Consider the following 72,089-nt stretch of genomic DNA (forward strand, 5'->3'; position numbering starts at 1 on the left):
AGCATCCTTCCTAAATTCATTATTTAAATTGGGTGGACAATGTCTTTTGCAATTCAATAAATTAAAAAAATTCCACAACAAAACAAATTTCCCAATCCCCCAAACCGAGTACGATAATTTTAACCTAATTACAAATGGATTTCGGTCAATCTCCTTCCTCAATTAACATTAGAAAACCCTCAATCATGTTCACCCAAACCTAGTACAATAATTTTGAAGCAGATTTTAAAAGAGTGATGGAAGGCTAGCATATGTGGTGATTATGTAATTGCAGATCCTTTTCCTATCTCCCATATGATGCACTAGAATAGCTTCAGCAAAGAAATCATTGGTCACCCCTCTCAAATTACTCCATAAATTGCCATTGCTTCTGGTTGTGACTAAGAATGAAGAGAATAGTTATGAAATCAAGGAGAGTTGGCAAGAATTTATAGTGATGTGAGCTAGTATACCTTAAACCATACTTGAAAGACCAAACAGAAAAATCATGCAAATTTCCTCATATGAGCAAGCCATCATAGAAGAAGGATATGCAAGAGTCATCATTGTGATCATAGCCAACATTTTCCCCGAGACTCTTATGGATTGTGAGTCTCCACACATGACTCAGCCTTGCCCATTAGGATGCCAGATTTTCGACAACACCTCACTCTCCTCTTTCAAGATACAAATTTTTACAATGGTGGCCTTAGGGACATTTCTCGGCCTCCCTTACTAAACGACTGCAACACCTTGTGATATCTCCCTCTATGGAAGTATTCAAAAGAAATATAAAGGAAAATACATCCAATACAGTTTTAGCACCAAAGAGGATGAAATTTGATACCAACGTATGGGCAGGAGGACTATTTATATCGAAGAACTGCTAATCGAACAGACATTGTGTAGCCTCCACGCAAGGAGAAATTAAGACATGAGAAGATAAGATGAGCAAGATTTTCCCAGTGTGACTTGTCTATGTGCAAGTAAGGATAAGTGTTATCCAAATTACATAAGAAGATAGGAGAATAACCACTCACAACAAGTTTCCATTTGCTTGCTACAAGTCTGGTAACTTCACTTGCTTGTATACCTGAGGGATAGTTGTCCTCGACCTGAAGAACACCTCGTCTTCTTATTACTTTTTCACCCAGAAAGAAACTCATAATTTCATAAGACCTTTACACGTATTAGGATTACCTGAGGTGAATAAGGTTAAAGTTTTCAAGATGGAATGCAATTTCAATGCTTTAAAGTATTAAAGACACTCTTTATCCTTATTTGAGTAGTGAGCGATAACAATTCGATACTTGGCCATGAAATGTCCAACCAAGTCTCTTTTTCTCAGATGAGGTGGATACTCACATTGTTCTCCGTGAAACCAGGAAAAGATAACCATTATTCCACACCAAATTCCTTTGAATGCCTCCAGATCAGCGAATAGGGCCAACAAAAATTCATTATTGGGGACCGAAAGGGAAACAACAACCCTTAATGCAATTTTACCCAACAACCTAGTTGGGAAGGTGTCTCTTTAGCTTTAAATCTACCAATAAAATGAACTACTTCTTAAAGCTACCAAAACCTAACGTCATCGCTCATAGTAAACTATTATAGGGTCAGTGTAGACAAACACAATCACTTAACCCATGATTACTTAAAAGCAAGTAGGTGGAAGTGATTTTATCCATGTTGTGATTCTATTACCCAGAAATTGGATTTGATGTATTTGGAATGTTTTTATTTGTATTTAGTAGCAAAGGAACCTTTGGCTTCATTAATAAACTCTTTTGACAGTTTATTTTAGTATCATTCATTGTCTTGATATTTTTTTTCGTGGTCGTGATTTATCGCTAGCACTTCTAACTACTTTTGTAACTTTAGAGAATGCTCATTTCATGTTTAAGAAATAATCTTGAGGCTAATGTTCTCTAAAATTGAGAAGTACTCACTGCAGATAAACAAAAATGATCATTTCAAATACAATAACAAGAAGGTTTACAAGACCTAGCCATCGATATTCGTATCATTTATATGGTAGATTGGGTCTCGACTTCCCTATTGACAATCCTTAGAAATCAAAACTTGAAATCACCATATTTGCTTCATGCCTATTCGCGGTTCTAGCATTGCACCATATGTCCAAGTATTTAAACATATGGGCATTCTTAACTTGGTAGGAAAGGTTCCGAGTGTCTAAAATGGCATCACCGAAACATCACATTTCTTATGGTGTACCTTTTACACTACACTTTTGTAGGGCTTCTCAGCGCTTGAGCCAACGACCATGAATGCATCTTGCACTCATTAACATAATTGACGATATTATGTTAAGCATAGAATACAGTTAAGTCATATTAATCACATTAAGTAGTTGGTTCACTTTAGGTGATGAAAAATATTTGGAAATTATTGCATGGATGCAGCTTGACAACATTCACTCCCTGCAAACTTATTAAAATTTCCTCTGAAATTTCAGTTTGATTTCAATCATAATTTATTATTTTATGGTTCAATCAATCATACTTTCTTGTTCTAAAATATCGAAGTTCATTGCAAGTTAGTAGTAGAAATTATTGGGGTTTTATTTGTAAAAATATCTTAACAAATTCCTAAAAGAAATTCCATCTATTGTCTTTAATTTTAGAACATTCCAATTTACCATGATTCTCCTTTCTACTTTGTTTCTAAAAGAAATTTCAATATTTGAGTTACGTAGAGTATTGTAACTTACTCTTTTAAATGCTCACATATTTTACTTATTATCTCTCTAGAGACACTTTAGGTCCCTAAATACTTCTTTGTGTGAACAATATAGTAGGTCCCAATATAATTTTCTTATTTTTGCTTGGGAAAAAATAGAGAGGAATTTATAATTTTTTACAAAACCTTTACTTTTTGGAAACTTATTAATTGTACATATATTAATGTCTATAGACTTATGCTATAAGTCTCCTCATTTTTACAATCTTATTATGTCTAAAACTAATGAAATTAAAGCATGAGTGTGTAGACTATCTTCTATGCATACACAAGGAATATGTTGGGCAAGAGTCTATGTGTAATAGGGTAGATCCTGTTACTATGCACAAGGTGGGGAAAAATCTAGTATTTAGCTCTGTATATGTCTGTCATAGTTTTTTTTTTTTCTTTTTTTTTTTTTCTGTAGCGTAAAGGTGTTATAGGAAGAATGCAACCACCAAGCCTATTGAACTTCCTAATTTAGGACCTAAAGCTCATTCTTACCCTACAGAGGTTGGTTGGATCTTAGGCCACAATACTTGAACATAGAGCTCCAATACCATTTGCCACATACGTCCTTGATCCAATAATAAAACCCCATAATTTGTTCCTTCACTAAATTTAACTTGCCTTAAACTTATATGCAATAGTTGTCATATGCGTCCATATAGAATCATCTAATAGACAAAGTGAATACCCGCAATTCTACACATTCATACATCACATCATAGTGGAAGTCATCAATCATGATCATTCAAGATCTTACAGTCAAGTTCTGTTCCTCTGAGGATTTAACACAAGGATTAATGGAGACATTATCATAACTACACTGTAGTTAACTTTTCGATATAAGATGTTCGTAGTCCTATTGGTGTATCTTATGCAATACTAACCATAGTCAATAAATAGTTAAGATGACCTTTAGTAGATGCAATTCATAGTGCAAAAGGCCTAGCATGGATAACCTGAACCACCAGCTCTATGATGGCAACATTAAAACATAATTATTCATCGTACCTAGTTATTTCATGCATCATTATTCAAGTATCTTTCTACACAAAGATCACACATGCAGCTATACACATATGCTGAGAGAGTTCGACAATATACAAGGTAAGGAACAACATACAACAAATCCCATGCAATGGAATTCTATAAGAGAAATTGAAATAATGTCACATGGAAAACCAAGCACTGTCGCCGAACCTAGAACTACCTGCTTCCAGTTCACCCCCCAACCGAGAGTTATTTTCATTGATCAACCGCCTCATGTTGATCTCTTACATGGGTATTTAATACCCTCTTTCATGATATGGTTTCCATTAGTGCCGTCATGCTTTTATGGATCTTTCTATCCATTTTCCTACGCTTTTCCTAGAAAATCTCGACTTTATCTCCCGCAAGGTTTTTGCTCATCAAATCTTACATTTTCTCAGGCAAGGCTTTTATGCTCTTTCTTAACTTAGCATCTTTCTCCAGCTAAGTAGTTTAATGGATATTTATCTCCCAATCCATTAATCTCATCTAGATATGGATCTAGAAGTCTTATTAGGAATATTATCGATTCCCATTCACCAATGGGATTTGGCAAGAATCTCCTCTCTTGGTGTCTTTCTTTTCTAAGTGATTAACTATTTTATTTATTTGATAAAGTATTTACTTTTCTTGTTACACGTTAGACCTAATTTTTCTCATCTTAGGTTAGCAAAGTTTTACATACAAGGGAGGGGTGTTACATATATGCAATTTTAAACAACACAGAAAATAAAAATTTAAATAAGCAAACATACAATTTTCAAATTTTTAAATATGAAACACAAATACAAATTCAAATAGAGAAATACATAATATATAGTTCCAAGTTGTAACGAACCTCCTTATCCTACCCTGGAATTTAGTTGCTAAGCTCCCATTCTCTAAAGTTTCTTTATTTTTTCTATATTTAGTCGTTAAGATGCAATACTACCAAGGGTATCTTTAGCCTGCCCTTAGACCATCATTAGTAATTCTATAACGGACTCCAAAATCATTATCAATTTAACAATAGAGTGGTTCTGGTATCGTCTTTTAACGTTATTGTTAAGGCTTATGTGTGAGATTTCTAGTAAACATGATTTAGTAGATGAAGATGGAACTAACCATAACATGCAACCTATAATAATTTCCTTACCTACATCAATGATATTAATTAAACTCTACTATCATGTTCATCGATCATTATTATAGGTCTTGTTTCCATCATGCATAAAGAATTGGTTAATTAAATACAAATCTTAAATAAGACATTATATAGGTAACGTATCTCATACACACACTAGGTACTGGCAGAAACCTGGTGATATTCAAGTCAATTCCACAAGATATCTTACAGACCCATATATGCATAACTAAAAATATGTACCATTAATTCCTTATACTACATGCAGGAGCATCTAATTTCATTATGCACGACATAAAACATGGTGAAACCTTGATAATACTATGGGAGACACTCCTCCATAATTGTTCCACATGCATGAACATCTGCAAAACACTAAAGCATGCTACTCTTTCTTACCACTGCAAGGAAAGTAAGTGAAGGGGCGTGGATGAAAGGATTGATTTAATTATTGATCTTCCACCATCTTCCAATGACATCTCGGGTGGCTTGAATATCAATCAAGTAGGGTGTCTGCATAACCTATTGTCCTTGGTGTGTTGAACTTATAAAAAATTTCATCATCAGGCTATCTCGCCCGATAGACAAAAATGAACACTTGAATGTAGCAAGCACTGTAATACAGAACACTTGTGAGCACGTCATCCTCCAGTGCATGTGTACATAGATGATGTATCACAAACAAAAAATATTATTTAAGGAATTTACTTGCTCTTTCTTTAAACCGACGTTCAAATGGTAATTAAGCGCAGGGAGGGTATGACGTTGAAGGGATTTTTTCCTTATGTGTGACTATTCCTATTCTAGAAACAACTCTAGCTTTATGAATAAAAAAGCAGAATCTGTGGGATGACAATCCACTGATTTTTTTTTTAAGGCATGTCACCAAATGGGCCTTATCCTATGAACGCTTTTGTGGAAAGCTAATCCATTAACAATCGCCTTAAGTTCAATAGATAAGGCAACCGAAGAGGGTAGCATTACTGATTGGAAAGGGGGACAGATGAATTTCCTCAGTTAATCAATTTGAAAATTAAGTTTGTACTTTAAATCTACCATCTTGTGCTTTAATTCCAGCATTTAACATTTTTTTGTTTTATACCTCGATTTACATGTTTTTAGGTATTACCCCACTGAGGCTCCCTCATTCATCTGCTAATTTCCTCAACCAAGGTATAGGTATAGTGAGTTCCAATAACAAATATAAGGGTTTCAAACCATCTTCATGAGGTTGGGTAGGAACCATGAACCATTTCAACAAATATGATCCAAATATGTATTTATCCGAAAGAAAAAATCTCTCACGAGTGAATTCTCTTGGCAGAGCTGATTCTATTTTCGCAATAGTTACGAAAATAGAAACAGGTATAGCTACCACTACAATGGAGGGACTTGAGGAAATATCCTCAACTATTAATTTTTACAAGTTTCCTACAATATTCTTCTGTTTCTTGGATCCTACCATCTCGAATTATTCTAATTCTCTAAGATCTATATGAAATTGTGGGACTCACACAGAATGTGGAGATTCTCTATGTACTTTGTCAATGTCTCTATGGCATATCATATATCTATGTAACGTGGAGACAAGTAGGAGTCCCCATGTGAATTCTATGGACTCGACGCCATATGATTTATTTGGCATCATTCATGGCCATGTAGATATGGCACATATATTTGTTAATCTATTCTAGAGTTCACAAGCACAAGTTAATACACTCATCTATTGTCACTAATACAAGAAGCTCCTTGTTGCTCAAGTATTAATGCATTGTCCTAAGTGAGACTTGTGATTTACCTTTCTAAATAATCTATCAAGGAACTTGATATTAAAGAATCAAGATAAAAATATTCATGGCTTCTGCTATATTCGGTGAGACCACGGAATGGATGACTAGTCATATCAACAAAAGGGGATTCGGTGTCTAGACTGAATGATATTCCAGGTATCTCTCCGAAGAAATCAAATTCCAAAATCAAGTTATTGTCCCCAACATTTTCTTCGTGCCTCCATGGATTTGGTTATTAGGATTTCACTTTTAGTTGTAATGTGTAAAATGAAAATATACACATTCATATGAAAATTAATTCTAATAACTAAAGCATCTTTGTGTGTATGAACATGAGAAAACGTATTAAACAAGAAGCTTATATGAACACGTGGAGCACAAAATGTTATCTGTTGGCTACATCCATAACACACTTGCTTGAGTTGACTCGTGATATTTTGTAACTATTTGACTCGTGGTATTGTGTAATTTAGATAGGATGAAGGTTTGGTTAAAAGGAAAAACTTCTAAATCATTTAATCTATCCCTTTATGTAATTTGAAACACAATTTGTTACATGCTTTGACAAGAAATATAGAAGTTTCCTCTCCTCAGTAAAATACCCCGTTTTGCCATACAAAAATCCATCATTTTACACAACCCTAGTTCAACCTTATCTTTGATTTCAATATGATAGATATATATAGCATAACATATATATTCGATAACATATAGGTGTGTGTGTGTGTTATTGCTTCAACACCCACCTCCAATAAATCATTTAAAAATTTAATTTCAATGGTTATGAATTATAATACCTTAAGACACTACTCTAGAACTCATTGTAATAGAACCTAATAACAACTCATTTATATCTTATAGAGGTGGATTGACCCATAGGCCAAAATGTTTGAAATTAGAGCTCCAATACCATTTCTCACATACCCCTTTGGCACCACACCACTAACTAACTACTTTGCTTTAATTCATCCATGATTTGGACATTTAGGTTCCATTAATGGACTTATTTACTACAACACAAATAAACCCTTCAACATTTATTGTGCAAACATTACTACTCGGAGGGAAGAATCAATCATGGTCATTCAACATGATGAGATTATGCATTCATAATTTCAGTACTTTGATGACTTCATACAAGTATTAATGGAATTGTTAGCATAAATACACTGTTGCTAGCATTGCCATATATCATTGTCTTAATCCTACAAGCGTAGTTGAAAGAATACTAACATATATCTTATGTTATATGAGCCTCGGTAGATGAAATTCACTCAATAATGCATAATGCATAGCATAGATAACCTGAACCATAAGTTATACCTTTTCAAGCCTTAGACGTTAATTATATATATATATATATATATATATATATATATATATCTATAGTATCTCAAGCATAACTATTCACCATCTTAAAAATTGAGATAGAACATAAGTTTAAAGATGTGACAACATAAAAATTATTGCATAAAGGCCACATATTATGCTCCTTCACTAAATTTAACTTGGCTTACATTTATGTACAATAATTTTCACATGTATTCGTATATAATCATCTCATAGCAAGGAAAAATCAAGGAAATTCTTTGATATGCTAAATAAATTGAAAACATAAAGGGTTAGGAGTGAACTTGTAGGACATCCCATGGAAACTAGATTATTTGAAAGAATGTCACTAGGAAAACTGATCACTACTGACCAACATAGAACTGTCTTCTTCCAGTTCACCCTTGAGCATATATTTCTTACCATAGATCAACTGCCTCGTGTTTATCACTTCAATGGGATTTTAGTATGCTCTTTCATGGTGTGGTTTCCATTAGCAGCTTCCTACTTTTATGGATATTTTTATCCATTTGCATAGGTTTTTCCCAAAAAAGCTCACCTTTCTCTCTTGCAAGGCTATTCCTCATAAAATTTGTCCTTTCTCTTCCACACGACTTTTATGTTTTTCTTAAATTAGCATATTTCTCCGAATAACTAGGTTAATGGATATTTATCTCCAATCCATTAAGCTTATCTAGAATTGGATCTGGAAGTCTTATCACGAAGCAATTATCCCTTGCCATTCACTAATGGGATTTGGCAAGAATATCATCTCTTGGTGTCTCAGTTTTCCAAGTGATTAAATTATTTTATTTAATAATAAAGTATTTACTTTCCTTGTTACACATGAGACCTAGGTTTTCTTAACATAGGATAGCAAAGTTTTACATACAGTGGAGGAGTGTTACATTATTATTATATACTAATGATAATAATAATTTATGTATGCTAACTTTAACATTTATATATTCAAAAAATATTTAAATTTCGTCAATGCTAAGTTGTAAACTATATATATATATATATATATATATATATATATATATATATATATATATATATATATATATATATATATATATATATATATATATCCTATCATTGCAAAATGTACGTTTTAGAAAAATTCTAATTAAATATTACAAGAAGACATAATCACTTTTTCTATACGCGTTAATGATTGAATCTTTGTAATATAGAATGGACTACCATGGCATCACTAAAGTCATTGCATATTTACAATATAGTATTATTATCCTTAATTGTTGCAAAGTTATGGAGCTTGTATATTTTTAAAATAATTATTTGGTTGTGTAGTTCGCTTAAGTTTTTCTTAACTAGAATTGGTGACATAATGTGATACCATCGTTTCCTTACTAAATGTTTATATCTATTTTTCTAAGGAAAATATGTATCAAAATCTTGGTAAGAATATTGAAATTGGGTGTCAAAGGAGTTTAGCTCAAGCGCTAGAGTCACATATTGTCTTTCTAGCTATGGTGGATTCAAATTTGCGGAGACATGCTATACTTGGTGAAAATTGTGAAAGAAAGTTGTATAAAGTACTTCTATTGGGTTGTCCCATTACTCTTTGGTTGAGAAAAAAAAAGAACATTGAAATTGGGTCAAATGATCTTAGCTCAAGTAGTTAGATGAAGATTTGATTTCTCTAGTAGATTGCCTTCAATTCTCTAGAGGCATGTTCTACTTGGCTTGCTAGTAGAATTTTTGAAATAGTTATATCTTGTGTAATAGTCTAAGCTAATGTTTTAACGTTACTGATTCTCTAATTTTTTTCTTTTAAAGAGAAAAGAAAAATCTTACAGGTGGATTTGGTTGGTCATCTAGTGATGATTAAGTTTATGCAGTGCATAAGAAAACATATGAAATTTTATAATATAATTTATTTTCCACTTGTTATGATTTATGATTATAGTAAGGAATTAGAAGTTATTTAGGTAGACGTGACATTTCTTGGTGACGTGACATTTCTTGGTGTCATATGAATCTCAAGAATAAAGGGATATGAAAAGTGGGTCAAATGATCCTAGCTCAAGTAGTTAGGTGAATAATTTTTTCCTCAAGCTCAATCCCTTCAATTCTCTGGAGACACGTTCTAGTTACTTTGATTGTAGAATTTTCAAAATAGTTATGTCTTGTGTAACAAAAAAAGACAATATTTTTTAGTTCTTGATTCTCTATTTTTGTTTTGTTTTAGGAAAAAAAATATTACAAGTGGATTTGGTTGATCCTCTACTAATCATTAAGTTTATGTAGTACACATTTAAAAGGAGATGAACATTTCTAATTATATTTATTTTTCACTTGCCGTGATTTATGATTATAGTAAGAAATTTGAAGTTGTTGAAGTAAATATTGGATTTGGTTGATTCTCTACTAATCATTAAGTTTATGTAGTGCACATTTAGAAAGAGATGAACATTTCTAATTACATTTATTTTTCACTCGCAGTGATTTATGATTATAGTAAGAAATTTGAAGTTGTTGAATTAAATATTGAAGGAGAGTTTTTAGTGTCATGAATATTAGAAAATCATATAAAATAGCGAGGAAAATCCTTTTATTTACCAATATTTTTGTGCAATTGTGTTTAAATCCTTCCATCACTCGAATGGAATTTGTGTAGGTATGTCCTATGAAATATTTTGAAAAAATATTACTTTGATATTCTATTAATTTACACTATATAAACCAAAAGAAAAAGTGGAAACAATATAGACATGCATAAGAAATAAATGTAAGCTAATTAGTCACTATCATTTTCCCCGCCTAGTATATGTTATTTTTTGGGCCAATCCTTTTAAAATGTGAATGTGACTTGATAAAATGTTCATCTATTAAACAATAAATTTTCCACTTCAAAAGGATATAAATATTTTAAGTTCTACATTTTATATTACGATAACTCTTTATCTCATTTTGCTAAAAAATATACATAGAAAGATATTTAACTTTCTAACTCCACAAGATATGGAGTTTGTAATTACTTTTAATATTATTTCTACATGTACAAAGACCTCTACCTCATAAATAAGACTTGACCTCATAAATATCCATATGTTTGGGAATATTGGGTTAGTTTTTAATTAAATAGAAATTTTGAAATATGCATGTTGGGGTTTTCATATTTCAACTTACAAAACATTAGTTTACTATTGGACAATGTTTGATAATTTTTTGAAAAGAATCCCTTATCTATTAGAGGAATATATATATATATATATATATATAAGAAATGTTATCAAGTTTTATATGGGGAAAAGCTAATTGATAATTGATTGTTCTTACATATCTATGGGTGGTCATGTTATTCTTCTTTTGTACTTATGTTATGGGGTAACTATATAGTATATATATGAGGTAATGCACATTAGTGATGTTATCAAAGTGTTGTGAAGTTCATCTTTAATGAATGAACTACTCTAACTTCCATCTTCACTCTAGTTAAAGATTTGGAAAATGAGGTAGTTCCTTGAGAAGGTTAAATGGATCTGCATCATTTGTTTCATCAAACCATAAGATATAGATTTGAACATTCTAACCTTCTTCCATTAGTCCTCCACCTACACAAGCATATGGTTTTTGAGGATATTTCACATATTATTATATTTTCAATAGTTTTGGTGAGCTCTAATTTTCTAATTGATGTGTTATATATTTATGCTTAGTCTTAAAAGCAATTATGGACCATGATGAAAGAAATGTCAATAATTTGCTAGTTCACAATTAAATTAAAATTTATAGATCTCAATGATTTGTTAATTCACAATTAAATTAACATTTATAGGTAAAGAGAATATCAAAGTAAATTTTAGTTTAGTTTAATGGTTTAGTTTAAGTGTTATTTTAATGATTAAATTAAATTTATATATCTATAAAAATAGAATATAACATTATTACGATTGAATCCCAATAACATTGCCCAAATCAAAAGGAAAAGGGGCATACTTAAAAGGGAAAGAAAAATGAAGATATTCGGGAGAATTATCTACAATATTTCACTACAGCTCCAATGTAATCCCTGCGAAATAGGGCAACGTCGACATAACTTCCCTGCAGATTGCATCTGCTTTTCTCGAGTACCATCATCTGTTAACACGACAAGAGCTAACCAGCCATACATTGGGTATTAAATGCCCCTATGTAGGCTGGCCAGCTATGTATGTCATGGGGACGCATCATACAACTCCAGCGGGCACCTTTATCACCTTTCCGGCAGCCATGCGGGACCCACCAAACATGGTTCGCCATTTTATATAGATGCCCATACAATTAGAAGCATACATACATCGTGGTGGATTTGACGTGAACTGAAATGGAGTGAACGCTACCTTCGCACCATGGCACCTGGAATTTCAAATTTCAAATTTGCGCGCGGAATTTCTGCAACAAGTTTTTGAATAGGGATGCAATGGATTTTTATTTCATTTTCCTTCTGTCGCGCAGAAGGTGCCAGGAACCAGAAGCTCGTTCTCTTGGCAGATGACAAGCTCCTCTCCAATGTATGGGAAATTATCACGGTGGAGAGTTACAACTATCATATCCGGGGCAAGCTCGTGGGCACTGTGTTTGTGCTATCAAATGTGATGATAAAATCGCCACAAATCCCACCGGGATGTAAAACGACATGCTTTTGAAAGCATTGGAGAGGGCCACGTCTGGAAACAAAGCTACCATAAACGCCTGAAATTCATCTAAATTTAACGATGTTAATTTCCCTTTGCTGAGCAGCTTTAGCTTCCTTTTGGTGCGGTCCATTTGGAGCCGGGTCAAGGACTGAGGTAGCCATTTATGCTGAATTTTGGAGGCGAAAGCATCATTGGAAGAGGAGAGAAGGGTGTAGACACTAGTGGAGGCATGTAAAAGTTGATACAGATAAGGGCCTCGGAAGGTGTGTTGAGTTAAACTCATGCATTCTTGCCATGGCTGACTAAAATGAAAGGCAACTTTCAAAACTCGTTTTCCACTCTCTTGGAGGGGGGTGATCCCATTCTTTATATGATATCGAACCCAGATAAACAAAGCTTTTGGCTTTGCTCAGTAGCATGCGCAAACTTTGTTGATTATATCTATTTAGTAGCTGTGAAATTTAAGTTAAATAAAGCATTCGTCTCTGCTCAGTAGCGTGCACAAACTTTGTTGATTACATTTATTTAGTCGCTATGAAATTTAAGTTTTTATTTCAAGTGTCGTGGAAAATTCTAGGGGTTCTTTTCGAAAACTTTATATATTTGTCTTGTGTTTGGTAATTTTAATAGTTGCTTTGTTGTGATCTTATGTGAAATTTTCTGGGCATATTTAAATGATAGGATACTTCGAAATATTCAAATAATAGCGTTTTGACAAAATTTCACATATGTGGAAGGTGAACTGATAGATGAGACATTAAAATTTCAAGTAAAGTGTTTCAGTGTGAACCATATTTCTCTTTCATCGGCTGGCCAGTAAAGTGTTTCAATGTCAACCATATCTCTCAAAGTTCCCTTACTCATTGGTTGTCAGTTGTTTTCTGAGATTTAAACATAAAATACTCTTCATTTCTTTTGGAAAGAAATTCCATCCAACCTTCCCAAATCCCTTGTTTCGGATCTCTAGGATATTTTTTCTAAAGATGGTTATGAACGAGGACCCTATTCGTATTGCCTTTGCTTTATACTTGAGTTTGACATCATCCATATTTCAGGGGAAAATAAGTTGCATGGAACAAGGCCGTCCAGGACCCTCATCGCTGCTGCGCTAGGTCTCACTTTAAAATAATAAAATATAACCTTTGGAAAAGAGACTCTAGTTGGGTGCTAGCCGAGGTTGTAAATTTCCCTTTCTTTTCAATGTTTGTAGTAACTAACAAAGAGGGTGGAATGGGTTTTCCATTCCTTTCAGAATAGGGAGAAAAACTTCTTTTGTCTTAAAATAAAGTAACACGTCAAAGCATTTTCCTTTTTGAAACCACACTGTAATGGAAAAAAAAGGGATGACTCTCATCGCTTTTGCTGTATATTTAACGTTAAAATAATAATAAATAACTTTTTGAAAAGACACAGTTTGGCATTTACGGAGGTCGTAAGTTTCCAATTTTTTTGAACTTTGGAGTAACGAAGGGGGCAAAATCACTTTTCCATTTCAATACAAATAGGTGAAATTCAATACAAATAGGTGAAAGCTCCTTCTTTGGTGTAAATAAAAGGTAACATGTAAAGCAGTTTCTTTTTTAAACCACATGGTAATGCGTATATCTACATAAAAAGGGATTCATATATTAATATCTTTTCAAATAATAAAAATTATGTGAATTTTTTTCAAAATATGAAATACTCAAAAACATTAATAATGATTAATTAATTTTTTTGGGATATATATATTATTTGAATAGTTATAAATAGATTATTGTAATTTATTATCTCTTTAATTTATGATATATATGTATTAATGAAATTAATTTATTTTAATTTTAATATTATTATATTTTTTTAATTCATAAATTTTTATTGAATATTATGTATATATACAATTTTTGAAGGAGGTCTCTATTGAGTATCGAGCTCCAAAAAAATTCCATGACTCAAAATCTCACCATGAGTGAGAAAATCATTGATAGTAAAAGTCACCAAATAATATAATGTTTATCCTAAATAAATAACTCCTAGAGTTCCATATACGCCTTAATTGAATTTTGATATACAATAGGGTTTTTTATGACAACTCAAGGAGATCCTCAAGTAGGTGGTGTAGGTGTTGTTACTCTATTGGGAAAAGAACAAACATTAAAGAAAATTTTACAGCTCTATGGACTCTTCTTTCCTTTCCAATTACAAATGGGAGACTCCAAAACTGTGATTCATAAGAAAACGAAAAATAATCACTATGGAGAATGTTTGTATTATCCCTATCTTACCAGAAATTCAAGAAATGTGGTTTTCATTCAAACACGTCCTTTCTCTCTACCTCTTTTAGTTTCCACCATGGCCAAGAAATAGAAGTAATGAAATGTTGTAAAGAGGTCATTTTTGGAAAGAAGGAAATTATTAGAATTTTTGTTTTAGTTATTTGTCTAATTATGAAAAATGCCTTGATCTTAGCTTTTTCTTTTAAGCAAGCCTATAAATAAAAATTGAGGTAAGGCTATGTATTTAAAGGAGGTAAAGGAAAACATTTGCCATAGGTATAAGGAGGGTTCATATTCTCTCATGAGATATTCATTGTGCAAAATTTGTATTCTCTTATGTGTGTTTTTGGGAAAAGTTTAATGGGAAATTTGGTTGTATGCATGCATAGTCTAAACATTAGAATGATATAGGATTTGGGGAATGAGGTAAATTGTCCTTGCATCATTTTGGTTTTCTTTATGAGTATGCTAGCAATTTTGTCTTACCAATAAGCATATTCTTAAGTGAGCTTCTAGCCTTGAATTTTGGATACCCTTCAATGGATTTCAACGTCTTTATCTTTAGTCATCTATCTGTTTGGACTCACAACTCTTTGGATTCTGGAAATCATATTAATTTTTGGTATTCATTGTACTCCTAGATGCATAATGGACCATAATTGTGACTATTTTGTGCCTCTAAGGGTAAGATTTGGAAAACACCTATTATAGATTGAGGTAAGCACATACTAAACCTTCGTGCATGGGAGATGCAATCCTAAACTTCTATTTCATGTTTGGAAATGAAAAATATGGAACTCCATGTCTCCATTATTAACCCATTGAACATCCTAGTTAAATTTATTATAGATATTCCTCCTAGATACACGTCATTTCCACCTCACCCAAATTCCATGAGTGATAGTGTAGAGGTCATGGGTTTGAACTCCTAGGTTGAATCTAATGTTAGTTCTAGGCTTTCTATGTCCTTGATCTCCTAGCTTTCATAGCACAATAGGTTGAAATTTACCCTATTTTGAAGCATAACCTAAGATGGTAATCTTCTCATGATTTGTAGGTTGGGTACAACTGTTATCTTTAGCTACAAGTTCGAAAGTTTCTAGTTGAAATCCTTTACTAAAGTCTATAGCAATATATTTGCTAGAAAAAATAGTGTTATGATTTCTCTCTATTTCTTTACCCTTAAAGTGGAATTATCTTGATGATATTCCTATTCCCTATAACAAATCAAAGCCCTAGAAGTGCAATGAAATGTTAAGAAATCTTATAAAACTAGGGGTGATAGAGAGAGCATTCACTCCAATATTAAATGTTGGAATCTATGATGTCATGTAGAGTCCTGCTAAGGGTGAAGAAATAGAGAGAAATCATAACACTATCTTTTCTAGCAAATATATTGCTATAGACTTTAGCAAATATATTTCTATGGAATTTACAATTGCAAGCAAAAGTATCTTCCCTAGACCTAGTGGATTTGTCCAAAACAACATAAAGCAAATAATATAGAGTTTCCCTTAGAGAAATTGAAGAATGGAAAGAGACTTTCTTGGAAACTGTTGCAAGATTTACTTTCATCCTCGCTTGTAAGCTCCAATCGTAGCTCCAAATGCTATAATTAGAACCTGTACATAAAACAAAAACAAAAAAGCCAAAGATCCACAACATCTACATAGCATAATTCAATTACTCTATTTAATGATGCAGCGAGGCATTGAAATACTTGAATGTAAATGTAATATAACAAGAAAATAGGATACTCTTTCTATTAATAGAAATATGAGAGAACTTACAACCAAGAATAGTAGCTGATATTGTAAGGATAACAGGGTTGTACACTGCATAGACACAAAGGTATTCCAAATTTTTTGTAGAGGGAGACTATCAGTTCATCATCAACATGGTATATAAGATACCGAATGGTACCCCAATGGATAAAGTACCTAAGAGTTGGCATTTAGAAACACTCATATGCAAATATTCCTCCCTTATTGCCAACATATCAATCATTGTCCCATCACGTGTTCGGTGAATAGTAAATAAAGTCGTTGATATTTTAGCTAATCATGGAAGTTTGGACTACTCACCTACACTATCCTCCACCTGGAAGCACCTATAGAACTCCCCTCTTAAGGATACATGTGGGCGACTCTTATTATACTCAGTCTCATGCACATTTTATTGTCTAGCTTTGAATGTTTACTAGTCCTCTAGACAACTTTCAAGCTCTTTACTCGTGAAAAGCTAAAACCAACTCCATTGTAGATTACTATACCCTTCCTCATGGAAAAATTTAGATTTGGCACATTTGTTGTTGGTTGTAAGAGTCTCCTATTTTATGCATAGGCCTTAACTCTTGCCATTTATATTTGGGGTCTCTTGTTAGTCCAACTCCTCGAGCCTTAGCTTGACACTGCTCTACTACCCTTGGCCAACATTCACAGATCTAAAATCGAATAACCTCCCCACAAGAAGTGGAGATATGGCAACAATTTCCATTTGACTGCCTGGAGTATAGGTTATACCTAGTAGTTACTTTCCCCTTGCAAGTTCAAAGTATGTGATGCATCCTTCAATCTTGGCTCCTTATGCTTTCAAAAGGATTGCTCATTCTGGTGCTAGATGCCTTCTATTGATGTATTCTTGACGGGTTTTGACTTGAGAAATATCCTTTTTGTGGTATTTTTTTCATATCAAATTTCTCGTATGGTATTTCATCACTCATCATTCTCATTTGGTGCACTTTTCATGATATTCGACTTGTTTCAGGTCCTATGTGGCCTTCCTCTAGTTAACTCACCCATGTTGTTCCCCTTCCCTTGTTATTTTTTATGGGCTTAGGGTCCTCCTCATGCCCTCCTATTTTTGTTCTTCCTCCTTGTTCATTGACTAGCGTCTTTATCCTTCCCCACTCCTCGCCTCCTTCGATTCCCAACCACCTGGCCATTTTTCCTCCTCGCGTGGTCTTTCTCTTTATAGTCAACGTTTGTTTCTTTCCTCTCCTAATTACTTTCTCTCTTTTATCTATTGGGTTCTCCACCATGACTCATTAGTGTGCGCGTGTCCATAGAGGTAAAACCTGCTACAAGGAACATGCCACTTGGGGAAACATGTGTACTCAACACCACCTAGAGGAAACTATGGCTTGGTTTCGTGACCTTACCCCAACATGCATCTAGGATGAGCTTACCCACATGGAGAGAGAAATATTCTCTCATCAACACCATCTCTCAAACATAGAGACTCTCGCTGAGATGGAAAACTGGGTGCAGGATATCAAGCATATGCGAGGACATCTCAATTAGTACATGCACACTATAAACTTATGCTAGGATTTGAAATTCCTCGATAGAATTCTACTGGATCAATCTGAACATTGGGTAGACCTCCTTAACTCTATCGAGCATTTGCAACACCACATGAAGGACCTAGATCAAATACATCGAGCAACATCCCAACATCCCACCCTAGACTAAGAGCACCCCTGGCAACAACCAAGACTCCATCTAGATTGCAACTATGAATTATGATCCCTCTACTTTGTCTTATGTTATGCCTAGCATATTATCATTTTTTGGTATCAATGTGTATTCTCATGGCCAGTTTGAACCACTTTTAGTCTTTTTGGGTTTTTTTGAACATTATGTTGTTGTATGTCTCTCTACAAAGAGTGAACTTTTGGTTATGGTCCAATCTTCCTAGTGAGAAACACCCTATACACTTTTGTTTAGAAAGAAATAAAACACCCAAAAAAACATTATTTATAAATAATAACATTTTCTTTTTAATCATTCACATTGCAATTGCTTTGTAATATTAAAATATAATCTAAAACTAATATTAATATTCTAATACTTAAAAACATATAGTATTCTTAAACTTAAGTGATCAAGTTTTTTTTTATATAATGATGTAGCCTCTAACTCAAGATTTTTAAAATCTAACTCAAACAAAACATTAGTTTTTGTGCATGTTTTATTTATTATAATATATTAATTAAAGTTATATTTTTTATTATTTTAAAACAAAAAATTAAACTGTAAAAATTAAATAATTCTATTCAAAATGACTCTAGTTATGGTCTCTAGTTATGGTCTCTAGTTATCTCGAGCGGGAAAGGATTCATAACTCTAGCTCTGAAACCCATTTGTTGGTCCTACTGTGGATGGGTGGGTGTTCCTCCGCGTTAGAGTGGAATTTGGCTCTTTGTCTTCAGTAGTTCTTTCTCAAGGTTCTACAATGTTTGGCGGTTTCTGTGGGGGACGGTGAATTGTGGGTCTAGTTCCTTATTGCCGGTTTGGAATTGTGGTTCCCGATATTTATCCTGGATTCGTTGTTTGTGGTCATGATGGCATGGGTGGGCGATTCTATGCGGTTGAAATTGTAGTTTGTCTATCAACTCGCTGGTTAGCTCCGACCCTTCTCAGCAGTGCCAGTTCTACCATAATACGTTAGGTACCTCGTATTTCTCATTCTTCTTCATAGCTAAAGCTCAATTTGGATGGTTCGGGGGGTTGGGAGCCACCCTTGCAGGTGGTAGTGGCGAATGCTAGCTCCGCCTGGGGTGGTAGCAATGCTGGTCGTTTGGGTCAGGCGGTCTTTGGGGCTCGCGGTGGTCGTGGTCGTGGTGGATTGCTGGCAGGCCGTAGGAGTTGTACCTTGCGAAGCCAACAACGGGGTGGAGCGATACATTTTGCTGGCTAGGGGCGACAGGGGATGGCGCGTAATTCAGAACGTAAACAGAGACAAGAATTTTGTCTGGAAAACTATCGGGGTTTGATTTAGTCAATAGTGGAATTCCTGGAAACCTCGGAGTATGTGCGACAGGAAAAGCATGTAGAGCTTATTGCGACATTGAACAAAATGCACTACTTCTAGTGCCATGTTCGAGAGTGCATCATGGTGGTCTGGCGAGGCCATAATCTGTTATCTGAGAAGGTGGAGAAGTTGGAGACATGGATGGCTCACTTCGAAGAGCACGTCCAGTGATCCTTACACCGTCCTCCTCCTCTAGGAACAAATTCAAAAAACCCAACCTCCATTACATGAGATGATTGTTTTACTTGTTTTGTGTGTTTACTGGTGCTTTAGGCCTCCTAAATTGTGGACTACGTATTTAGTTTTTTTTTTGTTTCTTTACCATATGTTGATCACAGTAGTCAACAAACAGGGTTGAGGTGAGACAAACTGCATTTATCTACTGATGTACCTCTTTTTTGAAGAATGAATAGAATTTTGACTTACAAAAAAAAGTATATATTTCACATTTTTATATTTAGAAATATTTTTATTTTTAATTATTCTTTTATTCATTAAATTTATTAATTTTTATATTTTTATTAATTATATGTTCTAAAATTCCCCTGATGGGGTTGGAATTAGAGGGTAACAGGTGGATCGAGAGTCATGCACACCACCTTGGACATGATTAGGGAGTAAATGCAGGGTGTCGTTTCCGCCCCCTCACATGCATAACCATATGACTCTATCTTGTGTAATGGAGAGGCTTTTATGGAATGCAAAGTTGGCGAGCAGTGTTAACAGTTTACAAAGTTGCACAGGGCGACCTCAGGTTGTTTTCCAATTTCCCTGCCACAGGAGATGAACCAGGGAGGAAGTTTGAAGGGGAGAATTTTGGAAAGACAATGGACGAGGCTTAGGGAACATGCCCTAATGATAATCTTGGTAGAATGCAGAGGGGACTCGGTCCTGGGGGTTGCATGGTGTATTGAGCTATAAACATTGTGGTGGAAGACTATAGAGGGTGTGCACAAATAAGGGAGTGTTGAGCTTCTTTGAATGATTTATCTAGAGGACATGGGTGTAGAGAAGGAAAAGTGGTGTGACTCACCACTCCAAATGAGACCAAGGAATCCCTTTCTATTTCTAGGCTTCACATAATCTACATGAATTTTCTTTTAATTTCCTCTAGTATATTTCTGTTAATATTTTTAAGGATTATTAAGCAAACCAAAATCCTCGAATAGGTCTGAAAGGCCCCTAGTGGCATTATGTTAGTGTGGTCTCTAGTTTAGTTATTACTACATGTCTTTGTTATTGGGCCATTCCCAGTTGTGAGAAGTGTAGTTCGACACGATACCCTCTGTATAGCTAGTCATTCAGCTAGTTATTCTCGTGGACTCAAAATTGGTCTAGTAAAATAAATTGGAGCCTACATGGTTGTAATAATTATTATAAATGTAATTAAAAGTGTATTTTTAAAATTATAAATAATGTTGATTTATCTTTTTAAATAAAAGATCAAAGTTTTAATAAAAAGTTAGAAGATTACATTCCTAGTTAATTTATGAATATTTCTGGAAAAATCACATTGCCAATATTTGGTCGACACGTTTTGAACCAGCTGGTTCATCTTCAAAACAAGATTACATTCGTATTAAAAAATTAAGATTAAGATTATGTGTTATATAGAAATATAATATACTTCATATTATTAATTTACTTATAAATACTATTTTAAAATATAATAATCTAATCTAATCAAATTAAAAAATTTATTAATTTATTAAAAGTTATTTTTTAAATATTTATAAGAAATAAATGGTTTTTTTACTGGTTTTAAGCAAGATTGTGATTTTTTGTTATTTAAAATGTTTTTTTAAATACATAAATAGATTCAGTAACCTAGAGAACTGGTGGGCAACTCAAATTCTACATATTAAACCAATTAAACTAAAAAGTTTAAAAAACCTTTACTGAATTTTAATTAAAATTAAAGAAAATAATATATTAATAAAAAATTCATTTTATCTAGTAATAAAATTACTTAAAAGAATAACTTAAAATAATTTATAGTTAATAATTTATATTTTGATTTTAAAAATATAATAAACAATAATTTAAAATAATTTTATAAAATAAAAATGAAAGCATTCATTATTTCATACCGTAATTAGTAGAGATTATAATTATCAATCCAAAAAACTTTTGCCTATTTTTGTAAGATTAAGCTGATCATCAAATATTTAATTATAATAATTCACCATCAATTATTTAGTTAGAATAATTAAATAACAATACGATGATATATACGATCAACACACTTTATTTGTGAATTTTGATTAATTCAAACTAATGCAAACTTTATTTAATATAAAGAGATTGGCTTTGACACTCCATTTGCTCTAATCGTCATGATAAGATTACATTTAATGAAATTTATTAAAATATAAAAATAAGTATGAATTCTATTAGGGTGGTGGGGTTTAACCATATTTACAAAGAGTAAATGATTTGTAAGTGCAAATACGGATATTGTTGGGATTGTAAGGATGCAAGCTCCATAAATTTGACATCTGTTTTCCATGGCACTTAGCATAAACATAAATGAGATCACCAGCATCATCACTTGGGATGGAGGTTGACCCATTATTATAAGTAGACAGTTGTGTGAGGTATTTATAATATATATATTAAAATATATGGGATTGATCGTTGCCATAAATGGTTATTGAAATCCAAATCTTATTTTCTGTTTAAGTTTCCAACTAATAGAACGGAATTGAGCCAGTGATGTAGTACACGCTGAATTTAAACACAAATAGAGGTATGCTCAATATTATTTTTTAGTTCATCTGAAATCTATGGGGATATGGTAAGAGCAAACCTATTAAAGATACCGACCATGAAACCACTGATCATGTACTTCGGTGGATACGTTATAAGCCACTATCACATCTAGACCATTGATATTGTTCTTTTATCCAGTTCACAACAATCAATTTATTGGAGGGATCTGCTAAGGTTCACGTAGAGTATGTGTATTATGAGGAATTAAACCACAAAATCAATCGATATAATTCAGGAGAGCTCAATTCTATTGATGCTATTGTATGCAGTGTATTTTTTAGCGCGACACTCTGAATTTAACCATCTAAGATCATGCATTGTGCTTATGATAATCGCAGGTTATGCCAACTGCAATGTTGATTAAGAGTCTGGTGGAGCGCAACGGCGGAGTTAGTGGAACTTGGGAGATGGAAGCTTTTTGTAGAGAATGGTGGAGTGTTTACCCTGTAAATGACTGTTACTCATCTTAATAAGATCATAATATTAGCCAGAACCAACTTCAGTGCCCATCTTCAGGGAGGGCCGTGACAAATCGCAAGATTAAGCTATCACGCAGGATTGTTGGGCTAATTCCATTGAATACAACTTGGCCACCAATATGAGGAGACATCTCATAGATATTTGGTGTTCATCTAGTGCCTTCGCGCGAATGGGACGTTCATTCACATGGGAAGTGGGAGGTTAGAGGGACGGGGCAGGTAATCCGCTACTTTTTCCCCTACTCAAATGGCGACTGGAATGAATCATTGGCCCTTAATATTAGAGACAATTGATGGTATTCCTCAAACTAAATCTTCCCAGAATATCGCATCGTGGTCATGGGGTACCAGCGATTTCACCTAGGAATTCATTCTCAAAACGTCAGGAAGGGACCACCAACCCATTTTTCCTGTGTCAAACATGGCTAGCGCACAGGTGGAGAACAATCTATACCCATATCTGTACCTATGCTCGAACCAAAACTTATTCGTCTTTTCCAATAGAGACACAATTCTTCTGGACTACAAGAACAGCATGGCAATGAAGATGTATCCAAGGATGCCAAGGGAGCTCCCCGGGAACTAACCCTCCACAAGGTCTTCCATCATGCTTCATGTCCCCGACTGATGGATTTCAAAAGGCCGAACCCTCTCTAGAGCATGGTGGACATTCCAGGATCCATCGCCATGGGCCACACGCGCGCTCCTCCTCCGCGATGTAGAAGCGCTCTTATAACTGGAGTCAAGAGAGGCACGGCCGGGTAGGATATGGCCACAACTACAATATTCTCTACATTCCTTTACAGACCCAGCACCCCTCTTGGAGCTCGTTAATTCATGCTCGGAAACACCAGCAATTGCAGAAGGTCCCATTCCTTTCGTCCCTGACTGGGAGGTAAGTGCTATCTTTTAAAAGAAAAAATAAATACTCTGCCAGAAAACCGGCCTCCAGGGTATTCAGGAAGCACAGTGCGCGGGTATTCAAAATTTAAATGGGAGGGACTATGTATTCGAAAGGAGTAGTCTTAATGGGCAAGAGTTAATCCAGGAGGAAAATGAAATAAAAATCCAATGCATCCTTATTCAAAAACTTGTTGCAGAAATTCCGCGCGCAAATTTGAAATTTGAAATTCCAGGTGCCATGGTGCGAAGGTAGCATTCACTCCATTTCAGTTCACGTCAAATCCACCACGATGTATGTATGCTTCTAATTGTATGGGCATCTATATAAAATGGCGAACCATGTTTGGTGGGTCCCGCATGGCTTCCGGAAAGATGATAAAGGTGCCCGCCGGAGTTGTATGATGCGTCCCCATGACATACATAGCTGGCCAGCCTACATAAGGGCATTTAATACCCAATATATGGCTGGTTAGCTCTTGCCTGTTAACACGCCCATGAAACGCTTGTGGTTCCGTGGTCTCCGGTCCCTCCCTGCGTATGTCTCAAAAACGCTATTTCAAGTCTATCACCGTCAAAATTGATGTCCGACCAACAATTCCGTGACATAATCAATTCCCGAGGGCAGAATACCTGGCCAGTTTGAAATCTCGTTTGAAATGCCAATCGAAGATTTCAAATCTCCGAAGTAACCGTTGCATTGTGCATGTAACGCCAAAAAAGCCAATAATGATGTAACTTCCCTAGAGATTTGGATCTTCTTTTTTCCATTAAGCACATCGATCATGTGGTCCCTGGGCATGCCTAAAAAACCGTCACACAATCAAGTAGTTCATTCCATCACACCACATCCTTATCAAACTTGCCTTTCTTGTTATTCCGACGTGCAGAATAGCTTGGAAGTTCCGGTAACTGATTTTAAATTTCCTACGAACGGTAACCGATGACTGCCTGATTTGTCTATAAAACCACATACAGTTTTAAAGCATTCATTTCATTCCTCTCATATCTTTGGCACTCTGAACTGTAGGTTGGTCGTGTGGATGGTCGATGTCTGTATATATTTGTTCTGTGTTTTTATATAGGTAATGTCTACCGTTGCTCTGTGGTTTATGTTGTTCAGAGGCTATCCGAAAGCTTTGGATGCATGGAGAAGCTTTTCTTCTATGGAAGAATCTGGTATGATTTCATTCCTAGTATGCCAAACTTTTCTCCACTCAGATTTCAAGGAAGGAAACATATGTTTTGTGTTTTTTGATAGTTTGTTTCGAAATTTTCGTGTAGTCTTAATTGATTTTTGATGTGTTATTTATATTTTTTTTTGTATACCCAGGTAGCTGCTGTTGCATACTTTCATCCTTGGAGAATTGTGATAAACAGAGTTGGTCAGGCACTCCATCAATCATAACAGGTAAATAGATACGCAATTCCCAGTCATACTTTAGCTTTTCTATAATAACAATAACAAATATAATACTTAAGTGTACCATATCATATTTTCAGTATGTTCGCCTGTGTTTCTCATCTTTCTATATTACTTTTACTCCACAATTTTTCTGTGTTTACTGTTGCTTTGTGTTGCTACTTCTATGCGTTTATCTTATTCCTAAAATTCTGTGTTGATCGTTGCTTTGTGTTACTATTTCTTTGAACGTTCAAATTAAAGTATCCAACCGCTGAAATTTCTCTATGTTAGGAACATGCAGTTTATAGTGTCAGGGTTATCTGTACCAATCTCTTTCTATGTTATATGTTTTCATTTATATTTATGTCCATGAATATGAGCAATTTACATCCTTGAGTGTATAAATGGGACGTTGTAAACTTACATCCTTCAATGTATAAATGGGACGTTGTAAACTTAGGCACTTCTTGTTTTTGTCATAAAATCTTCTTGAGTCCAGCTTTTAAGGGCGTCAAAGCCGTACGGCCAGGAAAAAATGTACTTCTCCGTTCACCTTGCAATTTAATTTCCAACGATGCCGTTGCGGTAAATAACAACACATTGTTAAAATAAACTGAAATACATTTCATAGCAACCGTTTAGGATAAAGAAAGAACCATATTCCATGAATATGAGTAGTTTACATCCTAGAGAGTATAAATGGGAGGTTGTAAACCCGACACTTTTTTCTTTTACAAACTCTTCTACAGTCGAGATTTTAAAGGACTTTTTAAACGCTTTACACAATAAATATTTGCATATTTTATATAAAAATTTTAAATTCGTGATGATATATTAGGGATGATATTTAAAAAAAGGTGTTTTGTAATATTACAAAGACAATGATAATTCTTTTTAAATATATTATCATTTATCTCTTATAACTTTAATGTGTTTTATTGTTTTATATATTATAGATGTTTTATTAAATCAATTATTTTATTCATTATTGAATATACTATTACGGGATATTTTCATTATATTGTATATTTTATTTTTTAATATTTATAATTCGAAAATCATTAGGATATATTGTTATTAGTATTGGCTTATTATTTATATAAATATTTTAATATTATTTAAAAAGAAATCTAACTAAATAATAATTATAATATAAAATTAAAGATATCTTAAAACTATATTCATTTATTTTACAAAATAGTCTTATTATAAGTGATCATATATTTGTTTATTGGATTTGTGAACTTTATTTAATGTAATAATATATATATTTTTAATATTATTTGAGTATAATAGTATAATGTGTTGTAGATATTATGAAAGATTTGATGTGGGAAAGGGAGTGAGGGAGGGAAATGGTGGTGGGAAGAGATGAAGGGTAGATGGGTGGATGGTAGGCAGTGGGAGTGTAAGAGGGAGGGATGGAGTGGGTCAGATAGAGGGAAATTAATGAAGGAGGCAATGGGGGAGAGGGAAAGGGAGAGGGAAGGGGAGAAAGGGGAGAGATAAAGGGGAGGGAGTGGGGAAGAGGGAAAGGGAGAGGGAGAGGGAGGGGGAGAAAGGGGAGAGACATAGTGGAGGGAGTGGGGAAGAGAGTGAGAGGAAGGAAGGTGGGGTGATATGTGTAGAGGAGGAGGAGGTGGAGGTGGAGGATGCAATGGTGAAGAGATGTGGGTGGCAGGGGAGAAGGTTGCACGGTTTCAGACGGAGGCAAAGAAGGCGCAAGAGGTAGAGGGGAAGTGGGAGGAGGTGGAGTAGGAGGGGTGGGAGGTGGCGACAGAGGAGGGGGAGGACAAAGAGGGAGGTGGAGGTGGCAACAGGGGAGGAGGAGGTGTAGGAGGAAGGTGAGGAGATGATGAAAGAGGCAACAAGAAAAGAGGAGGGGGAGGTAGAGGCAGAGGCGGGGAGGAGGCAGGAGCAGGTGGAGGAGGGGGCGAAGCCAGAGGCGGAGGAGGAGGGAGAGGGGGGGAGGAGGAGGAGGACGGGGGGAGGAGGGAGGGAGCGAGGCCGAGGAGGAGGAAGAGGAGAAGGAGACAGAGGTGGGAGGGAGGCGGAGGAGGACGAGGAGGAGGTGGGGGGAAGATAGAGGCAGAGGAGGAGGAGTTGGGAGCAACGAGGAGGAGGAGGTGGGGAAGTAGAGGTAGAGGAGGAGGTGGGAGCAACGAGGAGGAGGAGGCGGGGATGTAGAGACAGAGGAGGAGGAGGAGGAGGAGGGGGACAGGTAGAGGCAGAGGCAGCGGAGCAGGAGGAGGAGGAGGAGGGGGGTTGAGGAGGGGGGGTGAAGGCAGAGGAGGAGGAGGAGGGGGGAGGAGGAGGAGGAGGAGGAGGAGGAGGAGGAGGAAGTGGGGGGAGGCAGAGGAGGAGGAGGAGGAGGGGGGGAGGAAGAGGTCGAGGAGGAGGAGAAGGAGGTGGTGTAGGTAGAGGAGGAGGAGGAGGGGGTGGAGGAGGAGGAGGAGGAGGAGGAGGAGGAGGAGGAAGCAGGGGGAGGCAGAGGAGGAGGAGGAGGAGGGGGGGAGGAAGAGGTCGAGGAGGAGGAGAAGGAGGTGGTGTAGGTAGAGGCGGAGGATAGGGGGAGGAGGAGGATGTAGAGGAGGAGGAGGAGGAGGGGAGTTGGAGGAGGACGTCAAGGAGGAGGAGGGGGAAGAGGAGGAGGAGGAGGTTGTGGAGGCAGAGGCAGAGGAGTGGGTGAGGAGGAGGATGTCGAGGAGGAGTGGGGAGGAGGTGGAGGGGTCGGAGGTGAAGGCGGAGGAGGAGGAGGAGGAGAGGAGGAGGAGATCATGGAGGAGGGGGGAGAGTAGGAGGAGGGAGAGCGACAGGAGGAGGAAGAGGAGGAGGAGGAGGAGGAGGAGGTGGAGGGGGGAATGGCAGAGGCATATGCAAACGAGGAGTAGGGGGAGTGGGTGGACGTGGAGGAGGGGGGGAGTAGGGGGGCAGAGGAGGAGGAGGACGAGGAGGAGGAGGTAGGTGGGAGGTAGAGGCAGAGGATGAGGAGGGGGGGAGTTAGAGGAGGAGGAGGACGAGGACGAGGAGGAGGAGCGGGGGGGGAGGAGGACGAGGACGAGGTGCAGGAGTAGGAGTAGGAGAAGAAGGAGGGGGGGAGGTGAAGGTGGAGGAAGAGGCAAAGGAGGAGGACGAGGAGGAGGAGGGGTTGGTGGTAGAGGTGGAGGCAAAGGAGGGGGAAGGAGGAGGAGGAGTGGTTGGAGGTGGAGGAAGAGGAGGGCGGGGAGGAGCAGTGGTTGGAGGTGGAGGTGGAAGGGGGGGGGGCAGGAGGGGGGTAAGTAGAGGAGGAGGAGGAGGAGAAGGAGAAGAGGACAGAGGTAGACGAGGATGAGGAGGAGGAGAAGGACAAGGGGGGGGAGGTGGAGGAGGAGGAGGAGAAGAAGGCACAAAAGGGTAGGTGGATGAGGAGGAGGACGATGAGGGGCGGAGGTGGACGAGGAGGAGGAGAAGGAGGCACAAGGGGTGAGGTGAAGGAGGAGGAGGATGAGGAGTAGGAGGGGTGGCAGAGGTGGAGGAGGAGGAAAATGCGGGTGGGAAGAAGAGGAGGGGGAGGTGTCAGAGGAGGAGGAGGAGGAGGAGGAAGGGGTGGGAGGTAAAGGAGGAGAAGGAGGAGGAGGCGAGGGGGAGCTATAAGCAGAGGAGGATGAAGAGGAGGAGGAGGAGGAAGGGGTGGGAGGTGAAGGAGGCAGAGGAGTAGGATGACGAGGAGGGGGGAGGGGGATGCAGAGGCAGAGGGGGAGGAGATGGAGGGGGTGGTGGCGGAGGCGGAGTTAGAGGAGGGGGGGAGGAGGAGGAGTGGTTGGAGGTGGAGGGGGGAGTAGAGGGGGGGAAGCAGAGGAGGATTAGGAGGAGGAGGGGGGATGGAGGTGGAGAAGGAGGAGGAGGAGGAGGAGGAGGAGGCGGAGGCGGAGGTAGAGGAGGTGGGGAGGAGAAGGAGTGGATCAAGAAGCACCAAGAGTTGGTTTTACACTCCCATTATGTATTTACACTAGATTTAATTTTGGTGTCAGGCAATTGACATTCTTATTATAGTCGTAATTTATTGATGTCTTTTCCAACATGCATACAATGTGGTGTACTGCATTTGTGCGTTTCCTTCACCACTTCTGACCCTAGTTCCTTCTAGATTGGAATATAATTTGTGCCTCTTATCTACTTTAGTTATAATTATTAAGATGTCTATTTCCTCAAAGAAACTTGTATGTTCCAAAATATGCATGCTCAATTAATTACACATATATCTCTTGAATATATGAATAATAACCTGGTAATATTTGGAGCATTTTCTTACTAAGGGTGAATTAAGTGACTCATCCAAATCCATATCAAAAATAAACTCCATCATTACATGTAGATGCACCAATCATCACAATAATAAAATTACATAGTCTCGTACTTCATACCAAGACCTGTCTTCCATGAGTAAAATTTTTAGAATTTGTTTTAGGATGGAACCCACTTAATTAACCATAAGTTTATTTATCTCCATTTATATACTTTTATTTGAAATATTTCTTGGTGTTGACCATGACGTATTGGAAATATTTCTGTTTTCCATTTACCTCATAAGAGTTCAACATTTCTTCCCTTAAGATCTCTTATAAGTATCATCTACATTCTAGTTAAGGTATGTCCTTGCATAGCAATCATGCAACTCATAATTTCAATTTTAATGAGTAAAGTAATATGGTGATAGTATGACAGAAGAGACCTATTGGTACTCTTTTTAACACTCCCATGTCTATTTATTGCACATGATGATCACATCCCTAGAATTTGTCATCCAAATTTTTAATCCAATAATCATACACTACAATTTGTTCATTTAGCAAGTTCGAATATGAACAAGGTCTATCATTTAAAGTATTTTAAACCATTTTGACCTCATGGCTCATGGTATAGATTCCTTGTGCCCTCCTAAGAGAATGTAACGATAACTGAAGTTTTGGGGAACATATAATGAAATACAAATTTTACCTTCTACATAATTTACAACACTTAATAATTAGGAAAAATAGAACAATGACCAATTTTCCATTTATACTTATGGAAATTAATTAACATGTGAATTGATGTTATTTCGTGTATTACTCTTAACTCTACCACAAAATGTAGCCACACCGGATAGTTGACACCTTTCATCAACCAAATGATAACTACAATATTGTTATAAGGCTAGAACATTGTACACCCATGTGTTTACATGGAAAATTCATATGCCTCATTATTATGTGGAGAGCCTTTCATGATTATTTCCACAACAAGTTTATCTTGATGACCCCTTAACCAGGCTTATGATAACAATATTCCAAACAGTCCATGACAATGCATGAGTATATGTATAATACAACAACAAAATAATGTTACAAACATGGACATCCTCTATTGAAGTCATCTATGATGTTAATATCATGATGATATATGTCAATTACATCAATGTTTAAAATGCTCACAAGCCTTCTTAGTCAATATTCTCATAACATGTTCAAAATAATCTACTAACCATATCCTACCAATAGGGCATATTTTCTCATGGTCACTACCTAACAAGGTAAGTCCTCTTCCATAGCCATAGTAGCTTACTGCAATTTGTGCATAACATTTGTCATAGTAGTAATTATTAACTGTTATAGCTTGTTAATTTCGTTGTATCCATAGTTCCTTATCCTATAAACATTCTAGAGTGGATGATTATTCTATCATCATCACACCTTTCTCACCATAGATATAATATCCTATGGCATTGATCTTCCCAATCTATCATCTTCCTTTTTCACCATTTGTTTTAAGGTAAATAGTTATGTAGGCCTTAATGAATTGGTTATAAGGATTTTAATATAGCAGTAGGAATCAATACCTACTTAATTAATCCTCCAATCTGACCATAATTCTTTCAAGGTGTGATTAATCCATTTTTTTAAAATGTGAAAATTTCTCATAGTTTGCATCTCATTGTTGCTTATCATAATCACTTAATACTTCATGTATACTAACAAGGTTTCACTTTTTAACTACAATGGTAGATTTATTATAAAATAAATCAAATAATATTGATCTCTTAAATGCAGGCTGCACTTTCCAATTATGCCAATGTTAATAAGAACAACAAAATACTCACAAGTTCTCTTGGTGTAGACATGACATATTCATGAGTGGTACACCTTGCTTGCTTGGTACATGATAATTTATGCTAAATTTTACCTGAGATATAATTCAAGTGGCTGAAAGTTCTATACATGTAAAAGTGAATTCCTACATACTTGCATCACATTCCACTGAAAAGATAATTTCTTTCACAGTTGAAGGTATACATAAATACCCACCAAGTACTAACTTTTGAATAATACTAAATCATAATCATTGTTTCTTATCCTAATGATAAGTTCAACAATGAGTCCAAGAGGTGTTTCAATTCCTATCATGGAAGGGTTCCTACTTATTAAGTATTCACCCCACTCAGGAGGTGTCTCAATTCCTAACATGGAAGGGTTCCTGCTTGTTAAGTATTCACCCCAACACCTTATCTATATCTGCACATAAATTTTTATACACATAAATTTTAATACTATTTAAGAGTGACTTATAATCTTAACACCAACTTCTTTTCATTTAGCTCTGTGGCTACATTGTTTTTGTATAGGTGTCAATTTGCTTTTTTATTTTTATTTCAAGGAGAAAACAAATATACATATGCAGGTGCCATCCTGTCACTCTAAAAAAAACACGAGCATGCTTTAGTTAAACCAGATATTACATGTGTTGCTTATATAATAACCGTGTTTTCATCACAGTTCTAAATAAAAAAAATTCATTCACACTTCTACTCTTACGAGAATATCAAACATAAATTTAACATCATTTTTCTTTTCAAATGCTTTCTTTGCTTAGACAACTTGTAGCAATAATATTAAACATGGATAGAAAGCACTGTGGTTGGAGGATTATGTCCATATAGTTCTTTTGCCATTTCTATCACTCCCTCCTGCAACCTAATAGCCTCTTTTAAATCACAGATCAAACTTTCCATTGAGCTCCCTGTAGACATGCTAGAAGGTGAGAAAAATAAAATGAGATCTAGTTTCTTTAGTTCTATCCATTATACAGACAAGTATAAGATTAGTCAACATGGAGGTTCCAACTCTAAAAAAAAATTCATCACATGTTTCGCATGTTTCCCTACATCTATATTTTCATGAATTTTGAAGGCATTGAGCACTGCTCCCCACATAGTTGCATCAAGTTCGAAAGGCATGTTATCGAAAAGGCCTCTACCTCATTCAGCCTTCGAGATCGTCCAAGGAGATCAATCATGCAATCATGGTGACATGATTTTGGTGTGATATGATGACATCTAGCCATGGAATTGAAATACACACAACCCTTTTCAAACTTACTTGAGTTCTACACAGTTTTAATGAAAAAATATTAAAATCTTAATGAAATTGGTAGTGACAATATCTTATATATGCAATGACAACGTCTCAGAGTTTGGCAAATTACTATTCCATTTCACGTTCCAACTATGTTGTCAAATTTACTGTGTCACAAGCCAGATAGTTAGGTAAATCCCAGCTATTTATTACGAGGGTCATAAACAAATTATAATGTTTTATGGCTATTAAACATGCAAAACCCACCAAAAGGAATCTAGAGGTGAGATAATTACCATCAGGTCAAAATTAAGGCAAACAATGATGATTGAGAAGATGATAATACTCACAAGCTCTTCTTCAAATAAGCCTTTGCTTTGTTGTCCCTTCCTCCATCTCCCTTCTCCAGAATGAGAACTCACAATGACTTCTCCTCCACTCTTAATCGCTCACTTCAACAAGCCTATAAGAGTGGAGTGAAGGAATAAGGAAGGAACAACAGACAATCAGCTCCATGCTCGAATTCCAATAGTTTTTGGGTATCAGGGCATGATAAGGTTGGACGTTGGCAACTTGAATACATCTTAAAAATTCATAAATAAGGCTAGGAAATCATTTTAAATGGTGGAAAATCCCTATGGAATACGACATCTAACCAATTAGAATTTGTCAAATATTGATAGAATTTCTTGGCTTGTCATTACTATATAGAAAATCATGTAACATTATTTTTGTTTGGTTATTTTTTAAGGGTACACTCATCAGATCTAGAACCACATGAATGATCCACAACCATGACTGACGACCATGGTTGTAACAGTCGTGTCTTAATGTGTGATTGGGAGAGACATATCCATAATATATTTACAGAAAACTCCACCTAACATAATCAAAAGAATAACAAATATAAATGTATATATACCATTGATAACGCGTATCAGGTTATAAGATCAGAATTTAGAATTCCAATTCAGTATCATGATAAAAAATAATTGGAAACAAGTGACCTTTTCCAACTCGATGAGATCGCAACAGAAAATTTTGAGCATCATTTGCTACATCTATCAGCTTCCGCAGGGTACCAGAGGTAAAGAAATCGGAGGTTGTCATGGCCTTAACTACATTTTTGTTTATTTCTGAAGCGGCGTACTGTCATTGGGAGCATCTTCTCCATGGATGCCCTGATTCATTTTCTCTATAAGGCAGCAAAGGATCATGTCAAGGAGCTAGAGATACTCACAGTTATAGCACTAGATATTTTATTACAGGATTTACCAAGGCTTACTCTGTGCATATTAGATGATGAGGATAAGCATTATCCTAGACTTTTATCCCATTATCCATAGTCACATACAATGTCATGTTCTGCAGTTAACATTCCTACATTCGTAAGACAAAAATTCAGCTTTCCAGGATTGAATTCCCTTCTGAGAAAAGACAAATGCAAAATGTAGTATTTAAATGGGAAACATCAATCTAAAGCTTTTCTTGTGATGTTTCTAAGAGCTAGGAAGGGTGAGCTTTGTGGGGTGTAGAATTTTCATGTTGCTTTAGTAGCCATTTTTTATTCCATGGTTGGTTTGGCTGGAAAACTGACCGCTTTGCCATACTTTTCTTCGAAAAATAAAACTAAAAGCCACTGCCCCCATGTTGGCAAGGCTTACATGCCAACAACGGTTCGAATTTTACTATATGTACATCTTATATTCAAAAATCCTTATCTGTAAACCATACGTAAAATTGTTTTTATTGTTTCTCATTGGTTTCTTTTACCAGCATTATTCTCTAAGCATTTTTAAGGGTAACCCTATATCTATAAGCCAAAAGTAGGCTTTTGGGATTGAACAATTTCATACCTCTTCGGGTCATTGGATAAGTTCGATCTCTGCTGGATGTTTCCAATGCAAGAAATATAATCAGCACTGACAGTTCAAGAAACCCATAAAATATCCACCGAAACTAGCATTCATCCCATCCTGAAAGTGAATAGAAAATCACTAACACACTCGAAAAAAATGACAGCGCATGAGGATCAAGCATCATACCTGCATATTCAACGCTAATCCATAGGGAGGAGTAATCGTATGGTGAATCACACGTCTCGACTAATTTTCCAGACCTTTTTCCAGAACAAAATAAGAGCTAGCTTCTGTCCATCCACATAACATGCCCAGAAGCTCCATCCCCATGCCTCGATTTCCTATTCAGATTGACAATTCTTCCTAGGTATTCTTGTCCTCTTCCATTAAGGAGCTTCCAAAAATGCTTGGAGACATAACCCAATTATTTGTTAAAAAGTTTCATAGGTTGAAACTGCCTCATATGTCCCAAAGATTGAGTTTTATCGCCATCATCTAAGAAAGGTTGAGCTCTCTATTGTGAATGTTGAACTGGCAATGATATATCTCCCTTAATGGTTTAATCCATTTCATGGGAATCAGTTGTTCAGTACGGTGATTTAATCATAGTGGTAGGGTCATTCCTACAATGGATGGATTGGTGGTGGTTACCACCGAATGGGAAACAGGGTGACCGGGCAAATGCACAAGTGGACCAACTATTTTCATCTTTCTAGTTGTCATAACCCAACGTGCACTTTTTCCCACTACACATTCAGCCCACACAATTTAATATCGACATTACAGATGAGGTTGTTTATGCCATTCCTAAATACCTAGTGCACAGAAATTGATAATTTGTAACGTCCCACTCAAGTCGAGATCATAAAAATAGAGTCGAAGAAATTTTTGGAGGTCATATTTTGTAGTTTTAAATTCCAGAATTCTTCAATTCCTCAATAATATAATATGCCAAAGAAGCCATAACAACACCTTTACCTCCAAAAAAATGTTCTTTACATGACAAAGTCGATTAGATTTCCTCTAGTACTTTTGTTGCTGGCCTATCATTTTAAAATGTACTCAAGTTTAAGTACATGAATCGATCTCATGGGCATGGATTTGAGACAAGCTTAACAATTCCAGAGATTTATTGCACACTTTGCAACCATGGAAAGGCACCTTCAAAAACATATAGAGAGGGAAACACGAAGACCCCAAAGCTTATCTTGATAGCTGTTTAATGTAGGTTTGATTGAATTCTCTTCTGAATTCTTTCAGATTTGACCCTATGTTAAATTTTTTGATACCATATGGTCTTCCAAGAGGACATGTTTGAGCATACAACCTAGATGGGGGTAGAAAACATCTTCCACCAAAGCATAAAAACTTCCTCTTTGATTAAATTGCTTGATATAATATCATGTTACATATATATTGAATTAACATATGTATATTCATGGTTCCTGAATAAACCATTAAGGAATCCTAACTTTCTTTAATGAAAACAAATAAATATGACATTAACATGTTCTAAGCTTCAATTTTTAACTTCACCTTTATGGAGTATGATTTTTTTAAAAACCTATAATGGAAATGCTACGGAGGTGGATTGGTCCATAAGCCTTAGTGTTTGAACCTTTTCTCTAATACCATTTGTAACGAACCTCCTTACGCTACCCTGGAAGTTAGCTCCTAAGCTCCCATTCCATAAAGGTTTTTTTTTCTATATTTAATCGTTAAGAAGCAATACCACTTAGGGTATCTTTAGCCCGCCCTTATATCATCATTAGTAATTCTATAATAAACTCCACAGTCATGATCAATTTAATTATAGAGTGGTTCTGGTATGGTCTTTTAACCTTATTGTCAAGGCTTATGTGTCAGATTTTTAGTAAACATGATTTAGTAGATGAAGACGGAGCTAACCATAACATGCAACCTATTATAATTTCCTTACCTACATAAATGATTTTAATTAAACTCTACTATCATGATCATCCACCATGATTATAGGTCTTGTTTCCATCATGCATAATGAATTGGTTAATTAAATACAAATCTTAGATCATGCATTATATAGGTAACCTATCTCATAGACACACTAGGTACCATCAGCAAACTGATGATATTCAAGTCAATTTCACAGGATATCTTATAGACCCATATATGCATAACGAAAAGGATGTTCTATCAATTCCTTATACTACATGCAGGAGCATCTAATTTCATTATGCATGACATAAACCATGGTGAACCTTTGATAATACTATGGGAGACATTCCTCCATAATTATTCCACATGCATGAACATCTGCAAAACAGTAAAGCATGCTACTCTTTGTTACCACTGTAAAGATAATCTTAATAACTTCAAAATGCATATGAGAGCACACGACAGTTACATACATTATTGAATCCATCATTTTCTATAAAAGAGGAAATTAAGCAATTCATATATCTGAATTGTAGGATTTAACATCCTAAAAATTTTGTTAGTACACAAATCCATGTAATTCATTCAAACATTCTCATGGTGAGGAAACTTAAACAATCATCTCATAGAAAAACTAGAACAATAAGAGAGAGTTAATAAAATCTTCTCATAAAAAACCCAGAACTATAACAGAGAGAGAAAGAGTAAGAATCATCATACAAACATCCCACGCGTCTGACACCAACTAAAACCTCTGTCGAAGGGAGGAGCACCATCACCCAACCATGAATAAACTGCGCTCAATTGATTAATGCACTAGGTATTTAATACCCTCTTTCATGATTTAGTTACCACTATCGACGTCCCGCTTTTATGGATTTTTCCATTTATCTAGGTCTTTTTTGCAAAAGCTCATATTTATCTCCTAGGAGGCTTTTCCTCATAAAATCTTACCTTTATTTCCCACAAAGCTTTTATGTCTGATGGATCTTTATCTCCCATCCATCCGATGGATATCGAATCCATCCAAGCTTATCTAGAATGTCATATATAAGCTTATCATGAAAGATTCATCTCTATCTCGTTCCTCATGGGATTTGGAAAGAATCTCATCTCTCTTGTTGCTCCACCCTCTAAGTGATTTATTTTATTAATTTATTAATAACACGTTTTCTTTTCATATTACATATCACCTAGCTTTCCTCATCTTAGGTTTAGAATAGTTTAACCCACAAAGGAGGGTATCACACATAGCTTCCCTCAACTTAGGTTTACAATCATTTAAAACACAAGGGAGGATATCAAACCTAGATTTAACTTGGCTTAGGTTTACAATAATTTAGCACACAAGGGAGGATATCACACCTAGTTATAGCTCGGCTTAGGTTCGCAATAATTTAGTACACAAGGGAGGGGTGTTAAAAAAGTAAGGAAATGCACGCCATACAATTTCAAACACCCAAATATGAAAATGCAAAATTAAATAAGAAATTAGACACTATAAAAGGTAAAACACATAGTACATATACAAAGTCAAATTTATGCTATGAAATTAATTACAATCATAATTCAATACAATGAACACATAATTACAATTTTGAGCCACATACCATACAAATATTCGTAAATAAACACACACACACACATATGCTATTTCAAATAAATAGAGATATAAAGTACAAGTTCAAACAAACACGCAATATACAAATTGGACTAAGCACACAACATACAATTTCAAATAACTAATTGCAAATGATAAAATTTCAAGTCAATAAAAGAAAACACTCAAATATTCTTATGCAACTTTAAAGAAACACACACACACAATATACAAATTAAAATCTACATTATGCTTACCCATTCAAATTCATAATTCAATATAGCAAACACATTATTACAATTCCAAATTACATACAAATATTCATAAATAAACATTGATACAAGCATTCACATATATATGGGATTTTAATTAAATAAACATACAAAATACAAGTCCAAATAAGCAAACACACTATATACAATTTGGTGTCGAAATACAAAAGAAAATAATCATTATTAGGACCACCCACATATATATGAAATTTCAAACAAGAAAACACACAATTCAACTAAACACACACTTACTCAATTTCAAAGTAACATGGTAAAGTATCAATTCAATATATCAACATAAATACATTAAATTATATATGTACCCTTATCTAATTATATAAAATATAAAATAATACAATATTAAAAGCTTTAAAAATCACTAACAATGAAAACCAAAAAAGGGAAAAACCAATATGAATGGTCTGCTAAGTATAGTGATAATTAGTGTTTTTCAATGCATGGTGAAAGATTGTATAACTTGTATTTTTGTAAAAAAATATTAGATTTTTTTTTAATGTAAGTGTGTTATGGGTTAGATTGAAATGTGATAAGTGTTATAATATGAATGGACGATCATTGAAGTGTAATATGACATGCTTCAAATATAAATGTTGTAAAGTAAATGTATCCTTAAAAAATATGTTTTGACGGGTATGAGTTTAAAGAAAAGTAATCAACACAAACAAAGATAACTACGCTACTGAAAGAAAAATGGTGCCCCATCCTTCTTGAGAACTAGGAAGGAGTTTAGTCCTTTCCATAAAATATTTTTATTCATAATTGTGTGCATAATTCTCTTATAGTATTTGAGAGAAGAAAAGAATAATATATAACTACATCAATATTTACTCTCAGTAAAACTCTTTCAGCAAAACTAGGAGGTAAAATCCTTCCCGTAAATAAATCTGCATGCAATACCACATAAATATTAGAGAAAAATGTATAGTTTTAATAATATATAATGAAAAATGTATATTTTTACCGCCTCTACTTCCTCCGGGATTCCATGCTCTCTCTTCAATTGAGAGTTCATGCTTTTTCAAATTTCAATCGAATCCACGCCTCTTTGAAATTTTCGGCAGATGCTTTTTTTTTCTCCATTTTCGGCGGATGCTTCTAGTTGTTTCTGTTTTTTGGTGGTTCTTTCCATTGATGCTTGCTTTTTTCCCTTTCAAACACACATCTTTCAAATGCAAATATTTCCAATAATGCTTCAATTCATGGTTTTACCATTTTTTATTTATTCCATTTCGTTAGTCACATTATTATGGATTTGACATTTAGAATTCGGTGTGGATTTAATTTTCATTTTAATATTTTATTTATTTTTGAGGATGTTTGAAACAGGGTGTTCAAAGCACTCGAGAGTTTGTCTCATATTATGTTATTTATTTTTAATTTTATCTAATAGTTATATAAATTTATTGGATATTAATATCATTTTTTGTTTTTAAATTGCAAAGGAATATGTATGTAGTGTAGCATCTTGACAAATTTGCAAAATGGATTTTAAGAAGTTTTAAAAAAGGTAAGTGAAAATATATATGTCCTAATCGTTATAATGAAGGGCAAGGTCATTGATCTTGGTAGGAATTAGTGTAGCCATATAAACAAAATGGCTAGTAAACTAAGATGAACATCAAAACACTTACCTCATGATATATTTCACATTACCATGACTCAAAAAAATCATGAAGATCTCAAAACTCTACCCGGATAAAAATTACCTATGAAGGTAGAATGCAGATATCAAAATTCTAACTGACATGAAAATTACTTATGAAGTTGATAGCTCAGAGATTGTCAATAATGTGAAAGCTAAAATTCAAGACAAGGAATTCCTCCAAATCATCAAAGGTTGATCTTCGCTAGGCATGATGTTGAAGATGATAGAAGTGTAGTTGATTATAATACTTGGAAGAATGTACCCTTCTTCTTGTCCTTCATATCCCAAGTAATATGTAGGTCTTTGTGAAGTTGTTGACTTGTGAGACTATTATAGTTGATGTTAAGAGCTCTGTTGTGAATGCTAAAATTCAAGATTAAGAAAGGAATTTTGCTATATTAGCAAAGGTTGATCGTCACCAGGATAAGAAACCTTAGGATATGACATTTAAAGTTTTAATCTAAAGCAATTGACTCTCCCCCTAGTTCTTTTTCTATGTGGTGGTATGCAAAAATTTCTCAATCACTTGAACTTGAGTGTTAGAAATAATTGACGATAATAAGGAAATTATTTTAGATAAGGATGGAATTCCTCCATATTTAGAGGTTGATCTTTCTTGAGAAGTAAGGAAAACTCCTATAAATAAGGGAAAGAATATCACCTTAAAAATGGTGCAAAACCTACATTTAATGAGGTTGGCACCATTTTCACAAATAGTAGTAGCAATGATGTTTGAGAGAATCATAATCATCTTATTAATGCATGTGATATCGAATTTGGTTCATATTATGTTCATTTTCATTTTCTACTTATTTTAAGACATCAATAATTTTCACTGCCACTATTCAATTTGGTTTATTGATCCTTTCCTTTTCCATTCAAAATATTTTCTCATATGAATTAGTTATGGTGGTTCGCTTGTATCTCCACCTATATACTCATTATACAGAGTTTTCTAATTGTTGTAAGTATTTGGAGGCTTCTTGTCCTTTTGTCTCTTCCATAATTTTTTTCTATATATGGAATGTTGTCCATTTTACTTATCTATGAAAGAAATTTCATAAGTTCTTTTAGAAATGTAATTAAATATTGTTTATGAAACCTAATGTGGTTGGATTTGAGGGTGGTCGAAATTTTTTTAACCAATTTGTGTCAACTACAAGTCTATATATTTCTATTAAAAATTTAAAGAAAAAAACCGTAAAACAAAAAAAAAGTTATAAAATAAATGATGATTATTATAAAAAAAAATAAAAAAAAAATTCCTCTTCAGGCCCTTGGGTGGGCTCAATCCGATTCTCAGAATTGGATTAAGCTTGACCAGGGGCCCGCAACCCTCGACGAGCGAAGTTGCATGCAGCTTTGCCTACACAAGGCCATGCCTCACCAAGCCCCTAGGTAGGGCTCCATCAGATTCATAACATCAAATCATCCCCTCACTTGATTCTCGGAATCGAGTTAAGCTCGCCCAGAAGCCCAAAAAAGGCTATATATATATTAATATTTTTATAGTGATTTTTTTTTATATATAATTTATTTTTTTCAAATTTATATGGTTTCTTTTTATTATAATTTTATTTTTTAATTATTTTTATTTTCAAAATCTTTATATTCATAGAACATTTTTTTCTTGTTCTTTTATTTTTAAAATTTATTTTTTCAATGTTATTTTTTTCTTTTTAATGGATTTTCTTATAACTTGATTTTATTTTTTATTTTAAAATTTTTATATGCAAGGTTTTTATTGTTATATTAAATTCTATGTTAATTTTTTTTTTTACTTAAATTACATATTTTTTTGAATTTTTTATTTTCAAATATCATTTTTTTATATAAAATTCATCAAATTTGTTATTTCTCCTCTTTTGGTTATTCAAATCTTCAACAATTATTTATTTATTTATTTATGTAATGTGGTTTTTTTAGTGAAATGTCCTAAAATACATATTTTTTTAATTATATCTATATGAAAGACATGTATTTTCTGTAAGTTTTTTAAATTTTTTTTTGGTGACAATTATTTTTTCTGTATTGAAATATTAATTAATGATATTTTTTTTTTTTATATAATTAAAAAAATAATTTTGATGAAATACTATCAAAAACCATTTGATATTTTAATTAATGATATATAAATATAAAAAAATTCATAATCTCAAAATATTTTTTATTTTTATTTTTTTTTAAACTTTGCAAATTAAAATTTTAGTTATAAAAAAACAATGCAAAGGAAAACAAAAGGAAAAATAAAAGACCCTTAAAAACCAAATATCTAACGATGAAAACCATGAAGAGGAATAAGAGAATTTGAAAAATCATCAACACTTTTCAATACTAATATGAAAATCACTGGCATTTAAAAACAAATGTTGATACCTGATCCATAAGAAAATTTAAATCATCAACAGTTTTGAAAATCGGTTGATTTTTTTTTCTACCTCAAAATACAGGTACTCGTATTAGTTCCCGTTTCAAAGTTTACATTGTTAAGATTATTCTTATATGCTTTCAAGCTTTTTGGAGGTGCTTTTTGCAATTTATTATATATATATATATATATATATATATATATATATATATATATATATATATATCATTATATTTAGATTGAGATATATCATTATCGTTATCTTTAGTTATGGAATGTGATTATATTTGTTGTTATGGGTTTTTCTTTGTCTTGTTTGTTAGGTTGTTTCTTTTTTCTAAAAATTTCAAAATAAATTGATGAATACAGGAATATAATTAAATTAGCAGTTCTCGACATTCTTTAGTGTCCATAGAATGCATCAATAAGTTAATTGTATGAATTTGTTATATATTGATGATTCTTTTTGTGCTTCAGGGTTCAAGAGAATTAATTACAGGTATTGTAATGAGATCCATTTCTGTAGAAAGGTCAGCTGCATAATTGACTGCTAGATAAAGTCTAGTATCAAGATTGTCCTTTGGGAGATTTAGAAGTGTCAATTATACAAAGTTCATCAAAGATGGTTAGAGGCGATTATATCTTAAATGAGTTGAATGAGAAGCTAGAAAATTGTGGTGGTGGAAGGGGCCTTGTCTAAGAGGCTTCAAAGTGGGTACAAATTTTGAGGAAGACCAGTCACACAAATGTGACATGTTAATTTTAAATTATCAATTTTATATTAATCTTTGTAATGATATAGATGTAATAATTAAATTGGGGATTTGGAATGATGCTTACATTAGTAAATAGGTATGATTGAGTTGTTGGTTGTTGGAGTTTTGTTGAGATATTTTTTGAACAATATTCTCCTTTTTTGGAATCTGTTGAATTCCATGGGCTATATTTATCTAGCCTATAATTTGGCTTGGAAATGAACAATATATGATTTTATTTGTGTGCACTATGTCTATTCCTCATATTTCCTTGTTAGAGGTTATTAAAAAAAAATTGATAGGCTATAAAAAAAATTTGGATGATGAATTAGATTAACATGAGATTAGAAATGAATTTGACACAATTCTAAATATTTTTATCAAGTAAATGTTCTTCTAGATAGCTCTCAAATTAAAATATAAAATTTGTTTCCTATATTAGCTAATTTCTTAAAAAAAATTATAGATGTATCATTGATTCGTACTCGACGTTTGGGAACCTTACTTTTCCTAAGAGCATTAACTCACATTCCCATTTAAGATATTTTCATCACGCGATAATATATTTTATTAAAAATGTAAAACATATATATCATCATCAAAAGTGACTACTGCACACACACACACACACATATATGATAATGGGCTACATATAAAACAAATTATCCAAACTTATTATTGCAGGATGGGATATTACTACATCATTAGAGTTACTAAACACACACTTAAGTTGTAAATCCTCGAACACGTAATTGTATTTCTAAACTTATTCTTTTGTTATGTTATTAGCTTAAAATTAATTTTCTCAATTTTTTTTCATTATGTTAGGATGTCATATAATAAAATTAACATAAATTCATCTTAACTTTAAGTTCACTTAGGTAGTAATATGAACCAAAAAATTGCTGACCAAATGTGATACCATCATTTCGTTACTAAATGTTGATATCTATTTTTTATAAGGGAAGTATGTATCAAAAGCTTCGTAAGAATATGGCAATCTGGTGTGCAAGGAGTATAGTTCAAGCGACAGAGACTGATATTGTGTTTCTTGTTGTGGTGGTTTCAAATCTCCGGAAGCATGTTCTACTATGTAAAAATTGTGAAAGAAAGTTGTATAAATGAGTTCTATTGGGTAGTCCCATAATTGTTTGGTTGAAAAAAAAATATTAAAATTCGGTCAAATGATCTTAGCTCAAGTAGTTAGGTGAAGAATTGATTTCTTGAGTAGAGTGCCTTATATTCTCTAGAGACATGTTCTACTTGGTTTGTTTGTATAATTTTTGAAATATTTCTATCTTGTTTAGTAGCCAAAGGCAATAGTTCAAAGTTATTGATTCCCTAATTTTGTTTTTATTTAAGAAAGAGAAAAGAAAAATCTTACAAGTGGATTTGATTGGTCATCTAGTGAACATTCAGTTTATGTAGTCCACACAAAAAAATATATGAACATTTATAATAAAGTTTATTTTCCACTTTCTATGATTTATTATTATAGTAAGGAATTAAAAGTTGTTGAGGTGGTTATTTAATACCATTTCTTAGTGTCATATGAATATCAACAGAAAAAATAATATGAAAAGTGTGTCAAATGATCCTAGCTCAACGAGTTAGGTGAACAAATTTTTTCTCAATATCAGTGCCTTCAATTCTCTGGAGACATGTTGTAATTAGTTTGTTTGTAGAATTTTTGAAATAGTTTTGTCATGTGTAACAACATAAGGAAATATTTTGAAGTTCTTGATCCTCTAAATATTTTTTTGGTTTAAGTAAAAAGGAAATAAATTCTTACAAGGCGATTTCGTTGATCCTCTACTAATGATTAAGTTTATATGGTGCACCTTTAAAAACATATGAACATTTATAATACTATTTTTTTCTTGAAATGATTTATTATTATAGTAAGGAATTTAAAGTTGTTGAGGTAAATATCGAAGGAGAGTTCATGGCATCATATTAATCTCAAGAAAATCATAAATAATGACAAGGAAAATCCTTTTATTTACCAATATTTTTCTACATATGTGTTTAAATTTGTCCGTCACCCCAGTGGAATTTGTGTATCTATGTGGTATAAAAATATTTTGAAAAAATATTGCTTTGAAATTCTATTCATCTCTTTATTGACCAAAATCAGAAGTGGAAACAATATAAACATGCACAAGAAATAAATGTAGGCTAATAAGTCACTAGCATTTTCCCCCATAGTATATGCTATTTTTTTGGCCAATCCTTTTACCTAGTAGCAGAAGAGGTAAAAACTCTAAGATCATCAGGTAAGCTTTAGAATATCATGGGCCCACGTTTTGGAGGTTATCTGAAACCTTTGTATAAGGAAAGTTAGTTTTGTGAAGAAGGTACAAAGATGTAAATGTAACTTGATAAAAATTTTGGTTTATGTATTCAACAATAAATTTTCCACTTCAAAAGGATACCAACATTGTAGGTTCTACATTTTATATTACAATAGATATTTATCTCCTTTTGCTAAAAATTATAGATCAAAAGTTATTTAGCTTTCTCGATTCACATGATAGGGAGATTGTAATTACTCTTACTATTATCTCTACATGTACAAAGATCTTGACCTCAAGAATATCAATATGTTTGGGAATACTGGGTTGGTTTCTAATTAAATAGAAATTTTGAATTATGTATATTGGGGTCTTCATATTTTAATTTAGAAAAAATTATTTTCCTATTACATAATGTTTGATAATTTTTTGAAAAGAAAGTCTTATATATATATATATATATATATATATGAAATAAAAATATGTTTTATATGAAAAGCTAACTCATAATTGATTGTTCATATATACATATCTATTTATATCTATATATATGTGTGTGTATGGGGGGTTGTCATGTATATATGGGAAAACATAATCTCTTTTTCCATAAACATGTAATGATCATATCTGTGTACTAGAGAATGGACTACAGTAGCATCACTAAATTCATTGAAAATTAAACATACAATATTGTTGTCTCTAATAGGAAAAAGGTTTCAAAGCTTGTGTGTTGTTAACATAATTATTTTGTTATGTAGTTGGCTTAAGAAAATATTAAGTATAATGGGTGACATAATGTAATACTTACATTTATTTACAAAGGTGCATATCCACTTTTGATGAGAAAAATGTGTATTAGAATCATTGGTAAGAATATCACAGGTGGGTCAAAATATCTTAGCTCAAGTGGTTAGGTGAATAAATTTCTTCTCGATCCGTATGTTCTCGATTCTCAAGGGACATGTCGTAGTTAATCCTTTTATAGAACTTATGAAATAGTTGTATTGGTTTTAAGGTGGGTCAAAATATCTTAGCTTGAGTGGTTAGGTGAATAAATTGCTTCTCAATCTGTATGTGCTTGATTCTCAAGAGACATGTCGCAATTAATCCTTTTATAGAACTTATGAGATAGTTGTATTGGTTTTACTATTGTAAGCTAATATTTTAATGTTACTAGAAATTTTTGTTTGAATTAAAAAATAGGGAGAAATCTTACAAGTGGGTGTGGTTCATACTCTAGTGATTTTTATGTTTATATAGTCGATATTTAAAAACATATGAACATTTATAATATCATTCCTTATCCACCTTCCATTATGTATGACCATCAATGTTGTTGATGTATATATGAAAGGAAAATTATTTGCGTCATGAATTTCAATAAATGATAAATGATAGCAAAAAAAAGCCTTTTATATAGTAATTTTTTTTTGGAATATGTGTTTAAACCCTTCGATCACACCAACGAAATTTATGTAGCTATGTACTATTAAGCGTGTTGAAAAGTTATCATTTTGAAATTCTATTCACGTACGTTATATAAGCCAAAAACCAAAGTGGCTAGCTTCGAATCACTAAATTCATTAAAAAATTCTTGTTATTGGATACTACTTTGGCTACTATTTACTACAATTGTCCATCTAAATAATGAGGAAATAGTGTGGGAAAATTTAATGAGTCTAAAAGGTACCAATGCTAATAGTTGGAATTCCTAATATATAGATAGTTGACAGGATATATATTCCCTATAAAATAATATTTACTTTCCTTAATTACCACTAGTAGGTGCCCTATGTTTCAAATTCTCTAACCTAAATATTATCTAAGAATTTTTCAATCTATAACATTATACCTATCTTAAAATGTTCTATCTAACCTACCTCAAATAAAATAGTAGTTGTTTATAGAACTTATATAAAAATATCCACAAATTTCTCTTCTAGTTAGTTGAAAATCAATAGTTGTTTACAGAACTTATATAAAAATATCCACAAATTTCTCTTCTAGTTAGTTTAGAATTCACGCTCTCGATCAATTTTTTCTATTAAAAAAAAAAACTATAACTTCTATATTTGAAAAATTTTGGGAGTGTAAAATGATGTAAAAAATTGTCAAAAGTAAACACCATTTTCATTGGATAACGTTTTTATCCATAAATGTTTTATGGATTAAGATTCATAATTTCATAATTTAGATATGCTATTAACCATTTATAGTTATCAATAATTATGCCAAAACGATGATATCCTATTGTTAAAAAAAATATTCTTATATGTTTTCAAGCAGTTTGTTGATGCCTTTTGCAATTGATTATATATATTGTTAGGTTTAGTTTGATATCATAAGGACATTGATGTCATTTTTAGAATTTTTTTATATTGGTTATCATGAGTTTCTACGCTCGTTTACACACTCAAGGAGTGTTGGTGAGAGGAATACTTACATATTTGAAAATCTTATGAAATTGAATCTACACATAAATGTAATTATGGAAATATAATTATGAAATATACTTAAAGCTCTTCAGAGGAAAGGGTGAGATTTCGAATATTCGAAACCAAATTCTTCGATTAGAAGTTTGAAAACATGTTAGCAAATGCTATCTTCAACTTTTAATTGCTTCAAAATTTCTATTTTCTCAACGAATAATAATACTCATGTCTCCACAATAAACAATTTTTTAGATATTGGGGCATATATGAATTTTGGTTCAAAGGCGTTTAAAATTTAGAAAAGGGTATTTCCAAATCTCTTCTTCTTTATAACACATAAGTAAATAAGATGGCATTATTGTGTTATGCCAATTAATATGAAGGTGAAATAAGATTCTAATCTTTACCTATTGATTAGTTCATATGATTTTAGGATTTAGTTGTTGGTTGTTGGAGTTTTGTTGAGATATTTTTTCAAGAATATTCTCCTTGTTTGGAATTTGTTGGATCTCATAAACACTATTTAGGTGACTTGTAACTTGGGTTTGAAATGAGATTGTTTTGTGTGTACTATGTCTATTCCTCATATTTATTTATTACTATCAAAGCCTTTATGGAATTCAATCCCTTATGGGAGGGCCGAGGGAGATGGCAAACATGTGAGGATGGATACTATGTACATAAATAAAATTTAAATTAGATCCATGTGTGTCTATTGTTTGGTTGTAGCTATGAGTGACACTGTTGTGTGTTTATCCAACCATTATTGTCCTGCCAAAGGAATAGCTGTAGAACAGAAGGGTTTCCCATTCCAAAGACAGTGCGATGTAGTTATCAGCCCAAGTTGTGCGAAGTTGAAGCTAGAAATTTTCAATGGGAATTTTAAATCTGGAGAGGTTGGAGAATACTATGAAGTACTACGACATAGGAGAGAGTCATTTCCTGCATAGGGGATCAACGAACAGAGAGGCGAAATATGAATTATTGAATAAAGTTGAGATCAGGTGCATTTGTGGTTCAAAAGTTTGATAGTTAGTAATTTATATGCAAAATTAAGATTAGATCATGGAAATCAGTTGATTCCCTAGAAGTCATAGATGCGATATTCGCCCATCTGTGCTGCGGGATTTGAACAATTTTCCACCAATTTGAAGTTGTTATGATTTACACTTTCAAGAACTAGGTTGTAGATTTTGATATCACCGTTGAAGATACCTACAGTGGGGCATGATGCTTCAACAAAAGCCCCGAGAAGCTCCAAAAATATTATGACTCGACTTATTGGTTACACTATACTTCAATATTGCAGAAAGGGAGTGCTTGTTAATATGTTATATTTAAGGAGTTTTTTGTGGTCATGGAAGGAAGCAATCTAAGATGCTACATCTCAATGCTGACTTTCAATTATGAATTGTTTTTAGTAGTAGAGTTGTTATATTATTTGCATATTTTGGGTGTTGGTTTGGATTCGTTGGTGTAATTCTCCCTTTAGTTTCCTTTTGAATGTTGTGAGCATGACTATTCATCGACATTAGATTTTCTATCAATTTTATTCAACTACATAGTATGGAAGAACTAGTTTTGAAGAGAATTGTTCAAATTGCACAAAGTGGAATAGACAAGAATCATTATGGAATGTGATTGGTTTTTTTGTGATAGTTTATTCTTTCTTATGTTTGTTAAGTTGTTTTTTTGTTTGTAAAAATTGCAAAATCAATTGATGAAGACATGAATATAATTAAATTAGTGTTTCTCGACGTTCTTCGGTGCCCATAGAAAGCATCGCTAAGTTAGTTGTAAGAATTTTTCACATATTGAAGGTTCTTGATGGTTTAACAGAATCAATTATAGCTTATGTTATGAGATCCATGTGTGTAGAAAGGATAGTTGCATAACTGACTGCTACATATAGTGTGAGATTGTCCTTCGCAATATTTAGAAGCATTAATTATAAAAAGTTCATCAAGGATGGTTAGAGGTGATTATATCTTAAATGAGTTGAATGAGAAGCTTGAAAATTGTGGTGGTGGAAAGAGCATTGTCTGGGAGATTTCAGAGTGGGTATAAATGTCGATGAACACTAGTCAGACATATGTGAGATGTGAATAGTAAATTGTTATTTTTGTATTAATCTTTGTAATGATCTAAATGTAATCCTTAAAGCGGGGCCTTGGAATTATGCTTACATTAGTATATATGTAGGATTGAGTTGTTGGTTGTTGGAGTTTTGTTGAGATATTTTCTCAACAATATTCTCCTTGTTTGGAATCTATTAGATTTCGTCGGCACTATTTATGTGGCTTGTAATTTTCCTTTGAAATGAAAAATATATGAATTTTTTTGTGTGCACTATGTATATTCCTCATATTTGCTTGTTCTAGGTTATAAAAAAAATTCTGATAGTCTATAAAAAAAACTTTTGGATGATGAATTATATTAACATGAAATTAACAGTGAAAAACTTTTTGATGATGAATTAGATTAACATGAGATTAAAAATGAATGTGAACCAATTTTAAATATTGTTATCAATTAAATTTTATTCTATATAACTCTCAAATCCAAATATAAAATTAATTTCCTATATTAACTAATTTATTAGAAAAAATTATAGATGTGTCATTGATTCATGTTGGACTTTTGGGAACTTTATTTTTCCTAAGAGCATTAATTCACATTCCCATTTAAGGTATTGTGATCATGTGATAATATATTTTATTGAAAATGTTTAACTTATATATTATCATCAGAAGAGACTTATATATATATATATATATGATAATGGGCTACATATAAACGAATTATCGGATGGGATATTACTAAATCATTAGAGTTACTAGACACACACCAATATTTTATATATTATCATTAAAAGATATATATATATATATATATATATATATATATATATATATATATATATATGATAATGGATTACATATAAATGAATTATCGAAACATATTATTTCAGGATGGGATATTACTAGATCATTAGAGTTACTAAACACACACTCAAGGTGTAGATCATTGAACACTTAATTGTATTTCTAATATTGTTCTTTATTTATGTGATTAGCTTAAAATTAATTTTCTCAAAAAAAATTATTATGTTAGGATGCCATATAATAAAATTAAGATAAATCTATCTAAACTTTAAATTCATTTTGGTAGTAGGATGAACCAAAAAATAGTTGAGATCTAAATCTCTTAGTTATTAAGTTAATATGGTTTTAAAAATAATTTAATATGGTTTTAAAAATAAATAAACTAAAATGAAGATGATGGAATTATATATTATATATATATATATATATATATATATATATATATATATATATATATATATAGATATATATTTTGGTTTATTTTGAGTGCTTGATTTTTCTCACCGAAGTTCAATTGGTAGAGGTTAAAAGACGATATATTATTATTATAAATATTGTTATTAATTTTGTTGTATTAAATTTATTTCTCAGATACCTCCTGGGCACCACACCACTAAATACCTAATATGCTTTACTTGATCCACGATGTGGACCTTTAGGTTCCATTAATAGACTTATTTACTACAACATGAATAAACCCTTCAACATTTCATGTGCATACATTACGACTCAGAGGAAAGAATCGATCATGGTCATTCAACATGACGAGGTTATCCATTCAGAATTTTAGTACTTTGATGACTTCATACAATCATTAATGGAATCGTTAACATAAATGCACTGTAGTTAGCATTGCAATATATCATTGTTATAATCCTATAGGAAAAGTCAAAAGAATAATGACATATATCTTATGCAATACAAGCCTCGGTATACACAATTCACTTCATAATACATAATGCATAGCATAGATAACCTGAACCATAAGTAATACATTTTCAAGTCTTAGAACTTAATTATATATATATATATAGTATCTCCTGCATAATTATTCACCATCTTAAAAACCGAGATAACACATAAGTTTAAAGATGTGACAACATAACAATTATTTCATAAAACTCATATATTATGTTCCTTCACTAAATTTATTTGGATTACATTTATGTACAAAATTGTCACGTGTATTCATATATAATCATCTCATATCAAGGACAACTAAAGAAAATTATCTCATATGCTAAATGAATTGAAAAAATAAAGGGTAAGGAGCCAACACACATAACATTCCATGCAAATGAGACTATCTTAAAAAATGTCATTGGGAAACCGAGCACCGCCACCCAACCTAGAACTGTCTTCTTCTAGTTCATGACCGAACCGAGAGTCCTTGCCATAGACCATCTACATCATGTTGATATATTAAATTCGTATTTAATATGTTATTTTATGATATGGATTCCATTAGTGGTGTCCCACTTTTATGGATCTTTTTATCCATTTTCCTAGGCTTTTCCCAAAAAATCTTGCCTTTCTCTCCCACGAGGCTTTTCCTCATAAAATATTGCCTTTCTCTCTCGCAATCCTTTTATGTTTTTCTTAACTTACCATCTTTCTCAAGCTAAGTAGCCTAATGGATATTTTTCTCCAATCCATTAAGCTTATTTGGAATTGGATCTAGAAGTCTTATCATGAAGGAATTATCCCTTCCCATTCACCAATGGGATTTCGCAAGAATCTCATCTCTTGGTGTCTCATTTTTCCAAGTGATTAAATGATTTTATTTAATAATAGTGTATTTACTTTCTTTGTTACACATCAAACCTAGCATTTCTTAGCTTAGGTTAGGAGAGTTTTACATACAATGGAGGGGTGTTACATACTCCCTCCCTTAAATGTACACCGTCTTGGGTGTCTTACTACATCTTACAATATAATTTTCTCGTTCTCAAGTAGATGTTTCTGAATTTACAGGCTACCATGGCCTTTCCATATGATTTATAGCTTTTGATATATATCAGCTACAAATAATTTATACCAGCACATCTTGTTCCATCGCTACCCGTAATTTAGATGGAGAAACTCAAATTTGTTTACTACAGATAATGTCGTATCTTGATATACAATACTATTATTTGAGTAACTACCAGTGGGTCAAAAGGATACTATTTGAGTAACTACAGCTAATGACATATCTTGATATACAATACTATTATTTGGTAAGAATATTGCAGGTGGGTCAAAAGATCTTAGCTCGAGTGGTTAGGTGAATAAATTGCTTCTCGAGTCGTATGTACTTGATTCTCAAGAGACATGTTGCAATTAATCCTTTTATATAACTTATGAAATAGTTTTATTTGTTTTAATACTCTAAGCTAATCTTTTGATGTTACTAGAAATTTTTGTTGGAATTAAAAAAATAATAATAAAAATCTTACAAGTAGGTGTGGTTGATACTCTAGTGATGGTTATGTTTATATAGACGACATTTAAAAACATATGAACATTTATAATATCATTCCTTATACACTTTCCACTATGTATGATTATAGTAACGAATCAATGTTGTTGAGGTATATATGAAAGGAAAATTATTTGTGTCATGAATTTCAATAAATAATAAATGATGGCAAAAAGATCATTTTATATAGTAATTTTTTTTTTGAAGATTTGTTTAAATCATTCCATCACACCAATGGAATTTATGTAGCTATGTGTTGTTAATTATGTTTAAAAAGTATCATTTTGAAATTCTATTCACGTACCATATATAGACCAAAAACCAAAGTGGCTAGCTTCGAATCACTAAATTCATTAAAACACTGTGGGAAAATTTAATGAGTCCAAAAAGGTACCAATACCAATAGTTGGAATTCTTAATATGTAGATAGTTGACAAGATATATATTCCCTATAGAAAAAAATTATTTCAATCCAACAAAAAAATATTATTTATTTTCCTTAATTACCACTAGTAGTTACACTATGTTTCAAATTTTCCAACCTAAATATTATCTATGAATTTTTCAATCTATAACATTATGCCTATCTCAAAATGTTGTATCTAACATACCTCAAATAAAATTGTAGTTGTTCACAAAATTTATATAAAAATATCCATAAAATTCTCTTCTACCTCATTGAGAATTCACACTCTATTAATTTTTTCTATTGGAAAAAAAAAACTATAACTTTTATATCTGAAATTTTCTGGGAATGTAAAATGATGTAAAAAAGAAAAAATTGTTAGAAATGAACACCATTTTCATTGGATAACGTTTTTAGCCATAAATCTTTTTGCATTAAGATTCGTAATTTAGATATGCTATTAACCATTTATAGTTAACAATAATAAAGTCAAAACGATGATGTCCTTTTGTTAAAAAATATATTCTTGTATGTTTTCAAGCATTTTGTAGATGCATTTTTCAATTTGTTATATATATTTTTATGCTTAGTTTGATATCGTAAGGAAATTGATGTCATTTTTAGATTTTTTTATATTGGTTATCACGAGTTTCTACGCTTGTCTACACATTCAAGGAGTGCTTGTGAGAGGAGTACTTAGATATTTGAAAATATTATGAAATTGAATCTACATATTAATATAATTATGGAAATATACTATTTAATTATGAAATATACTTAAAGCTCTTCAGAGGAAGGGGTGAGATTTTGAATATTCGAAACCAAATCCTTTGATTAGAGGTTTGAAAAAAAATATTAGCAAATGCGATCTTCAACTTTCAATTGCTTCAAAATTTTTATTTTCTGAATGAATAATAATACTCATGTCTCCACTACAAAAACTTTTTAGATATTGGGGCATATATAAAATTTAGAAATGGGTCACATCAGTAAATAAGATGGAATTATTGTCTTAGGAATTATTGTCTTATGCCCATTAATATGAAGGTGAAATAATATTTTAATGTTTATTTATTGATTAGTTAATATGATTTTAGATTTTGAATAATTATTACATTATTAAATAGGTAGGATTGAGTTGTTGGTTGATGGATTTTTGTTGAGATATTTTCTCAACAATATTCTCCTTCTTTAAAATTTGTTGATTCTCATGAAAACTATTTATGTGGCTTGTAACTTCGCTTTGAAATAAACAATATAAAAATTATTTTATGTGCACTATGTCTATTTCTCATATTTATTTATTTGTATGAGAGCTTGTATTGGATTCAATCCCTTATTGAAGGACCGAGGTAGATGGCAAACATGTGAGGATTGATACTATGTACAAAAATAAAATTTAAATTAGATCAATATATGTTTATTGTTTAGTTGAAGCTATGAGTGACATTGTTGTGTGTGTATCCAACCTTTATTGTCCAGCCGGAGGAGTAGCTGTAGAACATAAGGGTTGGCCATTCCAAAGACAATGCAATGTATTTGTCAGCTCAGGTTGTGCAAAGTTTAAGCTAGAACTTTTCAATGGGAATTGTACATCGAGAGAGGTTGGAGAATATTATGAAGTCCTACGACATAGGAGAGAGTCATTTCCTGCATAGGGCATCAATGGATAGAGAGGCAAAATATGAATTGTTCAATAAAGTTGAGATCAGGTGCATTTGTGGTTCAAAACATTGATAGTTATTCATTTATCTCCAAAATTATGATTATATCATGGAAATCACATGATTTCCTGGGAGCCGTCGAATGTTTCGGGGGTAGATGTGATATTCGTCCATATGTGTTGTGGGATTTGAACAATTCTCCACCAATATGGAGTTGTTGTGATTTATAGTTTCAAGAACTACGTTGGATATTTTGATATCACCATTGGAGATACCTGTAGTGGGGCATGACACTTCAACAAAAGCCCCGAGAAGCTCCAAAAATATTATGACTCTACTTATTGTTTATGCTATACTTGAATCTGGAAGAAAGGGAGTGCTTGTCAATATGTTAGATTTAAGTTGTTTTTTGTGGTCATGGAAGGAAGCAATCTAAGACGCTACATCTCAATGTTGACTTTCAATAATGAATTGTATTTACCAGTAGAGTTGTTATTCGTTGGTGTAATTCTCCCTTTAGTTTCCTTCTGAATGTTGTGAGCGTGACTATTCATTAACATTAGATTTTCAATCAATTTTATTCAGCTACATAGTATGGAAGGACTAGTTTTGAAGAGAATTGTTCAAAGTGCACTAAGTGGAAAAGACAAGAATCATTATGGAATGTGATTGGTTTTGTTGTTATGTTTTTTGCTTTGTCTTATTTGTTAAGTTTTTTTTGTTTATTAAAATTGTAAAATAAATTGATGAAGACACAAATATAATTAAATTAGTGTTTCTAGACGTTCTTTGGTGCCCATAAAACATATCGCTAATTTAGTTGTATGAATTTGTTATATATTGACGGTTCTTGTTGTGCTTCAGGGTTTAAGAGAATCAATTACAGCTTATGTTATGAGATCCATGTGTATAGAAAAGTTAGTTGCATAATTGACTGCTACATATAGTCTGAGATTGCCCTTTGGGATATTTAGAAGCGTCAATTATGAAAACTTCATCGAAGATGGTTAGATACGATTATATCTTAAATGAGTTGAATGAGAAGCTCGAAAATTGTGGTGGGGGAAAGAGGATTGTCCGGGAGACTTCAGAGTGGGTATAAATGTCGAGGAATACCAGTCAGACATATGTGACATGTTAATAGTAAATTGTCATTTTTGTACTAATCTTTGTAATGATGTAAATGTAATCCTTAAAGGAGGGTCTTGGAATTATGCTTACATTAGTAGATAAGTAGGATTGAGTTGTTGGTTGTTGGAATTTTGTTGAGAGATTTTGCACAACAATATTCTCCTTCTTTGGAATCTGTTAGATTTCATGAGAACTATTTATGTGGCTTGTAATTTTCATTTGAAAGAAACAATATACGAACTGTTTTTTCTGGACTATGTCTATTCCTCATATTTCCTTGTTCTAGGTGATAAAAAACATTTTGATAGTCTATAAAAAAAGCTTTTCGATGATGAATTAGATTAAGATGAGATTAGAAATGAATGTTACCCAATTCTAAATATTGTTATTGATTAAATTTTATTCTATATAAATCTCAAATCCAAAAATAAAATTTCTTTCCTATATTAGCTAATTAATTAGAAAAAATTATAGATGCGTTATTGATTCATGTTGGACTTTTGGGAACTTTAATTTTCCTAAGGGCATTAATTCACATTCCCATTTAAGATATTTTCATCATGTGATAATATATTTTATTGAAAATGTAAAACTTATATATTATCATTAAAAGTGACTTATATATGTATATATATGATAAAGGGCTACATATAAACGAATTATCGAAACATATTATTTCATGATGGGATATTACTACATCATTAGTGTTACTAAACACACACTTAAGGTGTAAATAATTGAACAATTAATTGTATTTCTAATATTGTTCATTATTTATGTGATTATCTTAAAATTAATTTTCTGAAAAAATTCCATTATGTTAGGATGTCATATAATAAAATTAACATAAATCTATCTTAGCTTTAAATTCATTTAGGTAGTAGGATGAATGACAAAAATAGCTAAGATCTAAATATCTTAGTTATTAAAGTAATATGGTTTTAAAAATAAATAAATTAATATGAAGATGATGAAATTATATATATATATATATATATATATATAGTAATTTCAGTTTATTTTGAGTGCTTGATCCTCGTCACCAAAGATCAATTGGTAGAAGTTAAAATATGATATATTATTATTATTAATTTAATTTCATTAAATTTATTTGTCACATAACCCCTAGGCACGACACCACTAACTACCTACTATGCTTTACTTGATCCACGATGTGGACCTTTAGGTTCTGTTAATAGAATTATTTACTACAACATGAATAAACCCTTCAACATTTCGTGTGCATACATTACAACTTAGAGGAAAGAATCAATCATGGTCATTCAACATGATGAGGTTATCCATTCAAAATTTCAGTACTTTGATGACTTCATACAAGCATTAATGGAATCGTTAGCATAAATACACTGTAGCTAGCATTGCAATATATCATTTTTATAATCCTATGAGAAAATTCGAAAGAACAATTACATATATATTATGCAATATGAGCCTCATTATACGCAATTCTCTCCATAATGCATAATGCTTTTATGAGAAAAGCGTACCTTTCTCTCCTGCGAGGCTTTTCCTCATAAAAGCATACCTTTCTATCTTCCAATCTTTTGATGTTTTTCTTAACTTAGCATCTTTCTCCAGATAAGTAGCTTAATCGATATTTTTCTACAATCCATTAAGCTTATCTAGAATTGGATCTAGAAGCCTTATCATGAAGGAATTATCCCTTCCCATTCACCAACGGGATTTGGCAAGAATCCCATCTCTTGGTGTCTCATTTTTCCAAGTGATTAAATTATTTTATTTAATAATAATTTATTTACTTTCCTTTTTACACATTAGACCTAGCATTTCTTAGCTTAGGTTAGGAGAGTTTTACATACAATGGAGTGGTTTTACATACTCCCTGCCTTAAATGTACACCATCCTGGGTGTCTTACTACATTTTACAATATAATTTCCTTGTTCTCAAGTAGATGTTTCTGAATTTATAGGCTCTCATGGCCTTACCATATGATTCATATCTTCTGATATGTACTAGTTACAAAGGATTTATTCCAGCACATCTCCTTCCATCACTACATGTAACATTTGTTTCAATCAATTTTGTGAGATATTTTATATGGAGAAACTCAACTTTGTTTACTAAAATTAATTTCATATCCTGATATACAATACTATTATTTGAGTAACTACCATTTATGTTTCCCATCATGAAAGTAATGCATGTCCCTCCAATGAATTCTTCCAATGCCTTTGTGTCCTTTCTGAACACTTGCTTCCTCTAGTTTCCCTACATTCGTCACAAAACATCAAACTAGCACAATTGACTCATCAACATGTATAAAATATCATGTCAGGTTAGCTCAAACATAACCATCAAAATCATAATTCAATATTAACCATCATAAAGCAGAATCATATGTCATATGTATAGTAAGGCTGAAGCAAAATATGAATACTTATCCTTAGTTTCCAATACCAATTATTAGCTTACACTTTTGTCTTGCCTCTATATGTACTTTGGATTGGTTTCCTAAAAAAACAATCACCCAGTGCCTTTGTGCATGCCTACCATTTGTACACATTACCACATGTACATGTGTACCTAATATCAATGTCCATAATGTTACATGCATGACATATAATTCATCCACATGTTTTCCACCATGTTAGTATTATGCCAAAAATTCCTTTATTTATTACCTTTAGGCATGTTCGATAAAATTGTGCTTAATTTATCGATTGTACAATAAGGAATTTTGCGGACCTCTTCAACTTCTGCAACGAGTGAATAATTTTATGTCAACATATTCAGGTGATTTTATTGAGCCAATTCTTTTCATGTGTCTTGTGGTTGTAGTACAATGTTAGCAAAATAATACCATAGAAGTAATCATGCATACTCCAACTTTATCATACCCATAAATTTGACTTTTGGGATTTAATCTGTCACTTACACAAGGTTTTAACAACAATGAAATATGACCTCTCCTTAATCATAAAGAAGACTATTGACTATGATAGTTAGTCTAGCATGGATATTTGAAGTCTAATAACAAGCTTAACTTCGTCTTTAACGAAGAAAATCATCGTTTGGTACTCAAAAGTACCACATATGTAAAATAATCATGTCATATGATTTACTGTTGCTCTCTATACACTTCTTCCAACCCTTCTTATCCATGAATAATTCAGTGTATGTTGAAAACCAATTGAACAATCAGTAGACAAGCACATCCACATCCCATACATAAGTTATAAATGAAAGTTACATTGTATTCACTTCCACACAATCTATGTTTTTGAGGTACTATGTGCACCAGGGTGTGATCCTAGGGCATTTACATGTTAACACCTCATTTAAAATTCAATCACCCCAAAGATAATATAACTCATTTATCAATTATCAAATTAATTGACATGAATTCGTATGTTGCTTATGCAATACTGGCTATGTAGTCCCATTAAGAATGAGACAACACTATTAATGTAATCAGACATGTAGACTTCTTTAAGATTGTTGAATAGTCAATAGTTTTACAAAATGTGCATTTCATATTATGCGTTTGTCCATTTATTAGATACACAATATATTTGGCGTACAACAATCCTAATTACCAGTACCACTTTAGTCATCATCTTATTAAATTAGCAACAAGTTGTTGCATGATTTGTTATCCTCTTTCTTCCTCATCTAAAACATTTTATGTGTTCAATTTTTCTTGATGTGTGTATTATTTTACTACCAGCCTAAGATCATTACATCATCATTAGTTGCACTAATGTAAATCATTTTTCTTTACCAAAAATTTGTTAACTGGTTTGGAAAAGTCATGTTTTAAATCTAGTGTACTTCTTACTAGCCATTAGGTTTCATATGAATTGTTCTAAGTTGTTTGTCTTTTATGTTTCATAAAGCTTATTTATACACCCAAATTATTTTAATCTTATCACTTCCCATAATAAATGCCTTCGCAAGATCTATAATCCTTTTACTAAAAGTATCATTTTCTTGCTTTAGATTTGAAATATTTCTATTTGTAAGATATCAGCAGAACCCCATCTATACCTGGATGGAGATGAACATTAAGATTGTGAAGTTTGAGGTTGCATGCTTTTAGTTGACACATTGGAATTTGAGTAAACTTATGAATCTGTACTTGAACTTGTATTTAATATTGTCTTACTAATATTAATCATGATCCTTAGGAGATTCTTTTACACTTCCATTATTTATTGGTACTTTTGGGTGACAGTCTCATTGACCTACTTATGAAGATCATACAATTATTCATGTATGATGTCTTCATGCATACAGTAATTTGTATTGCATGTTTTCACATTCTTCATAACTCTCACCCTGGTTTAGTCTAGATTTGAACATATAATTTGTGCTTCTAATTTATATTAGTTACAATTATTTAGATATTGTTTTACTGAAATACACATATAGGTCAAAACTATGCATGTCCAATGAAATGTGCATATGTTACTCAATATAATAACTTGGTAAGGTTAAGTTCACTTCAATAGAATTTTCCCTAAGGAAAAAATTACATTAAAAAATGGATTGCATCATCAAATGTAGATGCACCAAATATTAAGTTGAAACACAAATTTTACAAATACTTAGTCTCATACAATGACCTATCCTTCATGATATTAATGATATTTCATGGGAACTTTTATTATATAAACCATCTAGAATCTTTTCTAGCATGGAACCAACTTAAGTAACCATCAGCTTATGTTAATGTTGATAGTATGTCAAGGACTTCTTACCTAATGATTTATATAGTTTCCATTTATATACTTTAATTTTTCTATTTTCCCTCATGTTCTCCATTATCTATGGAATGAAAACACTTACATTTTATTTCATAAAGGTTCATCAATTCTTCCCTTCATATTTCAAGATCTCTATATGCATAAACATTATAGCATAAACATTATTTCAATGCTTCCTAAGCTTGTTATATGATTTACTCCTCTTATGTGGAGGCATTTAATATTTGAACCCTCTCATTCCTAAATGATATACATATTGTTCTTACAGATGTATTACTGGTTATCCGATTGAATGTCTAGTTAATATTGTGGTTATAGCATCCCACTTTCTATAAAATAACCATACTTTAAAATTGTTTATTTCTCCCACTCTACTATGAATCATTGAAGAGTATGAAAGTATCTTAGACCAATTTAAGATCATTCAACAATAATTTATATTTTGACAAACTTCCACCGCATATAATAAGTAGATTTTAAACCTTCACTTCATTCAATAAGTAAGCAAACTAAAAACAACCACTTCATTAATCACACAACAAATAACATGTTGATTATTTATTTGCATTACTATTATTCAATATCATAGAATGTTTTGTTTATTCTTCAAGCTCAATTATGAATATCTAGCATCTTAATCAGTTTTTAACTCAGGTTAATTATGAGAGTTTTGATCCATCCATTCATGTAGGCATATCACTGCAGCTCATTGTAACCACACCATTGAGCCCTTCATGCAAGTCATACATATTTGTAAGCATAGGCATGTAAGCACATCATGAATATCAGCTTTGAACATAATGTAAATTTGCAAATTCAAAGATAAAGTATTGCTATCCTTCTATTTTATGCATAAAAAAAAATAATTCGTATAAACTGTACACATTCTTCTATGTGGTTTGTTTATACACAAAGTTCCCCCAAGTCAATAAAACTTATTTTGACTAATTAAACATGTATGCAGACTACTCTGAAACCAATATCGTTGTCATCAAGTAAATCATGGCATATCTATCAACGTGTTTTGGTACTTTTTTCACACATTAAGTGTACCGAATAAAACATGTGCAATCTTCATCAATACAACCAATACCTGCCACTACTAATATGTATTTGCCATGTTTTTTTTTTCAACTCCCATATTTAGTCTACATAGTCTTCCAATGTACAAAGTCATTTAGTTAGAAAGAGTTCACTCATGCAATTCTGTAATCTTAACTTCACAATAATAATAATTTCAAATCTATTTTTAATCGAAGTATTTCTTGAATTATTTTCATGAAATCCTCCTCCCCTTGATTTCTTTCACTTGTGATAAAAGAAAGTTATGCCATTTAAATTAAATTTGGAAGCTAGGGAATGAGCTTATAAATATTTACTCTTATTAGTAAAACCATACCATGTCTTATTACCCAAATCTCTGGTCCTCGGTATGCAGAGTTGTCATTGATAATGTACAGTAGAAGTATAATCACTTTTACCATTCTCTGCGATAGAAGAAATAGATTGGTTAATAAAACAATTTCTTACCATTGGAGTACTTTTCATTCTAGCTCACAACTGTAAGGCCTACCCAAAAAGGACACCGCATTTAATTTTCCACAAGATGTAAATTTGTTAGGAAGGACACGTGGATTTTAGAAGAGAAGTTCACTTATAACGGAATCCTACCATGGAATGCAACTTATGTTAAGGGTAAAGAAATATATTTGAAATATGTTGGGCTTCGCCAGTGCATGTTTGAATCGTGTTGTTGACAGCAAGGATAGTTAGTGAATGGGGGTGGATGAAAGGATTGATTTAATTATTGATCATCCACCATCTTCCCATGACATCTCAGGTGGCTTGAACATCAATCAAGTAGGGTCTCTCCATACCCCATTGTCTTTGGTGTGCTCAACTGATAAAAAACTTCATGCATCAAGCATTGTAATACAGAACACCTGTGAGCACGTCATCCTCCAGTGCATGCGTACATATATGATGCATCACAGACAAAGAATATTATTTAAGGAATTTTCTTGCTCTTTGTTTAAAACGACGCGTAAATGGCAATTACACGTAGGAAGCGTATGATGTTGAAGTGATTTTTTCCTTATCCATGATTATTCCTATTCTAGAAATGACTCTAGATTTATGAATAAAAAGGCAGAATCTGTGGGATGACAATCCACTGAATTTTTTTTTTAAGGCATGTCACCAAATTAGGCTTGTCCTCTAAACACTTTTGTGGAAATCTAATCCTTTTGCAATCACCTTAAGTTCAACAGATAAGGCAACCATAGAGGGTGGTTGTTAGGTCCTTATAATATTAGTGATTCCCCCATTATTATTGTTGATATATCCCTTATTATTATTATTGTGCCCTTATATTATTATTGTTAGGTCAGCTTGCTTATATTGTGACCCCTTAGACTCCTATATATAGAAAGGAGGTTTTGTCATTTGAATCATCTAAGAATTGTTAATTTGTGTAATGTAAAGGAGGTTTCCCCTTCAAAGAGGCTTATTTCTAAGGCATTGATCTATATTTTTGTGAGCTGGTTTCATAACATTTGGTATCAGAGCTTTGGATTCTAGGGTTTCACTGCTCCAAACAGGTCATCATGGAAGTTTCACTACAACTTCTTTTCTCTGACGTTTCAAAAGCTACAAAAAAAAACCATTTGAGCCGAAATTGTTTTGAACATCGGGTCCAAATTTCAGAGCCCATTGCCCTATATTTGCAGAGATATGAGCTGAGGAATTTAGGGTTTTTGTGGACTCCCAAATTACATTCAAAACATGTGACCTAGGGAAAATTTCCATAACTTTTGTTTTGAGCATCAGATTGAAATTTCGGAAGAAGTTGAGGAAAGAGGACGACCTGTAGTTGTCTATGTATCAGTTTTAGGTACCGAGGTCAAAACATTGACATGTGGGATGTCATACAAGTTTGCTCTACTGAACTAGTCTATAATCAGGTCACTGTGGGAGATTTGGCATAACTCTTCCTTGGAGAATCCAATCTTGATCAGACTTATAGGGTTAGAAAGAGAACTAAAAAGGGCCACCATAAGATGAGATTTCATATATTCAAGATCTGTAGTTACAGAGATAGAACAGATTTAATATCAAGCTCTTACAAAGTAAAAAAATGGTGTGTAGTTTATTTTAATTTTGCATAAGATTGGTTTGAAAAATTAGTTTGAAGGAATTCAAAGGGAATAGTGAAGAATTATTAGCGTTAATTAATGCCCTGAAGAAAGAAAATGGAAACACCTAGTAAGAAACTTGAAAGATCTAGCATGACTCATGAAGAAGAGGAAAAAAATGCAACATGATATATCAAAATTACAAGACCAGGTACAACAAATTTCACTCTCACTAAAGGTAAATGAAGCCAAGATGAATGGCGTGGAAGCTAATATGAATGGCATGCAAGTAAAGATGAATGGCATGGATGCTAATATGAATGGTGTGTGCGATAAGATGGAAGAATTCAAAATAAATTTGAATAATTTTCTCCAAGAAATGGTCACTAATGGCAAAAGGGTAGTAAAGGAAACTCATGATGAGAACAATAGAAATGTTAATCATGATTTCATAGACTCTAATGTTGGATTGAAGACGTACCATGTTCCAAAAATCGATATGAGGAAGTTTGATGGCAAATATCCCGAAACATGGATACTACAGATAGAGCAATTTTTCGATCTCCATAATGTGTAAAACACACAAAATGTACGTATTGCAACTTTATATTTGGAACAAAATCAGTTTGTATGGTATGAATGGCTTTGCTCTCGTAAACAGATTGTCACATGGGCAATTTTTACGGAAGAAATGATAACACATTATGGGGATACAAAAAGCAACACCTTTTTTAGCCAATTGATAAATCTCAAACAAAAGTTTTCAATGATGGAGCACATTGAGGACTTCCAAAAATTGAATCTAAGGGTAAAAGATATTCCAGAGGAGCATAGGATTGATGTGTTCATAAGAAATTTAAAGGATAATATCCAATATAAGGTTCGCCTTTGGGAAGCTGATTCATTGGAGAAGGCATTCAGGTTAGCAAGAAAAATGGAAAGAAAAATTACGGCAACCAGGAAGCCTACCACTCAAAACTATCAAGATGGAAGTGTTGTGGCCCCTAGCCTTCCACAACCTACAAGGTTGACACCACAAAAATTTGAAGAAAAAAGAGCAAAAGGGCTTTGTTACAGTTGTGATAGAAAATACACTAAAGGTCATAAGTGTGCTGAGAAGAAATTATTCTACATAGATTGTGAAGAGGAGGAAGAAAAGGTACAAGAAATGTCAAAAGAAGAGGATATAGTCCAGGAACAAACCCAATATAAAGAAGAAATGAATCCGACCATATCTTGTAATGCATTGGCTGGAATTACCACTCCTCAAACTATCAAGATAGAAGGACATATCAAGAAGAAAAAGGTAATAGTGTTGATTGAGTTGGGAAGTACCCATAATTTTATTCATTGTAAGATAGCAAAGGAATTGAATTGCTTCCTATATCCAGCACCAGAGTGTCAAGTGATGGTTGCAAGTGGAGGAACCATAAATTGCTCTAGAAAGTGCCATAATATCAACCTATCCATAGGAGAATATGTATTGTATATCACAATGCTTTCCATTCCAATGGGTGGTGCTGATGTTGTACTAGCTACAATCCTCGAGTACAATAGCTTTTAATTTTCATTAACTTTTCATGAAATTTTCTATGGAAGGAAAGGAAGTTGAATGAAAGGGTATTGCATGGAAATTGGGAAACATAATCATCTCTAACGGTATGACAAATCTTCTAAAGAAGGAACAATGAGGTGTAATTGCACAATTATTCTCGCTAGAGGTTCCCACATTGAAATCATCTATTTCTCCAGATCTCCAAAAAGTCTTGGACAATCATTCTAAGGTATTTGATACTCCCAAAGGTCTCGCACCTATTCATGATCATGATCATGCTATTCATTTGATTCTAGGAAGTGTTCCTCCAAACATCAGATTGTACAGATATCCCTATGCCTAAAAGAGTGAAATTGAACATATTGTTGCAGAAATGCTAGAGGCTGGTATAATTCAACCTAGTCAAAGATCTTTCTCTGCTCTAGTAGTATTGGTGCACAAGAAGGATGGATCATGGCGCATGTGTCCAGATTATAGGGAGCTCAACAAGCTCACTATTAAAGTTAAATTTCCCATTCCTGTCATTGATGAATTATTGGATGAATTGCATGGATCAATTTACTTCACCAAGTTGGATCTTCATTCAGGGTATCATTAAATTAGAATGAAGACTGAAGACATTCCAAAAACAACACTTAGAACTCATGAGGGTCATTATGAATTTTTGGTCATGCCTTTTTGCTTTACCAATGCACCTTCTACATTTCAAGGTTTGATGAATTCCATTTCCAAACCCTTCCTTAGAAAATTTGTGTTAGTATTTTTTGATGATATGCTAATCTACAACAATTCTTGGAAGGATCATGTTGAACATGTTGACAGGGTGCTCAAAGAATTGAAGGAGAAACAATTATATGAAAAAAGCTCCAAATGTTTCTTTGGAGTACAAGAGGTGGAATATCTAGGTCATATTGTATCTCATGAAGGTGTTAAGGTAGACCCTAGCAAAATTAAAGCCATTATGGAATGGAAAATCCCCACATCCATAAAGCGTCTGTGAGGATTTCTCGGGTTGACAGGGTATTAACACAAGTTTGTTAAGAATTATGGGAGAATAGTAGCACCTCTAACAACATTATTAAAGAAAGATGCATTTTCAAACTCTAGAATCAACAAAGTCCTTTGGACATCTTAAAGAGGCAATGTGCCAAGCACCGGTCTTAGCTACACTGGACTTCACAAAAACCTTTATTGTGGAATGTGATGCTTTAAGAAATGGAATTGGTGTTGTTTGAATGCAAGATGAATGACCCATTTCTTTCTAAAGTCGTCCAATCAAGGGAAATTATTTACATAAAGCTATTTATCAAAAGGAAATGTTGGGAATACTACATGCACTTAAGAAATGGCGACCCTACCTAATGCGAAGACACTTCAAGGTAAAAACGGATCATCATAGTCTTAAATACCTTTTAGAACAAAGATTATCCTGTGAAGAGCAAAAAAAATGGGTCACAAAGATGTTGGGTTATGACTTTGAAATCATCTACAAAAAAGGGAAGCAAAATGTTGTGGCGGATGCACTCTCAAGAAAGGATGAGGATGTGGAAGAATTGTTGTGCACCATTTCTATTATCCAACCAGATTAGATAAACAAAGCAAGGGAGGAATGGAAGAATGATGAAGAAGTGTGGGCACTCATTCGAAAGTTACAACAAGATTCCAGTTGATCTCATACACTTAGCTAGAAAAATAATTCATTATGGTACGAAGATCACTTATACCTATATAAGAATTCCCAACTCAAGCAAAATATTCTTATGGAATTACACACTTCTCCCTTAGGAGGGCACTTAGGATTTTTAAAAATTACCACAGGGTTAAGAAGGAATTGTTTTGGGATGGACTTAAATCGGATATTCAAAATTTTGTGGCAGAATGTTTGGTTTGCCAACAAAATAATGTTGAAACAATTAAGACGCCAAGTCTATTATAACCTTTATACATTCCAAGCCAATGTTGCGAGGAGGTTTCAATGGATTTTATCACAGGTTTACCCAAGTCTCAAGGAAAGAGTGTCATCATGGTGGTAGTTGACGGACTTACCAAGTATGCACAATTTTGTGCATTATCACATCCATTTAAAGCTAGTACAATTTCTGCTGCATTTATGGAATCAATTCAAAAGCTACATGGAAACCCAAACATTATTGTAAGTGACAGAGATCCCATTTTCACTAGAAAATTTTAGACATAATTATTTTCTTGTCTTGGTACTCAATTAGCTCATAACTCATCTTATCACCCTCAATCTAATGGGAAAAACTGAGATAGTAAACAAATGTTTGGAAGGATATCTTCATTGTTTTGTATATGATAAAGAGACACAATGGGTCAAATGGTTGCCTTTGGCTGAATGGTGGTATAAAACTTCCTTCCATATTGCAGCAAAAACAACCCCATTTATGGCACTTTATGGATATCATCCACCATCCATAACATCATATTTAAGAGAAAATTCTAAGGTTCAAGTAGTGGAACATCACATCGAGCATCAATAACAAGTTCTCCAACTCTTAAAGGATAACCTCATGTTGGCGAAGAATAGAATGAAACAATAGGCAGATGAACATCGTAGCGAAAGAAGTTTTGATGTAGGTGACTGGCTACTCCTACGGCTACAACCATAAAAACAAATGTCCCTCAGGCAAGCTAAGAAGGATAATAAATTATCACCAAAGTATTATGGTCCGTACAAGGTGTTGCAAAATATTGGTACTATAGCATACAAATTCGAGCTTCCTACAGCTTCTCGAGTGCACCCAGATTTCCATGTTTCATGTTTAAAGACGGTTATAGGCAACAAGCTCCCAATTCAAAGAATATTGCCAGAACTTGATGGGGAAGGAAAAATTATATTGGAACCGGAAGTAGTCATAGAAACAAGAACTCGATAGCTACGAAATCGATCAATTTCAAAATATCTCATCAAGTGGAAGAACTTATCCACTTAAGATTCCACATGGGAGGATGAGAATTTTATACAAAAGAATCCAGAACTACTCAAGCATTGAGGACAACACTTTTTTAAGGAGAGGCGCATGTTAGGTCCTTATAATATTAGTGATTTTCCAATTACTATTATCGTTATATCCCTTATTATTATTGTTGTGCCCCTATTGTCCCCATATTGTTATTGTTGTGCCCATAAAATCCCTCTATTGTTATTTTTGTCCCCTTATATTATTATTGTTAGGTTGACTTGGTTATATTGTGACCCCTTAGAATCCTATATACAGAAAGGAGGTTTTTTCATTTGAATCATCTAAGAATTGTTCATTTCTGTAATGTAAATGAGGTTTCCCCCTCGAAGAGGATTATTTCTAAGGTGTTGATCTATCTTTTCTATCTTTTTGTGAGGTGGTTTCATAACAATAGTGTTACTGATTGGAAAGTGAAACAGATGAATTTCCTCAGTTAATCAATTTGAAAATAAGTTTGGGCTTTAAATCTAGCATCTTGTGCTTTAAATCCATCATTTAGCATATTTTTTCTTTTATACCTTGATTTACATGTTTTTAGGTGTTACCTCACTTAGGCTCCCTCCTTCATCCGCTAATTGCCTCAACCAAGGGAAAGGAATAGTGAATTCCAGTAACAACTATAAGGATTTCAATCCATCTTCATGATGTTGGGTAGGAACCACAAACCATATGATCCCAATATGTATTTATCTGAAAGAAAAAATCTCTTACGAGTGAATTCTCTTAGCATCTTTGATTCTCTTTTTGCAACAATTACGACAATAGCAATAGATACAACTACCGCTACAATGGAGGGACCTGAGGAAATATCATCAATTATTCATTTTTACAAGTTTCCTACGATATTCTTTGGTTCTTGGATCCTACCATCTCGAATTATTCCAATTCTGTAAGAACTGTGAGACAAGGTGGGACTCACAAGGAATGTGAAGAGTTTCTATGTACTTTGTCAATGTCTCTATGGCGTATCGTATATCTATGTAACATGGAGACAAGTAGGAGTCCCCAAGAGAGTTCTATGGAGTCGAAACCATATGATTTATTTGGCATCGTTCATGGCCATGTAGATATGGCACATATATTTATTAATCTATTCTAGAGTTCACAAGCACAAGCTAATGCACTCATCTACTGTCACTAATACAGGAAGCTCCTTGTTGCTAAAGTATTAATGCATTGTCCTAAGTGACACTTTTGATTTAGCTTTCTAAATAATTGATCAAGGAACTTGATATTAAAGAATCAAGATAAAAATTTTCATGGCTTCTACTATATTCAATGAGACCACAAAATGGATGACTAGTCATATCAAGAAAAAGGGATTCAGTGTGTGGATTGAATGATATTCGAGGTATCCCTCCGAAGAAATCAATTTCCAAAAACAATTTCTTGTCCCCAACATTTTCTTCGTGCCTCCATGGACATTGTAAATTTAGATATTCAAATCAACACCAGAACTAGTATCTATTAATGTTGATTTGGTTATTTTGATTTCACTTTTAGTTGTAATGTGTAAACTAAAAATATACACATTCATATGAGAATTAATTCTAATAACTAAAGAATATTTGTGTATATGAACATGAGAAAATGTATTAAACAAGGAGCCTATATGAATGCATGGAGCACAAAATGTTATTTGCTGCCTACATCCATAACACATTTTCTTAACATGAATCATGGTATTTTGTAACTATTTGACTAGTGGTATTATGTAATTTAGATAGGATGAAGGTTTGGTCAAAAGGGAAAACTTCTTCATCCTTTAATTTAACCCTTTATGCAATTTGAAACACAATTTGTTACTTTCTTTGACAAGAAATATAGAAGTTTCCAATCGTCAATAAAATTCCACCTTTAGCCATACAAAAATTCATCTTTTTACACAACCCTAGTTCAACCTTATCTTTGATTTCATTATAATAGATATATATAGCATAACATATATATTAGATAACATATATGTGTCTATGTGTGTGTGTGTGTGTGTTATTGCTTCAACACCCGCCTCCAATAAATCATTTTGAAATTTAATTTCAATGGTTATGAATTCTAATAGCTTAAGACACTATTCTAGAACTCATTGTAAAAGAAGCTAATAACAACTCATTTATATCTTATAGAGGTGGATTGACCCATAGGCCAAAATGTTTGAACTTAGAGCTTCAATACCATTTCTCACATACCCCTTAGGCACCACACCACTAACTAACTACTTTTCTTTAATTGATCCATGATGTGGACCTTTAGGTTCCATTAATATACTTATTTACTACAGCATGAATAAACCCTTCAATACTTATTGTGCTTACATTACTACTCAGAGGGAAGGATCAATCATGGGCATTCAACATGATCCTATAGGGGAAGAATCAATCATTGTCATAATCCTACAGGCATAGTTGAAAGAATACTAACATATATCTTATGTTATACAAGCCTCAGTAGATGCAATTCACTCGATAATGCATAATGCATAGCATAGATAACCTAAACCATAAGTTATACATTTTCAAGCCTTACACCTTAATTATATATATATATATATATATATATATATATATATATATATATATATATATATATATATATAGAGTAGCTCAAGCATAACTGTTCACCATCTTAAAAACAGAGATAGCACATAAGTTCAAAGATGTGACAACATAAAAATTATTGCATAAAGGCCACATATTATGTTCCTTCACTAAATTTAACTTGGTTTACATTTATGTACAATAATTGTCACATGTATTCATATATAATCATCTCACAGCAAGGAAAAATCAAGAAATTCTCTGATATGCTGAATAAATTGACAACATAAAAGGTAAGGAGTGAATGTGCAGAACAGTCCATGAAAACTAGATTATCCGACAGAATGTCACTGGGAAAATTGATCACTAATGCCCAACCTAGAACTGTCTTTTTCCAGTTCACCCTTGAGCTGATATTTCTTTCAATAGATCAATTGCCTCGTTTTGATCACTTCAATGAGATTTTAGTACGCTATTTCATGATATGGTTTCCATTAGAAGCATCCCACTTTTATTGATCTTTTTATCCATTTGCCTAGCTTTTTCCTAGAAAAGATCGCCTTTCTCTCTTGCGAGGCTTTTCATGATAAAACCTGGCTTTTCTCTCCTACATGCCTTTTATGTTTTTCTTAAATTAGCATCTTTCTCCAGATAAGTAGGTTAATGGATATTTATACCCAATCTAATAAGCTTATCTAGAATTTGATCTGGAAATCTTATCATGAAGCAATTATCCCTTCCCATTCACCAATGGGATTTGGCAAGAATCTCATCTCTTGTTGT

Source organism: Pinus tabuliformis, chromosome 7 (assembly GCF_031772625.1).
Source record: "Pinus tabuliformis cultivar Carrire ecotype Pingquan chromosome 7, CPIR1, whole genome shotgun sequence".
Taxonomy (NCBI): Eukaryota; Viridiplantae; Streptophyta; class Pinopsida; order Pinales; family Pinaceae; genus Pinus; species Pinus tabuliformis.